Raw genomic sequence first — 72,089 nt, forward strand, 5'->3', positions numbered from 1 at the left:
TGATTGTGCTGCAGTGGGCTTGTAATGTCATTAAACTTCCAAGAGCAATAGAGCATAAAGTCTGGGTGAGTGAAGTGACATGACTGACATGTTACACATGACTCATTTACGATTTCAGACAAAACAAATGTACTCGACATATAAAGCTCGCTTTCAGTAGGTGCACCAATGCAACCTGTTGCCAGCAACAAAAAAAAGGGGGGGGGGGGAGAATGCACAGATCCTTCATTGTTTGGAACATATGATAAAATGAAACGAATAATGATTGTAGCTATAACGTACAAAACCTACTAAATTGATGCTGGATTTGAATAGAAAACAAAGTGTGTTTAGCACTATTACTGTATAACAGCAACATCTAATTTAGATGCACAAGTTGATTGCACTTCAAAGGTTTTTAAAAATCTAAGTTGTACTTTGTGAAACATCTGCAATCTCCAGATGTTTTCAGCTGGCAAACAAAATTGGGCATTTCATATTGTGGAGCCTATTTTGCTAATCATTCACTCCACAATGCTCCCTGTATAAAATGAATCTGCACTATCTAATTCCATGAAGATATTTCAGCAGCTGCCAAGCTGCAGGCACTAATCGACTGCAAGACTCTTGCAGCAAGACCGATTATCAGACAAAAATCTTTTTACCTTTTAAACTAGATCCTCACTCCTTTCCTTCCTCACCTACGGAACGTAAAACATGACATCTTATTCCCCTTCTACAGCAAACTGAACTCCAGCACAAGGTGAAAACAGGACAAAAATATAAACTTTTTTTGCCATAGGTGCACATTGCCTTTAAACTTTTTTTGCTCCTAAATAATAAAACAATTGATTATATTTCCCCTTACACAGTTAAGAGGTTTCTTTGTCTATATTGGATGGGGGAAGCAGGAGTAGGAAGACTTGTGGGGCTTTTTAATTAGGTTGTCAAGGCAGCCCTTCCTTCCTCCCTTCTCTTTCCCCCTTAAATGTATAAAATTTGTTTTTTTCATGATTCCCTTGAAAATGTTGATGAAACTACTTGAGCAGAATGTGCAAGGTCTGAGGCAAATATGATTAGTGACTCTCGCAGGACAGAGATAAACATGGACACATTTGTTTTTCCATCCTCCTACTCAAGTCGTATGAAAAAAATAATGCAATAAAGCCTTTCTTAGAGCCCTCAAGCAGGGCTGAATTTAAAACAAATGCTATTCTTTAGATTTCAATCCGTCTTCTCCTCCCCTAAATGAAAAAAAATTGTATTTGACTGTTTTAGGAGAGGGGCTTTTCACTAGGCCAAAGCTTCCTAATGACACACCATATGTCGCAGTGTCTCAACAGCTGAGGGAGACAAGGAGAAGAATGATGGAGAGCTCTAAGCAGAAATCTATTTGAAATTTAATACCATTATCCTAATGCACACAGCTTATTGTTTGGCCAAGAATCTGCTTGCTCCAGCAAAGCTGATAGGGTCACCCGTGGGCGGAATATATTCTGGATTAGCTCTATTGGTGTCAGTGATCCAGGAAGAGTCACTATCAGAAGGAGCAGCGTCTGCCTCAAACCTGAGGTCAGTTCTCTACATGGAACTACAGTAAGAATACCAATTGCTTATTTTTCTCTCCTGAATGGAAAGTCTAGTTTGTACCAGTTCACTCACAGCTGGAATTAACTGGTTGACTAGCATCTGCCAAAAAGTGGTTATTGAAACAGATTGCCGTTTTCAATATGCTATGATTTAAGTCCTTTAGTAGTCATTAATTCAGCCAATTTAGAATATTTCTAAATTTATAACTTTTTTATCAAAAGAACATCAGGGATAGAAACTGAGTGGTAACACTGGAAAAGTGCAATTTTCTATTTCTGGTGCAGGGTTGAATAAATAATTTTAGTTTTGGTCCCAGTGCTATAAAATGCCACTTTAGTTTTGTTTTCCTAATGATTTCTCAACTTGTCTTGATTAAAAGTCAATCCCGGCCCAATCTATATACCTGCACGTAAAGCAAATGTAGAGGAATGTCACATTGACTTCAACTTCGGGGAAATTAAAAACCCTAATAACAGTTTTGCAACAGTACCATTGAACATTGACAGAACACATCCAGTAGAGGGCAACCCAGTTTCAAAATTTCTCATCTTCCCATCGGATCCTGTGGTCATTTTTATATCTAATTGGAGTAAAAAAGAAAATTGCCTCAACTAAAAATTCTTTGATGCTGTCATTTACTGCCGTTACAGTGATCATAGTGCAAAAAGCTCTCACTGTCAATCTCAATGTGTAGTCATTACAGGGTACATACTTGGCTGGCACACTAGGTCATTCCATGTTTGGAAGGTAGAATCTGGTTTCTCCACACAAGGTCAACACAATTGGTGTGATTCAAGTGACTCCATTTATCTGTGACACAATAGCATTGCAGGGAGATACTTGGCTATATGCAACTAAATTTTTAAAAACTCTATAAATTATCTATTTGATTCTCTACCAATGGTACTTATCTGCTATTTAAATAAGCAAGGCTTTTAACGTTCAACCTTTCCAATTGAACAGAGATTTAGTAAAATATACATCAGTATTATTGGAGGGAAGGGCTGGGGTTGGAAGAAGAGAGAAGTTTTCCTTTGACCACTAGTCACAGTACAGGGAAAAAACAAATTTGCAATTACCATCTGAGCATAGAATTCAAATGTTGCAAACTCATTCTGGAGTAAATCCTGGCATAATTTTTCTTGGCAAAATTATGCGTCTAGTCACAATTGAACAGCAAGAAACAAACATTTTAAATTTGAATCGATGCATTTTGCTCCCTGTATATAAGCGGAATCTAAATGAAGCCGGACATGCATTTAAAATAAAGACCAGCTCAGCACCAATAATGAGGACAATTTTGTCCTGTAAGTTTAATTATTTTTCTGCAGTAGATTTTGTTGCTGGATTGAGACTGTGACATAATAAGGCAAGCTAGTCCAATGCCAGTACAGGATTTGGGGTACTGCCAAAATAGTATTGGCTTAGTTGAGTGCTAAGTTTTGTGCACACGATTCTTCCAACTCAATTACTGTGGTCTATAATTATTAAGACTAAGGATTATTGGGGTTTTCTCTTATAGATACAATTACAGTAAATTATGAAGGTCAAACTTTTTGTTTGGAGGATTTAAGTTTGTTAAAGCTGGAAATTGAACATTTCAAACATTAGCACGGTATGCTGTGTCAGCTTCAAACATTCTTAGGTAAAGGATAGAATAAATTAGGAACAGTGAAGCTTCCTCCACTCTGACACAAACACTGCACCTTTACCAAACTTTGGAAGAAACCCCCCAATGCACCATTTGGCAGTTCAGCTAGCTTTACGATTTCAGGAAGATGCCAATTTTCTACTAAGTTCAGGGATGCTTTATGCTATGCACTTGCACTCAAGAAAGTGATTTTTTTTCAACTCCTAATAGCTATTAACAGATAGAATATCATCTTGCTGGTGTGGGTTGGGTTCAAATCCAGGTCCCACAAGTGACAAGACAGTGGGATAACCAATTAACATTGCAAAATTAATCTAGGACATCTGTAACCAAGACTTTTTGAATGAGAAAAAAATCAAGAATGATGTTGGCTGACCAGAAGATCAAAAATATTTGCTGTCCATTAGCAAAATTACAATTAATGTCTCCCCTCCTCCCTTCCAGTCTGAACCATATACACTATTGTAAGTTAATTGGTACAAATGCACCATTGCAAATCATTTAAAATTAACTGTGATTTTAATGTTATGGAATTACTTTGGGCAGAGAGAAATAAATCAAGAAAGGAGATACTAGAAATGTTTTTAGTGCCACATTCCTCTGTCTCTACAATTACTCCCATTGCCTGGTGGGAGATAAATAAATTTTGCTCGCTCCCCTGCTTCCTCCAGAGAATAAAAGAAACCCAAGGAATTGTACAATCATGTGTGCACAGTGGGTAAAAGTTGGAGAATATGCACATATTTAAACAGCTAACAAAATTGGTTTAAATCTAATTAATGTCTAAAAGCAAATGAAACGGTTTACTGCAATGCTCAAATTCCCATATGCACTTTAAAAACCAGTCAGTTCCAATGTGCTCCTTAAAAATACAACTATTAAAAGTTTGGATCATCTGAAGGCTCTGTGGTATATTTTGTTCAGTTAAACCATGCACAGGTTATTTGAAACTTACTCAAGCCATTCAGTATTTTACTTCTAACTAGAAGGTTGAGAGCATATGGCTAAAATGTATTTGTCATGGGTGGCTGAATTGCATTGGTTCTTAGGGAGCTGGACAGAGTAGACTTCCTCAAAATAAGCCACAGCTAGAGAAGATATCAACTTAGAATTTACTAATAATCTAACAAAATTTCCTAGGCATCAAGTAAATCATGCAGTTTAGCAAAATGCTGTGCAATAGATGCAGTTAATGACAATGGCACCCTGACTGGCATAGACATGTTTACTCAAGAAGGGGATGTTGAACGTTTAAAGGATATTTTTATTCAATCCAGTTCCCGTCCTTATGGATTTGCAAGCACCTACACAACAATGCTTCACAATTAGGAGGGGGAAAAAAAACAATCTTAACTGCGTCTGTGACAATGAATGACTCTTTTAGGGAGTGGAATGGAAGGGGTGTGTGAGGGGAAGGAGAGAAAGTTAGTGAATCATTTCATATCTGTCTCACAAAGCACCTAATGGCAAGTTAAAGAAAGACATTGGCAGAACTGGTAAATGATTGCCTAGGACTGCCTCTTGGATGAAGAGCAGTACATAAGCAGATAAGCAGCACTGAGATAAGATTTTTTTTTGGGGGGTGGGGTAATTATAATTGTACATCAAGATGAAATCTAAGGGTGTTCTTAATTGCTGAACAGGCCTTTATTTCACTTATTAGATTAAAATATTACCAGTATGTAGACGTTTAAAATGCTTTTGTGGGAATTTGCTCTTAAAACCCATTTATACCTAATGGGTTCTTTAGTCCTATGGAAAGAACTGTAATAATGAGTAGAGCATTCTTTCGAGTGCATTTTATCAATACCCTCAACCCATGCTTCTTCTCACAGCTTGCTGTGCCACTACAGCAACAATTGTAGGCATACAGTATTTCATTTAAAAATGATTCCCTCAGTGGAATAATTTTACCGCCTCTCTAGACTAACTGGAAAATAAGTATTTTTTCAAAAAGTTTTTAGCAGCCAACACATCAACATAAAAATTAACTAAAATAATAAAAATGAAAGTTCAAGTTTTCAAGTTATTTTTCTTAGAATATTCTGGACTGTCCCCACATTTAGCNTTTTTTTCCCAATGCAGTGCAATATGACTCTCCACTAGGGTTTAGGCAGTAGCTCATTTTTGTAACCACAGCAATGATGACAAAGCGGCAATGGCGAGGACCTCGGGACCAAGTACAGTATTCACGGAATTCAGCGCAGTATTAGAATAAAAAAGAACATTTCTGCATGCAGACCCATTAGCACACACGGTAAAGCTTTCTACACGTGTCTGCTTGCGACTCGTCTTCTGAAGTCCACTTCGGATCCCCGTCTTATTATTTTTAAACTGCCATCTTTCATCATTAACACAGATGGATTTTATAGTCCAACCCAAACTCATTCCAGTGTTTTATAATCCCTGGATAGTTTTAAAAACTCCACTTCAGGTGCCTTTCTGACCACTGTGGGCTGGAGGTTTCTGTGTATATCTCTAACAGATTTTATACCATTGCCCTATTATTTTTGCAAGCAGCAGAGAGGTTTCTTTCTATCTGTAAACGGGTAGTCGAATGTGAGCATTTTGATGGTCCAACAGTCGGGGTACTGACACAGTCTCATACCCTTTACCCAACATCTGCTCCTTAATGCAGGGTGGATGAATATCATTAATCAAATACTCCAGTGACTGCAGACTACTGCTAAGGATAGAGGTATTACACAGCGTTCTACTGGAGACACTAGTGAGCCCATCTGAAGGGTGAACTACAAGGTCACGGTGGCCATTAGTGAGCTCCTGGGGGTTGTAACAGTCGCTATCTGGAGTCACCAGTATGCTGTTCCAAGGGGCAGCCAAATACTGCCCCGTCGAAAAGTTGCAGTGCATGCCCACACAGTTCAAAGGAGACGATGGAATTTTTTCAATCGTAGGCGCCAACGTGTACGACCGTGGGATACCACAAACCTCCGGTGATTTACTTATTACTCCACCCCCACCGCTGCCAGAGTACATTCGGATCTGTTGTTTCTGTTGCCATATCAAATAATCCATTCCGTCTGGGTAGAGCCCAGGTTTCGGTCCTGCTGTGGAGGCCACAATTGAAGCAGCAGCCAGCTCTGCTCCCCCACGGCATTCAGGTATGACAGATCCAGTGTATACTACACTTCCATTCGCCAGGCTGGCAAAACCACTGACGCTGCTCCGGCTGACCACAGTAGCCGGGCTTGGGTTGGTGACGATGGCACCCTGACAAACAGCAGCGGAGACCTGTTGTGAAGCCTGGGCCTGACATTGTTGGTTTATCTGGTAAATTATGCTTTGAATAGAGGGAAGGTTTGACTGCTGTAGGGCCAGGCTTTGGCCTGCTATTGGAATGACAGACGTTGAAACAGTCACATTAGGTGGAACAGGTCCCTCCAAAGGCTTTTGGCTATTATGGTAAGTTAGCTGTCCAGGACACGATTGACTCTGTGCTAAAGTGCTCGGCACGGGGTATGGTCCAATGTTGCCATTTACAATTTGCGCAGGGGACATCCGAGTCCGCTTGCCTTCTGAATTTTTCACAACGCTTTTACTGTGTACCTTCACAATGGCTAATAGGCCCTGGTAGCCTCCAGTATGCAAGGGGTATGGGCTGTAGCGTTGCCCGGTTGTGTCATAGCCATTCACAGTCCTATTAAGGTGCTTATGCTGAGGAACCCTGATATTTGTAGGAAAGATCTTGATTGTTAGAGGACTGCTGGCCACCTTCTGGGCATAAGCATCGAGTTCAGCTGGGCTGGGATACCTTGGCGAATGTGTGGATGTGCCCGTTTCACCTGAAACAAAATATGACAGTTAAATTAGAACAAAGGAATAATCGAAATCCTAATTGTACTTTCACCTGAAGCGTTCACTTCTGAGGGCTTCTCTGACACACATACCAACTTTGTCTTCACTGGATGTCAACAAATAAGCTGTTTAGCAGAAGAGCTAACAGGACACAAACACATGTTCTCAGCTAAACCAAAACTTGTTATATTGTATTCCTTTTAACTGAAATGAAAATTATATATATCCAAAATCTTGTGCAGAGATTTGATCCACACCCTCAAATTGAGATGGAAAAAAATGCAGAGCCTATTTTTAAATCAATGACTCCTTCCTTCAGATATATTTAAAGAGCTCATGTCAGTACCATGGTCACATTTTTTTCTAATTCAATGAATGGTTTTAGTGTGGACCATATTGAGGATACAGCTTAGAGATGTTCCCATGCAGGAGATAAATTTAAACAGTGGAAATGTTGGTCGCTAAAGAACCTTGTGTAGTTTAACAGTTAAATTATCTTGCATGCACTGATCATCTCATTAATTACTCCAGACTAGTTACCCAAGAAGGTTGTTGGCACAAACACCCACAAGGAGAATGAACAAACTGAAGTATGAATTGTTGGGCAGGACATCAGAAGAAACTCCTCTTTTAGGGATCTTGAACATAAACCTGAAGGGACCTTACTGCTGGGACCTTGGTTTAAACATCCCATTTTAAAGACAACTCCAACAATGCACCACTGCCCTACAACTGCACTGGAATGTCAGCCAAGAACCAACGTGCGGAGTGAATGAAACTACAACCTTCTGGGCAGAGGCTTCATATGTCCTGGTACTATGTCAAATGCAAGGATTATTATAATTAAGGAAAAACACCTACTTTTACTGCAACATTACAACAGTTCTAATTCCCACGTAAGCCATTCATAAGAATGGCTGATGCTGGAAATGGAATTGACAGATGACTGCCCAATTACAGGCAACTGTGTGCTGTGAATTTCACTGAGCAGGAAATGTGTTCAAATGAAATCAACGCGTTTCATTTAGGATTAGCAGCTATTCAACAAGAGATTCAATTCCATATTTTTGCTTCAACTCTCCACATGAAGATTGAGTAGAGCTGCTGCATTTATTATCTGTCCTTTTTTAGTATGTGCAAGTCAGCTATTGTATTTTGTGCAACTTGTGTTTGATGTCCCAAAGCACTTCATAACACAAGATATACTGAGTGTTTTATGGGCAAATGTGGCAGCCAGCAATGTCCCACAAACAGCCATGAAGTGAATGACATCCTGTGCCACTAGGAACAGATCTGACTGACAGTAGAGGACTTGGTTTTGAATCCAGGACATAAACTATTTGAAGTGTATAGTTTAACATGTGCATATGACTGCAAGGATGGTGGAAGGCAAACTGTTTTCTCGTCTAGGAATTTTTATGCTCTTAAGTTGCCTCCTATCTGAAAACTAACGAATAGGTAGATTTATCTAAATGTTGAGACAAGTTCATGAAGTATACACTGATAATTGCTTGTGCATTTTAGGTCCATTTGATCTCCAGGTGCTAGTATAACATTTACTTAGAATTATTAGTTAATAATATCAAATAAAATTTTAAAAATTAGCTTGGCATCAATCTCTGCTATGGTTAAGTGCTCCAAAATACTTATCTTGCATGAAGGACGCTACATGAATGCCAGTGCTGGAATTGAGGATACAAAGTTCCCACCCACTTCATACAAAAAAATATTGTAGAGCAGTGAAATTATCATGAATTTCGACACTTCGAGTATTTTTTAAAAAAACTATTAAACAGCCTTCACGCACTTCCCCAAAGCAGTAAAGGATGACTTACAGCCATTGGATTTTACAATTAAAATTACACAGCAATTTCAACTCATTTTTATCACAGTTGAACAATTTTGATGCTGAATGCTAGAATGCAACATGTAGCATGTTTTTTTGCTTCCTGGATGTTAACTCATATTATGACCATAATAATACTTCCTCGTATTGATAATCTTTACATTTACTAGAGTCTTTCATGTCGGGAGGATGTCCCAAAGCACTTCACAACACAAGATATACTGAGTGTTTTATGGGCAAACGCAGCAGCCAGCAATGTCTCACAAACAGCCATGAAGTGAATGATCTCTTTTTGAATACAGTGAAACTCTGATAACTCATCACCGCAATATGAGTTGCAACTCTGAATATGGGGCTTGAACCCACAACCTTCTGATAGAGGTGAGAGTGCTGTCAACTGAGCCAGGCTGACACACAAAGGGCAGGTAAATGGGACTGAAACAATTGGTCTTTAATTCAACTATACATGACAAGAAAGATCATGCTTAAATCAGGCTCACATCTGGATTAGAATGTCTCTAAAATGGGAGTGTATGAAAGGTTCTAGAATTGAGGCCACATGCAGCCCTTAAGGAAGGTGACATGTTCCACAGTGGCCACCCATGCATTTTAAGATGAAGTACAGTGCTGGTTGATTTTCTAGATTGCCCTCAAATTGTGAATTGAAAAGAACGTTTTCTCAAAGTGCCTGAAGGGAGAGGATGATGGAAAATTGGTTGTACTGCCAAAGCTCTAATGGAGTTCAGCTTTAATCTAAGTTCTGCCAGATGTTGAAGCCATGTTAAAACAACGCGGACCCACTGTAAGACTGTTTCCAATTTCCATTCTAGGCCTATTTGTAGATGTAAGTCAATAAAGCACAAGCAACAATGGGCTTAGTACTAAAATTCTAAAAATTCCCAACTTTCAAGCGCCGTGTTTTCATGCAGAAACTGGATACATCTGATAGAATAATCTGCAATGACACTTAGAACAGAAGGTCAGAAACACAGGCTTAACACATGAGGATGTTACATTTCTGCCTTTTAGGGTTGGTATTCAGCCACTGATGGGAGACATAGAGAAGTTCATGCTGAAATGTATGGAACACAGGGCATTGCCAAAGTCCAGGGGAAGCCATAGTTAAAGTACTCTTGAGTGCGGGATTGGATATTAGTAATAGGTTCCAGAATGAAAAGATCATTACCCCAATTGGCCCATCATGTCTGTGTTAGCCCCATTTTAGTCCCGTTTACCTGCCCTTTAGTCATACCACTGTAGCTTACTGTTTTTTTAATAAATATCTATCCAAATTCTGTCTCAAAATAGGTCCCGACAGGGCATTTCTATACACCGTGCGTGAAAGAAATTCTCTTAACCTCCCCATTTCCTGGCTATCTTAAATTGATACTCTCTAATCACCAACTTACAGTGAAAATAATTTCTTCCTATTGACTCTATCCAAACCCCTCATTATTTTAAAGTCACCCATCAAAGTTTTTTGTTCCAATTAAAAATACTGTTCCTCTAGTCTCTGCTCATTGGCCAAACCACTCACCCCTAGTATTATCCTCCTAAATCTCTGCACCTCCTCGATTATTACTATTAATAATAATAATTGCCCCCTTTATTGCCTTGACATCCTTGCTAAAGTGATGAGATCAAGAGTCAAAATAAACCGGAAACAGATTTCTCCAGGTAGAAACAAACTGGAATGGGAGTGAAGGGAAGGAAAGTCACAGACATCTACAACATTCTACCATACAAATTATGGCCCTTTATGAAGTCACTCTAGTGATTCCATCCCCCTCTCTTTCCAAAATTAAATGTACCATTGCTGTTAGCAGGAGCTGCAGATTGTTGTGGGATGAGAAGGATAGCAAACAAGAATAATGTCACCTGATGCAAAGGGAGAGAGAGATTTTTGTGGTTGTGCTAAAGGCATGTTATCAGAGCAATTTCATGGATGCTTAGCATTGCTTCTAGCCCACAACACAATAAGAGCATGTTCTTCACTTCAGCAATAAATCAACAAGAATCATAATGAACACAAAAAAATGTCACGTTGATGCAATTTTACACATCAAAAAATGGTTGAAAAATAAAATTAAATTGGTGCTACGTTAACTATCCTGTCAGGCAAGTACACTGTGGAAATAAAATAAATAGAAAATCCCACATCTCCAGCCTTTAGAAATCTGCTATATGATAAAATGCTGTGGAAACACATTTGTTGCATTCATTACTCTTTCATTTTGGGTTCATTCCAAGTATCTGATGGGCCATTAACTGTGGAAAATGAATACATTTCCAACATCCATGGCATAGATGAAGCAAATTAGGTGCTTAAAACCGGAAGGGAAATAAACCCGAGGACCATGCAAGGCTTGGCCTTGTTCCAGGCTAATACGAGAACACAAAAATAATCCAACAGGAGGCTGTTCCTAAATCAGTCAGAACATATTCCAACAGCTCTATAATGCAACCACGTACCATTAAAAAAATGCATAGGGACCAAATCGTAAGTCATCAACCAAGTACAAGTCATTACCCAAGTTACAACGGCAAGCTTGTGGTTGGCCAGTGAAGCCCAGTGAGGATGGGGTGATCGGCTCACAGAGCTTGGTTTGGGAGAGGACACAAACTGCAGAGTTCTGAATAATCCACAAGAAATCGGGCAGCCAGTGGAGCCTAGTGAGGACTGGATGGGTGATGAGCTTGTGAAGTTTGATGCGGATGGCGGAGTTTTGGATAATTTAGAATTTATGGATATAGAACCTAGAATTGAGAAAAGTTTACTCTGAACCTGTCTTGCGTTACACTTATCCTGGGAGTGTGGTAAGCAATGTAGATAACGAGCATCTGCAGTGGGAGAAAATGTTTAATTCCTATACTGAAAAACAAAAGCAAAACTTATGTAAATATTTGGAAAATATTCAGAAGGATTGGAAGAAGAGGAAGACGGAAATTACTTTGTAGTATGGTATTTCCCATTAGCTTTAACTTTGAATCCTGTGCATTAAATACCCATAAAGATGATACAGTAATGTGTTAAAGAGTACTACAATGAGGATTCATCAGTGTGCTGAAATTACAACCATTTCCAAATTTCCTGTCAAAACCAATAGTGATGAAGAGGAAAAATAGTCAATTAGTAGAAACATCTTGAAACAGCTGATCAGTAAAGACTCGAGCCATTTGAATTGATAATTTGGGGTGTGGGATAAGACACTTTCTTAACCCATGGCCACATTCTTCTCCCCTTATCTACTGCCAGTGCTAGTAGATATTCGGAAATATTTAAGTAGGCCCTATATATTTCCAGCACTGAAGGATAATGATACCAATTTCTACTGCAGCAGATACACACTGATTTAGCAACAATCTTGTTTCCTGGAATCAACACATCCATACTTCAATTACATCTTGAAGCCAGCTGGTCCAAAATCTGTACATTACTCAATATGGCACCATATTTTTTTAAAAACACAAGGTCACCAACCTGGAAAACTTTAGCAAACTAACTAAAACAAATTCAAGACAGTTTGTTCTGGACAGAGTAAAGGATTTGCAAACAGTAATTTTATCCCAAACTTTGGGATTATAATATTTTAAGGACTGTTTTTAACCCATATGCTATAGCTGTAATGAACATTCCCGAGCATCATATTGGAATCAATGACAGAGAACCCATGAAAGCATTCTGCTGTGCCTCATTTTGCAAATGGAGATTGCATTCTATCTGAAGCCCAAAAGTTAATTTGCAAACTAGTTCTTTATGATAACTGCGATTTATAAATTTTATCGCACAATGCGCTTACAGGGGAAAATAGGTGTCATTTCAGGCCTATGGTCCATTAGTGTGTCAGCCTGCCTCATTAGTAGCACTCTCGCCATGGTACTATTGGAAAGGAGAAGGAGGTTTCTCCAGTCAACAAATGCCTCAAATAAAATTGGTCACTCAATCCATGGCTGTTTGTGGAACATTGCTGACTAGCTGCCTGCTGTGTTTCGCCCACAAAATACAGAGTCAATGCAGTTTACAGAATATCTTGCGAAGCATTTTGAGAAGTCACAATGTCATGATAAGGCGCTATATCAAATGCAAGGAATATATTATATCTTTAAAGTCTACTGCATAAAATATGTTGCAATGCTCAAGATCCTCACCTAATAGGAGTTAGTAGATCACTTAGACAAAAGCATGATCCATCTGCTTTTAAACTTCCAAACAAATTTCCAAGACTTAGAGCTTTAAACATACGTTAATTCTGGCCATTGTGGGCGGTTGGATCTAACTTATAATCTAGCTAACTAATAGTAACAGCATCATTACTCATATGGAGCAAAACATTATACTACAATGGTCCTTGAAGGGTTAAATGGTGATTAGTCAAAATGCCTGCCCCCTCCCCGTTCTGATTATTTTGACCTTTCCGACAGACTGAATACAGAAGATAAATGTGAGTATTCTCCTTCATGCTGGCACTGCCTGCCCTTGGAGCCACCCGAGGATCGTATAAACCCAAATGCCAATTACCATGGCATTAATTAGCTGGCAACAGACACTAAAAGCTGACGTGTTCATTGCAGAGAATAGAGAGATAGCAAAAAGGGGAAGAAACACTCCTGTACTGAAGCATCAATTAGTCCAACAATTCCAAAGATATTCTTAAACCCAAATCCAGAAAGACATGTACAATCTGGACCACTGCAACATCAAAAAGAGCAGTTTTTTTAAAAAAACAAGAGTTTATCAGTTCGGCAGAAGCAAAAAAATAAATTTCTATGGCAGCTAAACATTTCTTTCTGTACAATCCACAAATGCAATAGGCTGCAAACCCAGCACAGAAAGAATACAGAATTACAAGACAGTAATTTAATCTAGGGGTTCAGTCAAGGTCAAACCATACAAAGCTCAAACGGTTTAAATTTGTCATCAGAACCCTAGGATTGGATTACTGCTCAATTTAATTAGGTGTTATTGTAGCAGATATTGTCACAATTTATTTAGAAAACTTTTTATATGGCTGCAGTATGGGTGTTTTCTCAACTCCTGTTGAGTTTGCAAGGAGTAAAACAGAAACTCAAAGAATCAGTTTGGAATATTCGATATCCAATAAACCCAGATTGTTGCAGAAAGTTTCAATACCAGACATTTTAAATCATCAAAACTAAAACTGAACTGTGCAGACTAACCACTGTACATACAATGCTTGCTTTACACAGCACCCTTCATGCACGGTAGCATCTTGGGAGTTTTATACATTCCAACTGAGAAACCAATTCTTACTAGTTCATATTTTCCATTCATTTTAAATAAACTCTATCCTTGTTTTTCTTTCAAACATTTTTCCACTAATTAGGATTCTGAGGCATCCCTCTGGGGAGCAGTGTGTTGGCATCAGAATTACTTATCGCTTTGAATGTGATTTAAGAGAGTAAAATTAATTTATAATTCATGAATTTGATATAACACCTATATTGTTGAGAATGTCTCAAGTGCTTAACAACATTTCTGTGAAATGCAGTGACTATATATTTGCAGGTGAATGTGGTAACCAATTTGCATAAAGCAATATGCCACAAACAGCCATGAATTGAATCACCAATTTTATCTGGAGGATTGTCAGCCAAGACGCTGGAAAAAAATTCCTTCTCATTTCAAAATCTAACATCTATTTGAAAAAGTCTATGTTTAACATCCCATCTGAAGGACAGTGCCTCTCACAATGAATCAGTCCCCCCACACTGGATTGGATTGATCCATAACATGTATCCCAATATCACAAACTAACTTTTATGTTATTATTTATTATAAATATTGTAATGGGATATTTATATTTATAGTTGGACCTGGTTTTAGCATCTCAGCTGAAAGAGTGCAGCCTCATTAACTGTACTGAACTCAGAACCTTCACAAATGTGCCATTAATTTGACTTACCAAAGCACTGTGAACAATAACAGTTAAAGCTCTATACACATTTTTCAGTTGGAGAATGTTAAAGACTAAACAAATTTAGATTATAAAACTGCTTATTTTGTGGAGTACTAATAACTTCAACAAAATAAACCAAGTTTAAAATCATTAAAAGGATACCATCATTTCTCTCCCTCGAAGCTTCAGGGGTACAATCAGCATGACTGAAGGACATCCAGTAGAATGACATTCTTGTTTCAGAGGTAATTAGAGCATACTTATTTTTAAAAAACTGCTCCGAGTGCTACATTCTCTGTTCCTCTCTTTCTGCCCCTCTTGTGGCAATTACTGCAAGCCAACAAGCTATAATTATTGTGACAAGCAGGTCCACCTAAATCACTGCCATCTCCGACTGAAGATAGACAGCTTGACGAGGTGCCTCTTCAGTACAGTAACCACGGCGTGAGAAGCAGCCACTAAAACAGCTCAGGCAGCTGTGTCAACATCACTGTGAACAGCTGAAGTATTAAAGAGGCCCTTTCTCGATGTCATACAGCAATTAGATTTTAAAAGGGACAGTGGTCTCCTTCCACCGGTTTCCATTTCCAGCAACTCTCGACTGACCATGTGGGTTTGCTTTGCTCATCCTCCCTCCCCCAGTGGTAAGATTTTTAAAAACTGTTGAGAGCAGTCTCTCTTTTTGTGATAATGACACTTTCAGGTCTTTCCTCTTTTAAACAAATTTAAACATTTGCTTAAACCTGCTGGCCTCGAGTATTCTTTACTCTTCCTTTTTGAACCTGTAGAATACCTTGATAAAATGTTTGAATGTTCCTTGCCCACATAATGCTAATGGTTGCAGGTTTTGCTGTCTTTTTGACTGTTTTTACTTGCATCATATATATTATTACTTTTGCGAGACTTCTACAAATGGAAAAATAACCAGTGTTTAGGCCTGCCATGGGTGCAACTTTTCCACTAAACTTGGACCTAAACAAGGGAGTGGTTAGGAAAGGTTTTGCTCTAAACAAGCCTAAATATCTACTTGAAAAACAAATTGAGGCTGAAACAAAAAACTGAAGCATTGATGTAAAGATGAAGCAGTGAGGACTGGACGGGAGGCTTGTCCTACCCTTAAAAAGTAAAATCTTTAAACTTCACACAAAAACCAAACGTCAAAGTGTTCATACAAAATAGTTTAAAAAATAAGCCTCCAAATTACATCCCCAAATAAATCGCATTATGTAGCTTTCACATCAGGAGGATGTCCCAAGGCTCAAATATAACAAATGGGGCAAAGGATATCTGCCACACCAGATGTTTTAAAAACTGACTAGCCACTTTGTAGTTGAACATTTCACAGAGGATGGGTTTGGCTTTCATGTAAAATGAAACTTTGTTGTAAAAAAATCCTAGCATGAACTTAAAAGATTTGGAGCAGAGCCAAGGTTTCACACACCATTGAATTTGAACTACATCAGCAGATCTGTGTCAAACTGAATCATAAAACCAAACTAAGGTCACTCCCATCTAAAGTTATAATGCCTTCCAAGCATAATCCAGTAAACTAATTTAAATCGCTTGCACTTAAATTAATGGGGACCCTGTGTGGTTGCTGTTTAAAACTGTCAAACACAAACTCTTGGATTGCTGCTTCTGTGGCTAATCATTCTCCTGTGATCCCTGCTGGAAGTATTCAAGGGCAGATGTCAACTAAAGATTAGATTAAAATTGGCTGTGCTGGTTTCACACTGTCCAAACACAGATAATGGCAAGTAGGAACTGCAAAGATGGCTAGGTCTGAAAAGATGGCTGGCACAATTAGATCAAGAACACACTGGCAATATTTTGCTGAGATTCCCGATTGGTCCCAAAGGAGGGTCAAATCTCAGCAAAGAATAATACAGTATTCCTGTATTCTCAAATTTTGAGATTTCTCAAATTCTTGTACCAATTTAAGCCGCTTTACAAATGTAATTTTGTATTGTATTCTAACTTTCTAATCATGGAACATAGGAAGTTGTTTGCTACACCTCTTTGAAAGCCATTCAGCTCCATTTACCTGTCTTTTCCCATACCCATCACTCGCTTTCACATATCTATCTAGTTCCCTCTTGTAAAAAAAAATCTGTATTCAGCCTGGACCACTGCACCCAGCAGGGAATTCCACAGTTTTAAGAATTTTCTGCGTTTAAAAAAAAAACCTCCTAATCTCTTTGCATGCCAATTTGCCCCTTTTATGTCTTTTTGCATCAGAATAAATTCACCTCTGAACATCTGTATAGATACCAAGACATCCCTCAGTTCTTACACAAAAGAAAAAAAAAGTCCAATTGTGCAGCGAGTGGGATGCAACATGGTTCTAGTGAAGCCCAGCTGCTAGGCCCCAATTAACCCTAATTTGCAATACAGTCTGTTTAAATGCAGTAACAGTGTTACATTGTGGGAAGGCTGCAGGGTTAATCACAGCAGGCTGAATTACAGACCCAGCGGGGCTAGGACTCAGTGCAAATAATAGAGCTGTCTCGGCAAGTCAGTTGTCAGTCAGTGAAACAATTAACTACCCCAGGAATTTACCAACAGAGAAAGCAGAGTAGCATCTGGCTAATGACAATCGTTTAATTGCTCGTTTGCGAGAAAGTTCAGACGGAGAATAAAGCTGCTTTTATATTGTGGTTCCAGTCGTGCCAAACTGGACACACGGTCAGTTCACGCTGCATCCGCTGCTTTGATATTCCCACCACAGTTCTGAGCAGTAGGGTGCATATAGCAAAATGACATTGTGCGCATGCATGAACATTTTACGTCATTAGTTAGTAAGCACTGTGATAACAGTTGCGATTGCGCAGAAGTGCAACTATTACAAATTTATTTCAAATTTTGTTTTACGAAATGATGCCAACGATGCTTTCTGCACCCATGAAGGCAGTGAGACTTCAGCGGCGACCAAATAACCCAAAAGTCGGTCATCATTTAGTGCAGGAACCAAGATGTACCCAAGACAAGCAAGCGCATGCTCAAGTCGGGCACATCCGGAGCCACCCCGATTAGACAGCTTTGCTCTTGGTCACTTTCCCAGTTCCACAAGCATTATTTGGATAGTTTAAGACCATAAAATAAATTTCTATGTTTTGCACATTTGCAAGACTGCCTGAAGTTACCATGTTACTCAGCCAATAGTGTCAGAAGTCCTCAGCGATCAGATCCAATAGAGTTCCAAGGGGCTTTAAATGTCTGATGATATTGTGTAGGTAACGGAATAATGTCCATATGCTCTCTGTAGTCAAACTCCAAACATAAAAGCGGCACAAATGATTCAGATTTCCTAGTGAGTAGTTTATGACATACTTAAACAGGTAACAATATCCACTTTGGTTATTTAAGTGGACTTTTCTTCTGCTGGTTTAGATTATGGTGTCTGAGGGACGAGTGCAGGCACTGACACTTGAGCTTTGCTTTATAGTGAACACAGCTTTTTGCACTTCAAATTCTGACAATGTATTGACTTATACCTGCACTCTAATGTCTTAACTTGGTGATGGTTGCAAAAAAAAAAAAAACTTGTGATAAATTCAGCTGAAATCTCTAGCTGTTCTGCTTTTGCTTCTGACAAATTAATCTAGATCAATCTGGTGGTCAGCCCAGTTACAGAAAATCATTGGAACACAGTTTTCACCATGGTAGGATGTTTCGCCATGGTAGGATGTAGGGTTATTTCCCACACAATGAGCTGCTGACAGTATTCCATAAGAAGGCGCCTCCAAGCAGCAGAGAAGCTGTGTTGTTCTTATGTACCCTGGAGGTCAATTACAAAACAACTTCAGTGTAAGGTAGAGTGCAGGGTTCTTTCCCACCTTTGGCTGGGAAGTGGTGTAAGGGATACTAAGGAACTTAAGTCAAAGTCAAGATTTTTTAAAGTGTGTTTATATGATTGGAGGGAGTGGGGAGGAAGAGAGATTATAAACATTAGAATCTGAAAGAGAAAGCTAATATTTTAGATGCGACTGTTTAGATGCGACTGTTCAGAGAAGTCATAAGCTGAAAACAGCAGTCTGAACAGTGAGTTGCCCACAGGCAAAGAATGTATTGTAATTGAACTTGGGGATGATTATAGAAATACCAACAGAGAGATAGCGAAGGTTGCAAATCAAATGGACAGCAATGGCAAAGAAAGTATTTAACAAAATTAATGTATTTTGTGCATAAGCAGAATACTCGAGCATTGTACAATTGTGAACATTAGGATTTTAAAGCTGAAATAAAACAACTGGAAACTGTTCAGTTATGGTGCTATGATAAAATCTACATTAACATTCCAACTGAATATAAATTTACAGTTGAAGCAGGAAGTGTTGATTCTTTCAAACACAGATAGTTTTCTTTTAGGAAATAACATTACGGGATACAGTACACAGGTAGTTTGGGACATATGTGCATGCAAGTGGAAGATGAACTAGATGGACCTTAGTCTTTTATCGTCTAGCATTTCTTATATACTTATGTTATTGATAAAACATGTTTTGGGGCTCTGGCCACACTAGGACAGAGATTCTGAGGCTTTGATTAATGAAAATGGAGCTACAGATGATACTGGGATTATTAAAACAAAATATTAGCATCTATCCATTAAAGAATGAATTTAAAAGCAGAGCAGCTCACTTATTCAGGCTACCATTGGATCTATCCTGGTGACTTTGCAACACAGTGGAATCTAACCACAAACATGCACAGCTGGAATTGTATTACCTACATTAACATTCCAATTGAATATAAATTTACTGAAGCAGAATGAATAGTTTAAAAATGAAACTAAACTTGAAAGGGGTGTCAGCTTACGTCAGTTGCTAGCACTCTCATCTCAGAATTTGTGGATTCAAGCCCCACGTCAGAACTTGTAACTCATAAGTCTAAGCTGATGCCCAACTGTGCTGCATTTTTTGAGGTGCTGGCCTTTATTGGGTGTCTGACACATGTGGAAACCCATCACCATACTTAAGAGTATCCAAGCTAAACAGAGTTCCATGCATCCCACTTATACGTTGAAATTGCAAAGATGTTTATTGGAATGGAATGCGCACTCTCTCTCCGGAGGAATGCATCCTGCTTACCCAATTCTGAATATTTTTGAGCATAATTCAGCAGGATCACATAAGTGCATGGCAGAGGTACATAACTATGATCAGAATTCCACATGGGAGTAAATAACCATGTGAAGGTCTTTGAGGCGTCTCAATGACGTGATAAGGTGCTATATATTTGAAGATACTACTGTGTGCAACTGGCTGCTGAGTTTCGCCCACAAAATATACCGTCGATTCACTTTACAGTATATTCTGTGAAGCGGTTTGAGACATCTTGGAAGACGTGTTAAGGCGCTATATCAAATGCAAGTATTATTATTATATCAAATACGAGGATTATTATCTTACTTCTCTTTGACACAGAATAATGGAACACTGCAGCACCATAAAAATAAGATTTCTTCTCAAGCCACAGGGTAGTTTTAGTTCAACAGAATTTGGTACTTCTTTAAAAACATTTTCAAGTTATTTTATGCAACCTACTGAGCTTGAGCATGCAATAAGAATGAACCTGTCAATTTTATTTGCTAAAGTCATCCTTGAGATTCTTATTCTGTAGATAACAATCCATCTTCTTATGCAAGCAGTGGTTTCAAATCTAAGTGGGCCATCAGCTATCACAGCCATGACCACAAACTACCATCTCAATGAGAGTACAAAAACAATTCAGAAACGCATTGATCAAAAACTGTAGTGCCATCACAAAAAAGCCAGATACTTGAAGAAATAGTTATCAGATCAGAGGTTCAGAAACTACTGTTAGTGACATTTGTAAATATCCTAATAAACAATAGCAGAATTGTTAGTTTATTCCAAATAATTTGAACATATTTTAATTATTCAAACCACGTTTCCATATTAAATATTAATGGAGAAAGTGAATTCTAGGGAGAAGAACTGTAAATGCAATACAACAAACTTCTTTTTTAAACAAAATCAGGATTTGATGGGTTATTCTTGTAGGTCCTAGAAAACATCTGCCCAAATAAGGAACTAAATCAGTTGCACTCAACATCACCCAAAAGGTATCCTGTAGAGAAAGTCTATAGCTCAGTATTAAATTGAAGTTGGTATGCTTTCTGGACCAATTATAATCAGTGTGATTGAAAATTGACCTAGCAACATTTTTATCTCAACTTCTAATAGAACAAATAAAAGCAATCTCCACCTGGGGACAATGTCGTGACTAGTCAAATGTGGCTAACTAATTTGCGCATACTAATGTCCGATAACAACCATGAAGTGAATGACCATTCCCACTAAAAAATAAGAAGTAAAAATGAATAACAGAGTAACTCCTACTTGAGGATGAAAGCGTCTGGGTGGGAAACTGGAGGCTGGAGGGATATGGGAGGGTATTGGAAGAGCAGGGGGACCAGAAAGGGTAAAATGTATTCTTCAGAAACCAGAGGTGACAACTCGAGGTCACAAGATGAGGTTCAACTATATGTATTGTGCTGTGCCAATGCATCAGAACTAGAAATTGAAATTGGTCTCAGAATCAAATCTTAGTAGTTCCGACTGGAGTATGAAATTAGTCCCAGACCCCTCAGTTGAATGTTTAACTGAAACCACCGATTATATTCAGTAGCCTCCCCCCATCAGTGTTACAAACAGCCATTCACTGTACTGCACTGGTCTGATTATATACAATTAATTTGCAAAGAGGCAACCGACAAAGAGTGCTTCTGTCACAGCACATTATCAGAACATGAAATAAAAATCTTCTGACAAAGACAATTAAGGAAGAGTCATCATTTATTCCTTAAGCATTTATTCTAGACAATAGTGTTGCAAAATTCTAACCACCTTTCCTCCTATAGTTCCATGCATTTGTCCTTTTAATTTTAAAAAAAAACACAGAAAAAGCCTACTCTCATTCATTTATGCTGTTCTTTATATGTTGAATAAGCTAGTTTCATCACAGGCGTTTGCAGAATTAGATTACCTCCGGGCAAGTAGTTTATTATCTGTAGTCAAAGCGTCACCACAAATACCATTCTACACATAGAAGTGTCACATTCTATCTGTCTCCACACACAAGTATTAACAGAGCAGCGGCCAGGCATAGAAACTCAAAACAGAAGCAATTAGAAGACTAAATTAAAAATAAACAAGCTGGAAAAATAATTCATTTTCCTTTGCGTTTTTTTAAAAAAAAACTGGCTTCCGACCCCCTTGTTCTTCTTGAAGCCCCCCTCCCCCAAACATGAAAGTCTCAACTCAGCGGAAAAATACAAGTGGTGGAATGTTAAACTGTGGTTGGCATACCAGCAATTCTTGTCAAAACTTATTAGGAGTCACAGATGAAAATCTAAGCACACAAAGTGCTGGGAAGTGGCTCTTAAACTAAATTCAGAAACCTTAAAAGCAGACAGTATTATTTCACTGCAGCATTAGACTGGTAAAGCCAATTCCTCTCAATATGGTGAATATTTTGTTCAATCTTTATTTTTATCTGTATTTTTATCTAAAATATTTATTATCTACGAATTTGAGCATTAATCCTTGAACCACTAGTCCTAGCATATAAAGCGCTGCTTATTTAGTTAGTTTAAAAAGATAATCAATTCAACTTGCATTGGATAGAACACCTTATGTCATCAAAATGGATCCAAGCACTTCAAAGAATTCCACGTAACATGTAGTGACTATTTTATAAGCAGATACAGCAACCAATTTTACCAAGCACAGCAATGAGCACAAAGCACGATGAAGCGAATAATAAATTTCATCTCAAACTTGCTGGGCAATGGCAATGAGAAACTTCCTTCTCTTTTCAAATACTGCCATGAGATCTATAACTATCTGAACAGGCAGATTGGACCTCAGTTTAACATCTCATCTGAAGGATGGTATTTCTGACAATACAGCACTCCTTCAGCATTGCACTGGGGTGTTGAGAATATGATCTCAAAGTCCCAACATGGGATTTGGATTCCTGCAGGATTATACCAGTTGAACTGTACAGCTTTTCAGGATGATACACTGGTTAGTTTTCCACTGTTTGTCCAGTTGAGACTCATCCAAATAGAACATTTACCAGACAAGTTAGTATAAACTACAAGATTAGCTTCATGACTGCTTTATGCATAACTTTCTGGGGCATTCACTCAAACCCAGAAAAAGGATGATGAGCAAAGGGTTCAGATTTACTGCAGAGAGCTCAACAATCACATTAATGTCAATGCAGTATTACACCTGCCTGTATGAGTGAAATCCATCATATAGAAAATAACTGAAACCTGGAAGTGATTTCAAAGCAATAGTTTCACTGAGGGGTTGGATGACAAACAAGCTGTATGATTTATAACAGAATCCTCAAGGTGCTTTACAGCCTTTTAATCATAAATACATTTCCTCATGGAGAGCAAGAATTAAATAAAAATGTGACCCAGACTACTTGTCTGAAGAGCCAACTTAACAGCATTGACAAGATCCTAGCAGGAGAGGACTTGCGCATTCTCAATTGGAGAAAGCATGGGAAATTTGGGGAGGGGGAGACGTTATTTGAAACTTGATACTAAAGAGGAATCAATAATTTTAATAAAACTTAAGGCTTTTTTTAAAGAAGTTTTATTTTGAATGTTTTTAGCTATCCTGTGGTAGTCAAAGTTTTAAACTGCACGCTAGCTTCACTGTTCTTAAGACCTGTTAGTAATCAGTCTGTTCTTCATGGATGTTTCTGCTAGAATTTTATTAAGAATAAAGAGCAGTGAGAAAGAAAGAGATAAGACAGGCTTCAATATACCGCAAAGTAGTGCTATTTTAATTCAAGAAAAGAGCTTGGCAATGATTTCTTGGAAACTATGAAGAAAAATGCTTTAAAGTCAAAACAACAACAACTTACATTTATATAGCACCTTCCAACCCAGGTGGGGTCCCAGAGCGCTTAATAATGGCGGAGCCTGAGGCCGAGCCAAAAGAAGGGGGCAGGTGACTATAGGCGCGACCTTAAAATGGGGAAGTAGGGGACGAGGCTAAGGGAGGGAGTTCCAAAGTTTCAGACCACCGATGAAGACCACCGGAGGATTCGGGGGAAAAAAGGAGGCCGGACACAGTAGAGCAGAGGCAGCAGCTCTGAATATTTGGATATTAAAAAAACATAAATACTGTAACTTTGAAAAGTTTTAAAAATGTGAATTTTATTGATACAGGTCTAACTTTTTTTCAATGAATGAGGTACTTGCTATGAAACACTGAGGANTTTTTCCCAGAAATTGTTAATGAATTGCTCACACAACGTTTCAATGCTGAAATATAACAATACCACACTATGAGTCTTAGTTTTGACATTTAGCTGCTGTACAGTTTCTGGGTTGTATTCAAAGCATAGGTCCTAAAGATAACACATTTGTTGCAAGGCACATTAGAGTAACTTTCTGATAAATATTTAAAGAGGGGAAAGTAAATATTGGATAATGGCTCTCTTCATTAAGGATGACATCCCTTTTAAGAAATTTTTAAGAAATTCTGTCTAATTTTAGAGCGGTTTCCATTCCCTTGAAATAAAAATTTTAATTTTCATATTTCAATAATCAAATAGAAAGTTCATGATTTTAGTGGATTGTACTGGATTGTCAAAAAAAGGTGTTGGGCAACTAGTGAGGTCTCAGCAAGAGCAATAGTATTTCATACCCTCAAAATACAAATTGGCCTCAGCATTTTCATTACTACAGGTATAGAGTTGTAATGGACAATATAAGAAGACACCAGGAAGTATTTCTTTATTCAGACAATAGTCAATGACTTGAACGAGTTACCAGGAATAGTGGCTGAAATCAGAACCCTGGCCTAATTTAATAAACAGCTTGATACTGTGATAGGAAGAAGGTAGTGTGGGTGGGTATTCTGGAACGGTGAGATCAAATAGGCCAGAAGTCTATAATTACACTTGGGTCCACTTTCCCATTTTTGACAATAAATATCCCATTTAATTAACAATCTGCAGCACAGCCTGATAGATAAAACCTAAATATATTTCTGACATTGTGACATCCTCCTGACATGAAAGACACTATATAGATGAAATCTACTGTTCAATAGAAGTTAAGTTTAAGTCCTGTAGCATAGTAGTTAGAGCACTCGCCTTGCAAGCGAGAGGGTCCGAGTTCAATTCCCAGTTAGGGCAAAAAACTTAGGCAAGTTTCCTTACTCCTCATGCCTCGGTTTACCTAGCAATAAGTAGGAATCTAGTTGCTAGTCGATTACTAACCGTGGATAATAATCTTTCAAATAAAGAATAGTTTGGTCACTCAATCCACAACTGTTAGTGGGACACTGCTGGGCTCAATTGGCCAACAAAATATACACTTTACAATATACTCTGTGAAGTGCTTTGAGACATCTCGATGATGTGATAAGGCGCTACATCAAATGCAAGGATTATTATTATTAAGTTTGAACTTGAATTGAGATTTAAAATTTAGCAGAACTGTGTAAATGGGACTGATTTAAGCAAATTAAGTGATAAAATCCGTTCCAAGGTAAAACAGTAGGCAATATAAACTGCCCAGACTGGATAAATGAGGCTTTTATACAGTAGCACAGGAGGTTTTTAATGTGGAGAACAAGCTGAAAAGGATATTATGATTTGTAGTTTAAATTATGTTCTCAGGAGCCATTTTGTCAGCTGAATACTTCTCTTTCAACTAAACTCACAAAACCCATTGACACTGAAGTTAATCGAATGTGATGTTTATCAGGACAAACGGTCAAATGAGTTGGAAAAGCCTCTCCTGCTGGCTGGTAAAATCCAACAGCCCTGAGGTAATGGAATTGTTTGCCTGCATCTGTCAGACATACAGGCAGTTTAAATGGACTGGCCAGCATGGTCTACGCTTTCATTACATGCAGAGGTACACAGACCTTCCAAGTAGAGGGCTGAAAAATCAAATACTAATCTGGGCTGAAGCATGTAATTCAAAGAGTGCTGACCTGCTCAAAAGCATGACCAGCAATAAACTTTGCTAATACCTTCACCATCTGAATTACCACATCAGTCTTAGATCATTTTCCATGCTGGAATTGCAGAGTACATTGGTTAGACCACAATTTTACTGTGTTGGGTATTGGGCTCCACATTAGAGGAAAGCTGTCAAGAGTTGGAGGGGTTACGCAGATTCACAAGAAGAGGGTACAACAAAATGTTGATATGAAGTGAAGCTGTCTATTGTGGGAATTACAAGATCGGTTTGCATCAAGAAGGCCTTTTGGTCTATTTGATCTCATCCTTCCAGAATATCTACCCACCTATTTTCTTATCACAGCATTTTTTTCTTCAATAAGGGCAGAGGGAATATAATGGAAGTATTTAACATCCTGAAGGATCATTATATAATGCCTTTCTCAAAGAGCTTAACAGGATTTACTGTGAAGAAGTGAGTATTTTTGTAGGCACACGCAACAGCCAGTTTATGCAAATGAAGTTTACAGAGAGCCCCGGTTGTCTGAAGAATAAAGACAACCTTACAGATATCTTTTTGTTTATTCTGAACATCTTTCAAAACACTTTAGGTATCCCTAAAGTGGTATTTGGAAGGGAGAATCTTTCAGAAAAACTACAACTTAAGATGTTGCAATTGACCTACTGAACTGACCAGCACTAGCTGTAGAGAGATTTAGACAAAGATATTTGGCGACTTGTGTGTGGATTGCTTCAGGTTGCAGCCATCAAAACTCGGAAAATCTAAAGAGCTCCCAGGACACAGCTTTGAAGCTTTATTGAATGACACCTGACTGATCCAGGAGAGATTCTATCTGCAGGCATGCAAGATTGAAGAATACTTTCAACCAGCTGCCGGTGGGCAAATCAGTGTTTAGACACCGCATTAACCAATATCCCAGAACCATTAGGGATTTCCATAATGATTTAATCTCAATGACATAATAAGCAAGAGCCTTTTTAGTATTAATATTTCCTCTCCGATTTAGACAGGTGGTAAGAAAAAATTGGAACAGTGACTTTCTGACTAAAGTAAAATAATAGGCAATGCCTCGATAATCAAGTAAGATTGTTCCTCAGCTTTTTTTAAAAAAAACATGGGGCTGAATTGAGTTTTATGAATGGCCTCATCTTTGGTGGGCATTTAGGTGGCTTCAGAGACCAATCCTAGAGAGTCATTTTTCTCAAACGTGCCAGATGAGAGAGAGAGACGACCCAGTTGATGGTGTGGTGGCAGCATACAGATGCTCCTTCTTCCGTCTCTTCTTCCTGGGCAATCCTAGCTTGCTCAAAATCGTTAACTCTGTGTTCACAAACGGAATGTCACAGTTTGAGGTCTTTGGAGGTTTCCCCCCATGTACTGGCGTCAGTACTGCATTTCTTCAGGTTGGATTTCAAAGAATCTTTATCTCTTTTTCTGGCCGCCAACACTTATTCGGAGCGCAGTTCAGAATACAGTAGGTGTTTTGGATGTCAGGAGTCATCCATTCAGCAAACGTGACCAGCCCAGTGAAGTTGGGCTTCAATAACCTAGCTTCAATACTGGTACAACTGGATTTTGAGAGAGCAAATGCATTGGTTTTACGATCACCCCAGAGTTTTCCCCCCAGCAAATTTGAAGCGTAAGAAATGTTGGTGGAAACTCTCAAGATGCCTGCTGTAAGTAACTCAGGACTCAGGGCAGTGAAGCAGGATTGAAAGACGAACTTGTAAACCATGATCTTTGCAATCCTTTTCAATCCTTTTTCATTGAAGAGGGTCTCCCAAGCAGCTAAAAGCTGCTGAGCACTATTAATGCAATGTTGAATCTCATTGATGTTCGCATTCTTTGATAGACAACTACCAAGGTATGTGAAGCGGTCTAAATTTTCTCGAATTATTCCTTTGATGGTTATTGATGTAGGAGAAGCCGGAGTGCCGGATGCAGTTTGACAAAGCACTTTACTTTTGGAAACTTTAATAGAATCTGAAAAGATTGTAGGCCACAGCAAAATTATCTAGGATCGTTTGAAGATCACTTGCAGAGTGAGCCACGATTGCAGTCTTCAACATACTGTAGATCAATGATGAGGACTTACATCTTTACCTGAATGTGCCTGAACATTAAGTTTTCCATAACTATTGGTGGATTGAGATTTTAATTAAAAATCTCCAGTTCCATTTTGTAAAGGTGTTTACACAGAGGTCACTTTGTACATTTTTTTTAAAGAAAGTTCTTATCACTTCAGCACAAAATTATGAAAGTATGGAAGTAATTTAGTGCTTTCTTGAAGAGAGAAAGTAATAGAATATTCTTCGCGAGTTGCTCCTTTTTCGTGCTCCACCCCATCTCTGCAATCCAGCGCCAGCCTCTTATTCACATTTGGGCCTGTTGCTCTCCCTTGCCCCCCACCCCATCAATCATTGGCCTAAAATCCTGCTGCAATCCTGTTTTGAGTGTGCCTTTGGTCAACAGTCTTAACCACTCTCCTCCTCTCTTACTTAAATCACGTAGGCTCTATAAAGCAATTTGAAACATTATCCTACGTGAAAACTTCCTCTGCAAGTGCAAGCTATTGCTGTCTATTCTGGAACTCATTCGCTTTATTTGAGTGGAGGGCAACAAAGTAGCAGTGGGAAGGAGAATTTAATGATGCATTTAGCTGTTAAACTTTTTGAGATCTCGTTCAAAGAGAACTGGTTGCGCTTTGAAACAAAGCAAAGTGCTTTTGAGACAATTCTCCTGACATGAAAGGCGCTAAATAAAATGTAAAATTGTTGTGGTTCTCAGGTATTCTGAGGTTACTGGTGCTTGACAAACACAGTTTATACAGTATCGAATTCCAGGCAACAATGGGAACACAAACAAATGCACATGTATGGTCCTACACTTGGTTTGTTAACCATCACAACCTTCCTTTACTCCTCTTCGCCCCCGCACCCCAATACTGAGCTTCTCCATCCTTAAAGGTCCAGTCACATTATTGGCTCGGCTAACTCAGCCTATGTGCCAGATGTAGTAACCTATGATGATGGGATGGCCATCGGCATTCTTAATGGCTTTCTCCCTTTTTTATATCCATTGGAGAAATTGTTCAAAATATGAATCACAAGCACTGTATGCAGGAATACAAGAACCATTAGCGGGGGATGCTTGTTCCTTAAAGAGAGCTTAAAAGCCTTTTGGAGTAAGGCTAAGGGCGATTCTAGTTTAGTTTTCACTTGAAGTAAGTTTCTAATTAAAATGACCCAACAATTCATTCATTTCTTATCTATCCCAAAGCATTACAAATGAAAGTTTATAACGAACACCATCTACAAGCACATTAGAATTATGTTGCAATGTTGATTAAAATGCCACATAAAACAAGATGCTGCTCTTGGGACTGCAGGAAATACTGACTATAGCCTGTTCACATTGGGCAAAAATATCAGAATTAAGAAGTATTTAGCTTGTAGACTATTGGAGAACCAGTTCAAATGGTAGCCTGAACCTGCTAAGGAGTTTGGATTCCACTCAGTTATTTTACAGGGTGTAATTGAATGTGAAAATTGCATTTTCAAACCAAATTATTGTTTTGAACTTGTGGCTTGGATTTTCTGGCCATAGACCTTTTCGAGAAAGCTATAAGTCAGTCAGACATGCCAAATATGTTGGTCAGTTGGGCAAGGAAGCAAGGCAGCTAGATTACCCAACGGCAGCTGTTTAACTGCTGTACCAGGTTTGATTCCAGTCTGTAATGAATTAGCTATTCTCAACCAGTGATGATAGGGGTGCGACAATAATAATCCTTGCATTTGATATAGCGCTTTTCACGTCGGGAGGACGTCCCAAAGCGCTTCACAGAACACACTGTAAAGTGAATTGACTGTATATTTGTGGGCGAACGCGGCAGCCAATTGCGCACAGCAATGTCCCACAAACAGTCGTAGATTGAAAATGACCAATTTATTATTATTTTTGGAGGGATTATTATTAGGCTCTGTGTGGAGTAAGGAAACTTGCCCAAGGTTTCGCCCTCTGCCTGGAATTGAACTCAGGTCTCTCGCTTGCAAAGCGATTGCTCTAACCACTGAGCTACAGGACTCCACATCAGCCTCAGTGTCCACTTGCTTGAGGGGGGAAGGGGAGGTGGAAAGATCACAATAGCCAAATTTCTTGCTCCTGGTTACTGTCCTGTGATCCCTAAAGTACATATGTGAATGCCAATTTAAGATAGCGGCTCATCTGTTATCCTGAGCTCTGTCCCCCTGTGCTCGATTTTCATACCTAGAATCACTGTCTAAACTGTTTGAGAATGCATATTTGGGACAGTGTACCAAACATTGGTCATCAACTGTAAACTGTAATCCAGCATGTACCCAGTTCAAAAAACGGGTGGTGGGTGGAATGGAGGCAAGAGGAGAAATGAATGATTGTCATAAAATTCCTATTTAAATTAGCAACATAAAAATCAGCAGTTGCGAGAAAGGCTTTCCTTGCTGAGCGGTGAGAAAGATGGAAAATGTGCTCCCATTTTATGAGTGTTAGTGACATATAGCTCTGACAGAAGCGTAAAAAATATTCAGATTCACCTTTAGCTGAAATTAATATAAGAATTAATCATCAACTTGAGGGTAATATGATTTCACAGCGGTGCTGGCAAGTTCTCGACCTACTAGGTAGGCACACTCATTTAATATTGAGCAAAAGGAAGCCAGAGGACAAACTGAAGCATCAAGCTAATTACTGAGCAGAAGAAGGAAATTAGCTAAACTGCACCTTTGACTTTAGTGAGCAATATCCTCTCACTACAGGAGGGGACAACAACCCATTTGTATTGCTTATATACTACAATGGAGCCTTGTTAGAATGCAGTCTGGGATCTATAAAATAAGGATAACCATTTTACAAACGCATCGCACTTACTCCCTATGCTGGCCGCCTGGCTCCCATGCTAAAATAATAGTTAACTTCTGGGTAGTCAGTTTATCCTCAACAACCCTCTGGTTTACACGTGCACTTCAAGGAGGAAGTGACTTCAGGAGACCTAATGTCCGGGAAGTCCATTTTAGTGCAAAAGCCGTCTGGTGCGTGGAAAACAATCGGGTTTGGGCAACTTCGGAAATTGGGCAAAGCAAGGAAATACTAAGAAAAAACAAATCCATAGCACGCCAAGAATCAGAATTTTAGAAGCAAACTAAGCAATGAGTAAAGTACACGCGAGTACATTTGAACATACCAAATGTTGAATGATTTGGTTTAATTGGTTGTGCATGTGAGAAAGTACAGTACGTGAAAAAGTGCTGTGCACAGGGAAAAAACTGATCAAGGTAATACTTCAATTTATCACCAGTCTCTGTAGCACTATTGCACCAAGATATACATCCCTTTTCCATCATTCAAATTTCACTCACATTTCAGAGGCTCCAGTGTTTTACTGGGACATGATAGGCGCTGTGCAGGTGGGTTTTGTGTTCGCTGAAGGCAGGCCAACATGATGGAGGAGCTCCGTCTATTCTCGCAGTCGGTGCCCTCAACTATCACACTGTTCAAGGAGAAAAGGAAAGAAGACAGAAGGACAGTTATTTAAAAGTGAGAGGATGGCAATATTTAGATTAAGCACACAAATCAACAATGGACCTTATTTCAGTCTTTAGTCAAAGTTCGGTTCTAATGGCTATCTATTTAAATCTCAAACTAGACAATTCCAATTACACAGATTACTCAGCAAGGTCACCCTACCAAGAGAATTAGTTGATAACTCCAGCGAGATAACTAGAGGTAGCAGTAACAGACAAATGGCCTTCTGTGCAGTTATGTCTTTTTTCTGCCTCTACATTTCATTGCATGCAAGCTTCTGCAGCTGAAAACTTAACAGATAGCCTTCTAAATATTTATTCCAGACTTCCTGAGTGAATTAATCATGACACCAATCCCACTATAACTGAATCTCCACAACTTTAAATATTACGAGTTCATACAAAATATGCTGTATTGCAGAACCATAAGGATTTAGCAAATTGCTATTTTACATCTACAATAAAAGGACCATTAATATAATTTGAAGGGCTGTGAAATGCAACATTTACACCAACTAGAGACCATTTAAATAATTCTAACTGATTAAGCCCATGAAATGCCAAGCTCATTTTAGAAGACTGAAATGAACCCCTCCTTCTACTCCATTTCCTCTGCAAAACGGTCACTGCCAGCAATGAACAGCAATAACAAACATAAATTGGAATATTTGAAACTGAAGAATACAAGAGCAGAGAGCATGCATGTTGTATGGGTGTGGGGGGAAGAAGAAGCTGGAGAAGAGAAAGAGGAATCAATCACAGCTAACTGATCTGCTCATCGGCCCAAACCTAACAGCATTAACACAAGCACAACAGCAAATTTACTCAGAAATGTGTTAGTGCAATCTAAAATTGCCTCAATTAGCTTTATGGATACAGTCGTTTGCAATGAGCAGCCTGGTGAATATTCTTCTGGGGAGGGGGGAGAGGGGCAGAAATAAACTTCTAAGTCAACTGCAGAATTCCTCTGTGATTTGTGAAGATTCATCTGTTTTCCAGCATAAAACCCATTGGAACCTTAATTAGAAGATTAACGAAGGAACAGCACCTGACATCAATCAGTTGCTTCAAAGAGTGATGTTACTATGGTAATACGTCTAGTACGACATTTCACGATACTACAGTATATCTTTAACGGAAACATTTGACTCACATTGCTGGGTCACTGATAGAGTCTTGCAGTGGAGATTAGTTTCAAAATACTTTTAAAAAATATTTTCTCGTAACAAAAACAAAGCTTTAGTTCTAACAAAAATGTTTTCCTTGTTGCCAACATGTTGCTAACAGTAATAATATTTACACACACACCAGATTTAGTAATTTGGTATTACACAAGGTCAAATCAACAAGACTTCTGGACCGTTCTCAAAGTAAGCAAGAAACTATTTTACACGGTATTTGCTACTGCACAAAATCTACTGATAGTCTCAATGTTGCTCCTAAATTTCAACAATACCAAGAGCAAACAGTTTGATTCATCAGTCGAGGCATGCGGCAAAATAAATCTATAAATCAGAATGGACATTTCTCTACTGCTTTCAAAGTGGATTAAATTTCCACCCAATATGTGAATTACCAAGAATAAATTTAAGGCAAGAATTTAAATAGTGCGGGCTTCACACCCTTTAGAACCATTGCTTACGTACCCAATTTCGAACATCAGCCTTTTTCCACTGTTCTCTTCCATGTAAAGGAAACTAATTTTTTTTAGAACAGATTTTCACCAAAAAGACTTCTTTTGGTGTAAGTTGATTGGTAAAGAACAATATTCCACCCAAGAAACTAAAATTCCCTGCCTTTTTTCAGCTTTCGGGTCATATCGCAATCCTGCGATTGACGTTTAAGTTGCTCAGATGACTTCTGAACTCTGACATGTTGCATAGATGACCTCAGTACACGTCGACTGACGCACCAATCCAAAGCTCATAGATGACCTCCAAAGCCTCAGTCAATGCCTTGTTGTACATACACAAAGTCCTTCAAATCGTGTTCTTGGCACCCAAGTATTACATAGCAGTAGAATTTGTTAGAGATGATCTGAGACTGAAGGAGTCATTGGGAGTTGTGCTGCAAATTACTTTTTTGGGGAGTCAGCTAGGTGTTTGAGACCATACTTAAAAGAGTATCCAAACCAAACAAAAGTTCCAAACATCCCATCCAGAGTATTAGGCGCACGTTGACAAGAACCAAGGCCTGGAGACCCCAGCGTGTGCGTTGGGAGTACTGCTGGAGTCTAATCAGGAAAACCGCATAGCTTGCCGTTGATAACACTGTCTGGCAAGCTTTCCCCTGCTTGTCCAGGTAGCACCACCCTCTTTGTTAAGGATTTGGCTTGCAGCGTTAATGGGAGCAAAATGGGAAGAGTCCCTGTCCCAGGGAGACTGGCCTGACCTTCCAGGTCCTGCTTTCAAGTCCTGCTTATCCTGAAATACAGAATTTGTTATCATTCTCAGCATTTTGTATATTTAAATACTTATAAATATACAAATAGATATATTTATATACTTAAATATACAAATGATATATTTGCATATCAAATGCAAGGATTATTTAGTAATGACCATCTTGCTCTGACCTTTACTCCTTTCTTCCACTGTGCATTTCACAAAGTATTTTTCTGAAAGTGGGTGAGAAATTCCCTGAAACTGAATCGAAATACTAACACTGCAAATTACTGATCGTAGAATTTGTACAAAACTGGCAGTGCACAGCCGTTCTACACTATCAGTTTGAGAAGGAGCAGAGGCATGAAACAGATGTGTAGCACTGTGGATGAGGGCACCAATCAATCTCACTTCAAGCCAGCAGTCTCACCTCCAATTTCTCCCACCAGGATGCACTGACACACACAAGGCCAAGGACAGGCAAGCTGTCAGAAAACCAGCAATTAAAAGAAGTCCATAAAAAAATAAATGACAGACAGGCTGAAAAAAAGATTGTCTACATCAAGGACTGCTTACATGGAGTCAATGTAGAATCATTCTACACCATTGGATTCCAAGAACTAAATACAGCAAGTACCAGTTTATTTTAATCCTCAGGAAACAACAGTCTCACATTACCCCCAAAAAGAGGATGCCAGAGGACATCCTTAGAATTGAACAATGAACTGCCGATATGAAATCCCGATATGCTTCACACAGCCAGAGTCTCAACTAATATAGTGATCATAAAGATGGGGAGGTTCTTGCAGAACTGCAGAGACTTCAGCTACCAGAAAAAAAAGTGCAATAGCATTTAGAGAGAGCACGTAGATAACTTCACACAATAGCTTAAACTAAAGTCAATGGGTATCTAGTTTAAGAATACTCAAATGAGCAATAGAACGTCACTTCACTGAACCACGTTTCCTAAAAGAAGGCAAAGTACAATACTTCTGAAAGAACAAGGATGATGCACCCCAGGAAATTTTAACAAGTAGATAACACATCAAATTTCCATTCACTTTGCTTTAAGATTGCTTTTTAATACCAAAGAAGGAAAATGTTGCAAGATGACAAAAACACTCAATGTGATGTCACCCAGAAGAATGAAGTATACATCGTCTGAGCCTGGGATGTGTTGTGTGTATTTCCTCATCTTCCAACTATTTTTCCATCCAACTTTCTGTCCCTCCTTCCTCAAGGCAGTGCCTTATGCTTTAGTAGTTTTATTACTTTGGGCAGCCCACCCACCCCTTTCTCCAAGAGGTCATTTTCCACATGCAAGCCTAACAGAAAGGTTAGCAAGCTACTCAATCCTGAGGTGGATGGGTGTAGAATAGAAATCGAATCAGATGATGCCAATCTTGTCTTCAGCTAAACTCTCTACACAATTAGGAGTCAATTAATAGTCACCCAAGTGGGAACTTGAGCTGATTATTTCCATTTTTAAATATCAAAGCCAAATGCACCACCTCCACAATTGCACAGTGGTAAATACAGAAACTCAGCAAAGATCTATGTATGTAAAGTCTCACCATCACACCACCTGGTCATTTACTCACTGCTAATCTTTACCCTTTGTAAACAATGTGGCAGTAGTGAAGTTCAGGGAGAATGGGTCAGGAACATTTACTTTAAAGATTTTATTTTGCTGGTATATTGACAAATTGCAGTGTCCCATTGTTTGAGTCCTGTGGCACAACATCATTTGAACTAAAGTGAAACTAAATATTATTTTACCTGATGTTTTGCTACAACATTTCTGAATATATCCATTCTACCTTTTCTACACTTTGGCCCAAATATAACTTTTTAGCATTTATAATAATAATAATAATCCTTGCATTTGATTAGATTCAGAACTCTACAGCTCGTGTACTGTCCCGCCCCTGTCTTCGGGACCACATCACTCCCACCCTCTCTCGCTTCCACTGGCTCCCCATCCCCCAGAGGATCGAATTCAAGATCCTCATCCTCACCTACAAGGCCATTCACGGCCTTGCTCCCTCCTACCTCTCCGACCTACTATCCCCCTACCTACCTGCCCGTACCCTCCGTTCCTCTGGCTCCGGTCTGCTCCACATCCCCCGCCCAACCGCCCTACTATCGGTGGCCGGGCCTTCAGCCTCTCAGCCCCGAGGCTCTGGAACTCTGTCCCCCAGTGTCTTCGCCGCTTCCTCCCTTTCCTCCTTCAAGGTCAGTCTCAAGACCTTTCTCTTTGACCGTGCCTTCAGCTCCCCTCGCGACTCTCTATCCCCTCCTCGCCCCCTCCCTTCCCTCCCCTCACCCTGACCATTTCCCCCCTGCTCGGGTCCTGACCCAACTGTACAGCGCCTTGAGACGTCCTCCCGACGTGAAAGGCGCCCTATAAATGGAATCTTGTTGTTGTTGTTGTAGATTACAACTATGCAAAACTATTCCCTAAAGCCATTTTCCAGGCAAACAAGGCTCAGACCTTGAAAGATCAACTTTGTTGCATCTGTTCACATGCTATTCAAAGGCCAAAGATGAAGCATAATGAATCAGTGACTTGTCTTGATGGTAATCTGGGAAACACGACTGTGTTTTCAACAAGACATTTGTGTCGGCACTGCGAGAGTTAACTTGGGTTTTCACAGGGGGAGGGAGGTGAATTTAAGGCACAGAACATTCAATGTCTAGAACAAATTGAATTGCTAAATACAGACTATTTCTCCCCAGAAAAAAGTATGTCAAGATGAGATGCCCATGGGATCAGAACGAAAGCAAGTAGGGATTAAGTGCCAATCAGGTGCCTGGTGACAGACATGCATGCACTCACTTCTGAGCCTCTTGCAATTGCTTGGATGGGCTCTAAAAGCCATGTAACTAGTTCCTTTAGATACTAATTGGGGAACAAAATGCATTTTACCTGGCAATTTCTCTAATGTTCGCAGCTTGAATTGTAGCTGGAAACCATCTTCTTCCTTCCTCCGAGGAAAGATAATCGTGTAACCACCTTCCATTATTTGCTATTTTCCTCTTGAGTAAATTTATTTCGACAGATTACCATCTCAGAGAGTGGATTTCTTTAATTCTCATCAAACTATATTTTAACCTTTCAAGGACTGCTTTAGAATTACAATTAGGGTCATAATCAAGGGATTAGATTTCTGGAGAATGAGGGAATAGAACAGAAGTGAAAGTAAAATAGTTCCAATCATAATTTTGACAATCCGACTTCAATAAATAATCCCCAACTATTATGTCATATCAGACTGTGCAAAAGGAATTACATTGGAGTACCTATTTTTCGCACCTTAAAAGTGTGCTTTTTCAAACAGATTTGATTTTGAAGGGGGGTGTGAGGGAGACAGAAAAAGGGAGGAAAAATATTAGTCATAATACCTAAATGAGTCGAGTGAATCGAGGTCCATTAGCAGCAAAACCCCGTGCCAGTTTAAGAAAACCAGTATGTAACTAATGGGACAGTCCAGAGCACCATTTCTCTGAAAACCTTAAAACATAAAGCTATTTCTCAAGTGATCTCGCAAGTGAAATTAAAGATGGCACAGTACTTAACAGAAATACAGCCCCCCTTTCTCCCCTGGCATACTTTTTTTCCTTTTCTCCACAGAATACACATCACACCATGTTTCATAATCCAACTCCTATCCATTTCAATAATATCATTAGATCTCCTTCAATGACACTCAGCCCAGAGCACCCCAAGACTATATTCTTGGTCATCAATCTCTCAACCACATACCATCCTTTGGCAACATCTATAAGCATGGGCTGGTTTCTATATGTCAATGATGTACAATTCTCTCTCTCTGCCTCCAACTTTGATTCCAAGACCTTTGCTGTTCTGACTGCCTGTCTGGCAAGTCCCAAAATGAACCTTAACTTTACTGAATGTAAACAAGACTGAAACCATCTTCAGTTCTTTCCAATATCCACATTCCTCGGGGTTATATTCAATCAACCTCCCTGGGTGCTCGATCAGGCTGAACCAGGTGGTACATGACCATGATGTTTTATAGAGCCAAGATGAGGAACCTGTAACCTCAATACCAAAATGGACATCTGCACTCACTGTTAAAAAAACCAATCTATTCACATTAATTCTGCTGCTATTACAGGTGAAGTATACCAGTAGGACAACTGCTACTAAACAGGCTCTTCTATGTGGTATGACGAACATTCAATTTCAACATCATCTACCTATCCCTGCAATAGTGAGAGAGGTAATATCCATTGTTTGCAAAGAAAAATCCATGTGATTTCTAGTAAACATTACTAGTGCCAAATAAGGTGAGTTAACATTTCAGACAACAAAGGACCCAACAACTTGTACTTTCACAATGCATTTCACACAGAACTTCACTGGTGATTAAAAGTCTATATATAAAAGTAAAAGTTTGTTATACCAATGCTACCATAATACCTTACCATCATATTTAGTAAAACTACAATCAGGTTCACAAAGCCAAGCTAAAGGCAGATTACTGCACCAATATTCTTCTTCAATACCTCCTTGAGTAGAATCACTTTTTGACATAGGCACTTGACTACATCCACATATCACAATTCCAAATTGGATCTTCTTGAAAGCAACTGCAGCTCAAATACTCCAACAAATGGATAAGAGTGATGAGGGCCCGATACAGACGAGACATGAAGAGGTGGCACATAATTATAAATTGGGCCTTTCTGAAAGCAACTGCAGCTCAAATATTGTAATAAGTGGAATAAGAGTGACGAGGACCAGAACCAAGGGAGACAAGAGGAGGTGACATTTTTAGTTTTGTCCTGTAACTGTCAAAAAGAAAAATTTAACATTTTAATCTATAGAATGAATCGTTAAGTAGCCATAAAATCCAGCAGATTAATCACACACCAATGCATTTTTAATGACCTGTGAACCTAGGGGATGTGTCGTTCGCATCATTGAAAATGTATTTTGCTGAGTGACAGCTGACTGGTGCAAAATTTTACAATGGTCAATGAATTGCACATCAACCCAATGTATGAGTTTTTTCTCTAGTGACAGTATGCACTTGCCACAGCTGACTGCTTCCACCAATGATGCTCAACTGCTTCCCAGGAACAAGCCCTCGATTTCCCTCTTGTACAATTTAGAGGCAAGGAAGCAAGGTGGACATAGCCAATCTTTGGTGCCTTCCTGGACCATCATAATTTGGCAACTTGGAATCACGGGGGAATGAACTAGAATCATACTCTGCTGTGACACAGCACACTAGTGCATCAATGTGCTGCCAGATTTTTAAGTGAAGATAAATTGTTGGCGCCTATTGAAATGCGAGATGATTTATCAAGAAAAACTCAAAGGATAACATATGATTCAAAAAATGAATGCTGCAGATACAGTACTAAAAAGGAAACAATGGGTGCACGAGAGAAATGACCAGACAGTCTCTGAGATTATATATCAAGATACAAGGCAAACCTGGAATTCTAAAATTGAAATATGTATATGATTTTATCATGATCTGCAGAAATTCACTAGGTCATTTCAAAGCAATTATTTAATGTTTTCTTTTTAAATCTACGGCATTTAATGCACACCACAGATACAGTAATATTGTTGTTGCCCTGGGCAGCTGAAGGTGCTACAAAAAACAGTAATGGCAAAAAAAAATCACAAAATATCTACTCAATTGTCCCTGAAAATCCATACAAAGTATCTGACCCATTTTACTGTAGACTGTTTCTTGTGAAGGTTACTCAGAAACCAAGGGTAGAATATCTTTGGCATTTAAAGCAACAAATTAACTTTTAATTCACTTGATTAACTTATCTTCAGTTATAATGTTCTTATGCAGTTCCAATTCCATAATATAATATCTGAGGCACCCATGGGGGGGAGGAGGATTACCTTTTGAAATATCAGTCCATTTCAGGGATTACAAGTCTGAACTGGGGAAGGAAGAGAAAGAATAAAAAGGAAACTAGAGAGGAAGAAGAATGTAAGGAGTGAAACAAAACTAGACAGCCAGGCACTCTTCCTCTGCGCTTTCTTCCTGATACTGCTGTGCACAAATAGGAGTTCGCCTACAAATACAGTCACTACATTTCACAGTAAAATCGTGTGAAGCACATTGAGATCTCGATAAGCCATAATATCAAATGCAAGAATTAATGTAATACAATGAATTGAATGTTACTCTAAAGAAGTATTAAAACTCAGTCAAGCGTCTTTCCCAACCGTACCATACAGACACACTTGGTATTTTCACTTCAAGCTATTAAACCCAATTGAAATCCTGAGTCCTACTGGATGAGGTGCATCTCAAGTCAGCTGATTAACAGAAACTTTTTTTTAAGGAAAGGTGTAAGTCTGGAGTTGTATACACAACAGTTCCCCACAAATGGAAAAAATGGTAATACTAGCTCTGTAAAAGAACTCCCGACAAAGCAGTGAAAGCCTTTTTAATCCTCTCCCCGCTCACCACACACCAATTACCCAGAAAATTAAGTCTTTTTGTTACATATGCTTGTAGTGAGCGACAATTTTAAGATTTGCACACCACCATTCTGCTAATGGGATTAGCTAGAGTGCTACTTATAGGTTGAAAAGTCAGAATTGGAAGGGACAAAAATCCTCAGTTTTCTGAATATTAATTATACAATACATTATTCAAACACAGCCTGTTCAATATTGGAATTAATTTGTATTCAAATCATTTAGGGTACACCAATAGCACGACACACCTAGAGGTAGGTTAGCAGCCTACCAACTGTAACAAATGTTTTCTTGCTACCATTTTTTACATCTCTTACATTAATATATACAACATATATATGTTTGCTCTAGCAATTGAATTTCCAGTTCTATTTATTCCTTAGAATCCAACAGTGAACTGTGGGGAATTTTGGACATCGACTCTTCAATCTAAAAATAAATGCAATATTAAGCTAGCATAACAAATAATTGTTAACTCCACTTCTATGGGAGTAAAACTGGCCAGTGAAAGGAAGAGAAGTTATGGGGAAAATAAGGTCACTTCCAGGTTTTAAAACATAATGACCACATACACGCAATTTTAATGCGGGGGGAGGGGGAGGGAAAAAAAGGAGTCAGAAACATGATCATTAAAACCAAAGTACTCAAAAGAACCTGCAGCAAATCAAATAGGATTGCTATTTTGATGATTTTAAGCAAATGATGCATTTGAGACATTCCATTCTCGACATTTCAAAATATTCGTTTCAAAGGGGGTTAAAAAATGCATTTACATCAGGGTAGTGGGGGGGGGGGGGGGGGGAAAGAGAAAACTAACCTTTTAGTGAGGGGGAAAAGGCAGCCATCTGCCACAGCGGATCAAATCAAGGCTTATTCAGTTCAAAATTTTAGTACGCCCGTCTCACACTGGCAAGCTTTTATCAACCCTAATTAAATTTGGAATACAAAAGCTGGGAATCTCAGGGTTTTAACTGTCAATCTCAGCTTCCTTCACAAAAGCTAAAAGCTCCACTTATATAAACAAGGCTAGCTAGATTGGAAGCTTTTCTCTGGTAGTGGAGGCTTCTTTTGGATGGTGTAAATAGGATCGTAGCTGACACTATCTGGGATCAACCATATTCTAAACAGGTCTTTTAATCTCAATTTTGTGGCAGAGGGAATAAGGAAGACACAATGTTTGATACCTTTTTTTACACTGAGAACCAAACTGCTCAATGTTTCTCAATCAACTGACTTTAGGCACAAAACACAATCACTTTTAAATGATATAGAACTGACTCCACCAAACTTATCCAATGTCATTCACAACAGGAAAAATCTAAGATTTGATCATTGGCCTGTGCTAAATAAGCTAAATCAGTGTGGTTTGAAATGGGTGTGAAAAAAGTTCCTTACATAAGAATATCTTTCAAGCAAGATATAGAAAGGTGCCTATGTAACAGTGACTCCCTGGGAAACAATATCTTTGAGGAGTTGGTGAGAAAAATACCTCAATTAAATCATCCCAATCACAATGAATAATTGTTTTTCATTCATTGTGCTGCAACAAATTATGAACTTTTGGGTTTGATGCAACAGGTTGGAGTAGGAATACAGCTGACACCAAAAATAAATTGAAAATTCAAACCTCTGAACAGCATCGTATCCCACCAGTGTTCTTTCCAATGTTCTGTTCCTGCCATATCTTTGAAATGATCCCTTGATACAATTGCATTGTGATTTTAATTATTTTTCCCACTGGAGACTTAAAATACAATATAAACATATTCCAATACCATACAAAAAAAATTAAATTATGGATTTCTCAGATCAGAATCACAAGCAAACTTTTCTTAAGTAATAAGTCACGCCTCACTGGCAAAGACTTCAGCACAAATCACTACTCAGCCATTTTGTTTTTTTCATTTGGAATTGATGATAACCAAAATCGCTGATGAAAATAATGAATCATTAAATGCAAAATAAACCACTACATTTACTGTCCATAATAGCAAGTTTCCATTACAGAAAAGTAAATTCATATTTCATGAAGTTTTCATCCACCAAGTTAATTCTTAGCAATTAAATTTTGGAATAAAAGTTGATTTTATGCAAAAAAAAGTTTAAATTGAGCATGGTAAAAAAACATCCATCTTAGCTTAAAGCTGTAGGCAACCAAATTTACTGTTAAACAAAATTATTAGCACCACAGATAAAAGGCTTTCAATCAACTAACCTGGGTTAAATCTGAACCACAGTTCCTTAAGTGAATGAATAATGACAGATTGCCACTATACAAATACATCCACTACCAGTTACCATAACTAGTTTGGATGGTAAAGCCCCCACTAATGGCATCAAACTGAAGCGTGTGCCATAAGCATTTATCAGTCATCACATGATTGACATGAAAATCTTGGCTACAGGCAGTTAATTTATCTTTTCAGTTAAAACCGCTTACTAACAAGATTCCTAAGCAATTCTATGAAATCAGGGACTACGGCAAATTCACGATACAGGTAGCCCTCGGGTCAATTTCATGCATTAAAGCAACACACCTCGTTTCTGTTCATCAACTGCAGAGCATTATATGATGTACATAAAAGCATTAAAGATTAAAGGGGAAGTAATTTGTCCACGACAGATGAGTTCCGCAAATTCCGCTATTCAATGCCGTGTGGTGAACATTAAAAAAAGCAGCATTTCCTGTAGTTATTGATCAGTTTTTTTCCAAAAAAATTGAAGGTACCTTTTCATCTGCTGCAGCGTACATACTGAATCACAGACCATCTACAGAAAACCTCACATCAGTCGCATCAGTTGGGACCATACATTTAATCTGACATGCCAAACTTGTACAGAATATAAACTCTTGAAGGGAACTTGGGCAGATGTACAACTTAGGCAATTATATGATTTATGCAGATCACTTATGCGAGTTTTACTGTACTTACTCAATCATTCATATTCTTACTTGAACCAAAATATGATGGGAACCGTGCCAGATCAGGGCAATTTGGGTTCTCTTAATCTCAAGATGTCCTTAACTGCAACACCTTGTTCTGTAGTCTCAACAATCTAATCAAATGGGTTACTGCCCGATTACTTGGAGCACACTTTAGCTTTGCTGTCTGCCTAAATCTTAACTAATTCAGATCATCATGATCTGACTTAACTCAATCCAGTTTTCAAAGGAATGGTGTTGGCTCCAATTTAACTGCTTCATTAAGGCTTACCAGCCTTAATTTCTCTTAAATGAAATATCAAAAGATTACTTTCTAGAAAAATGGACTTTGGAATTGTTCCTCTATTGGAGGTAAATTTAGCTTAAACCCCACCTCAGTTTGACATTTTATAAAACTAACTTCATTATACCCATTTCAAGGTTACACATTATATAAGCTTCCTAATTAAGTCCCCCGTTGACCAAACAGTTTGTAAGAAAGAGTCCTGTAGCTCAGTGGTTAGAGCACTCGCTTTGCAAGCGAGAGACCTGAGTTCAATTCCAGGCAGAGGGTGAAACCTTGGGCAAGTTTCCTTACTCCACACAGAGCCTAATAATAATCCCTCCAAAACCAAAAACAATAATAAATTGGTCATTTTCAATCTACGACTGTTTGTGGGACATTGCTGTGCGCAATTGGCTGCCGCGTTCGCCCACAAATATACAGTCAATTCACTTTACAGTGTGTTCTGTGAAGTGCTTTGGGACGTCCTCCCGACGTGAAAAGCGCTATATCAAATGCGAGGATTATTATTATTATTATTGCAAATGTATACATCTTAAAATGCTTTAGAGTAACTACTGTCCAAGTGTAGGGACTTTCTGTAAACCAATAGCCATCAGGTTTAAAAAAAAATGAATCTGGAGTAATTGGCTCAGCGGATCTTATTGGGATGATTTTATGATCTAGACATCCAAACGCAAGTATAAAATTCACAATTAAAACAGTATAGAGGATGAAGGGAATTTATTCAGATAACTGCTCCACTCATTCTTCACTGCCACCAGGTCAAGTTATGGTACACAAATATGTAACAGAATGAAGCCTGAGAAAATTATTTCCAATGCAATGATGCCAGGAAGTGAAACACCAATTAGCATGTGGAGCATTACTCTCCAGCTGTGACTAGCTAAAAGTCTAGAGCACCAGCTTGTGAGGAACAGCAGTGTACTCACTTCACTGTCAAACAGCTTTACTTCCTTTAGTTTCCTGCTGTATTTAATCCCCTCTGGGTTACTACAGCTCTTCCATTACTGCTTAGCCAACAACAAAAAATGCATTTTTATTAATTTTAGGTTAGATTCAAACATGACAAAATAAATCCTAAAAGTATAGTTGAAGAAATTAAATTTAGGCAAATTAAGAAAGACGTCTCCACTAATGTGCTAAATTGTGGTTCCACGTGCACTGGTTGCTCTATAATCTCACTGTAGAGCCATTTTTATGTTTGAGCCCGTAGAATCAGCAGGTTTGCATTGCTTGGAAAGATCACAGTAGAGCTTTTTCCATTTTTGCCCAACCACCACACGTTCACCCTTTCCAGCAGGGGTCATTAGATTGTGATCTGGAACTGGAATTAGATTTATTTTCACATCAGGTTAAGAAAGAAAGCAGCAGGACCAGTGAAGATGTATTGAAGTGTTTCTATACAAATGTTCAAAGTATTAGAAATAAATGTAATGAGCCAGAAACCATGATTGCTGTGGAGAAACATGATTTGTCATAGCCTTGACAGAAAGATGGTTTCAGCCAGTAAGTAGGATCAGGAATTAAATATTCCTGACTGTAGAATGTTCAGAGTGGTAGGAAGGCAGATGGGGTAGCAATATTAAGAGTCCATTAAGGCAACAGAAAGAAAGGACATATTAGATGGTAATATTCAGACATTTGAAGTGCAGTATAGATGGGCTTGCTGGTTTTTCGGCAATATACAGTCAATTCACTTTAAGTAGGAATACGGTTGTTAGTCGATTGGCAGATCGCTTTTCTGGGTATAATAATCCCTTCAAAAAAATAATTTGGTCACTCCATCCATGACTGTTTGTGGCACACCGCTATGTGCAATTGGCTGCCACGTTTCTCCCACAAAATATACAGTCAATTAATTAACTTTACAGTATATATCGTGTGAAGTGCTTTGAGACGTCTCAAAGATGTGATATGGCGATATATCAAATGCAAAGATTATTATTATTAATTTTAATGTGATGTGTATTTTTAGGCAAAGACAGCAGCAATTTGCACACAGCAATGTCCCACAACAGCCTTGATGTGAATGATCAATTTTATCTGGAGGATTGTTGGTCTGGACATTGGGAGAAATTACTCATCTTGTTGAGTAGTGTCACAGAATCGTTGTCTGCCTGAACAGACGGAACCTTGGTTTAATGTGTCATCTGAAAGACGGCAACTCGACACTGCAGGCGGAGTGTCAACCCAGAGTTAAACCCCCAACCTTCTGATTCAGAGATGAGAATGCTACCAACTGATCCAGGCTGACGCCAGCACTAATGACGTGTGTATTGCAAATTTTATTTAAGCTAAAAATGGGGCAAAGAAAGCTAGCAAGAAGGCAAATAGGGTCTGGGATTTATACGCCAGGATATCAAATACGAATGTAGGGAAATTATGTTGGGATAGCATAGGACATTGGTTAAGTCACGGTTGGAATGTTGCATTGAGATTCAAGCTCCTCATTACAAGGTGGATGTCAGAGATGGAGTCTGCAATACAGATTTACAAGGATGATTCCAAGTATAAGAATATACATATATAGAGAGAGCTGGCTAAATTGGGAGCATTTTCACTGGGGTAGAGGTAATTGAGAGGGAATATGATCAATTTGTTCAAGATACTGAAGGACATGACAATGTAGATAGGTAGCTAGAGATACAGTTGGGGCAATCAATGACAAGAAACAATCTTATGACTGTTGGTAGAAAATTTGGGAAGAGGCTAGGGGGAACTGCTTCATTCAGAGGCTTATTAGTGTTTGGAATTCAATGCCACAATTTGCCATCAGTGGCTAAGCTATCAGACAATTTGTCTCACTATATGGAACTCTCTTCCTCAATCCCTCCATCTCTTGCACTCAAACTAGTAAAAAAATCATTACTCTGCCTTTGACCACCTCCTGCCTATTTCTATGTTTTTATTTCCCTATCCTACGTGATCCTAGCTGAATCTAAACCATTCCCATCTTGAGAAGCACAACGTTTATAGTGAGATAAAAATGTCTATGAAAAGGATAAAAAGCAAGCTAAACAATTCCTGCAGACATTCTCAAAAGGATCCAATGTTAGAAGTTCACTAAAGTCTGGACTGCCAGCACATATGGAGCAGGGGTTCAAAACAAAATTCACAAACCGCATGATGAATTTCAAAAAAAAATGTTGTGCAACTAATTATTTCAGTTGAATATTAAGCAAAAGCTAAAAAGGCTAAGATGGTATTAACTGCAATAACAGTATTAATAGCTTATACATATCATCTGAATCCTAATTAAAAAAATGTCTTGCTCTTCTAACAAAAAAACACTATATAGTAAGCACGGTCAAAGAGGAAAGTTTTCAGACGCTACTTGAAAGAGGAGAGGGGGCAAGGCGGAGGGATGAATGGGGAGTGTTCCAGAGTTTTGGGTCATAGTGGCTGAAAGCGCAACCTCCGATGGTGGGGCGGAGGGTGTGAGGGACGAGCAGGAGGCCGGTGCCAGTTGAGCGGAGACGCCCGGTGGTGGATTGGGGATGAGGTCAGAGAGGTAAGGAGGTGCCAGGGAGTGAATGGATTTGAATACGAGTGTGAGGATCTTGAAGTCGATCCATTCAGTGATATGGAGCCAATGAAGCCTGGCCAGAACTGGTGAAATGTGGGCACGGTGTTTGGTCTAGGTCAGTATGCGGGCCGCAGTTTTGAATGAGCTGGATATCAACAGCAGCCCTGAAACCACGTAGATTAAAGAGCAGAATCGAGTTATTGAATTAAGGGGTTCAGAAGACATTGTTCCTGAACGTTTAATATAAACTATAAATTGTAATAGAGCGATTCAGTTGGTTTGTTTTTGAACAAGAAACATCAATGAAACACTGACTCTCAGCTGACTGCATATGGCAACATTTACACTATAGGATAAATGATATGAATTTTGCAGCTATTATAGTATTTATTCCGAGTAATTCTCTGCCTTGGCCCTCACAATCAATAGGTCTAATTTTGTAATAATAGTGCCTAATGAACAATTATCCTCCTACGTTAGATAAATTTTAAAATGATCCATAAATAAGTTCAAAAATACAGCGGAAATGGTCAATAATCACAAGGTGAAAAAAAAGGATCTGGACTAAGAGCTCAAGCATAGGACTTATATCACCTTGATTGACCAACCGATAAGGAAAAGAACATCTTCAAAAACAGATAACATTCTGCTTCTGAGCTGTTTCAGGCAATTTGACAGATTCACCAACCTTCACTAATGACAAGCATTGGAAAGGCCGAAAAGGGGAGATTGCAGAACACAAAGGAGCTCAAAGGTCAGCAATTCACCAATTAAATTTCTCCTTGCAAACATGGCTGAAATATTTTCTACTCAAATTGTCCCTCTTGCGCTGTGCGCTTTATGCATCTGAAAGTAGTAGTCTGGGCTTACTTTCTGAATCGCATTTAAAATCTTTATAAATTCCGCCTCTGAGTAGACTCCTTTCAAGACTGAAGAGCTTGTCTGATCATTTCTCCTAGCTCATTTCTCTAAAACCAGGAATCATCCTTGTGGCTCTCCTCCGCACTGCTTCTGAAGCCCTCTTATGTCATACAGACCAGAAGTGCAAGCAGTATTCTAGGTTCAGCCTAACCAGAGCTTGACCAGACAAGTTTCTAGAAATTAAAATTATTGAGTTTTATTAAATGATAGAAGCATCAAAATCTTTTCAGATGTTGTTTGGCTAGATAAATGGACCAAGGCTTCAGTCCAACTTTTCTGTAAATTGAATATCTAAAAGGCAATTTTCTCTCTGTTTTCTGAACAGATAAACTATTTAATAACCAATCCACTTACTTTTACAACTTTTCCAATATCCCTACTACATTCATTACACATTTTGTAAGCTTTCTTTTATACCAACAACTATTGCCTGATTGAAATTGAGCATCCCAAACCACTGGAGAGTATTTTGGAAGTGGGATCCACATAAAAAGAATTGGCCTCCTCTGACTGAAAACTTTTACAAAGTCCTTTTTCGGATAATTGGGGCCTAAAGGGCCCGAAAAACAACAGCCAAATGATAAATAAAAAATGGACTTGATTTCATCGATCAGATTAAGACTGTTATCTTGACCACAGGACTGGCAGTATTATTGCATCCAGACAAGATAACTGTCCTACCTCAAGGTTGATATTTAGAACAAACAGTATTCACAATATGGATGCAAGGTTTCTTTCTTTTCTTTCAAAGAGCTCCGGGACACTACCCTGCACGAACGGCGCTGTATCACTGCAAGTTGGTGATGTTGTTCTAAACCTGCAACACTGAAAAGCAAAAGTTTTGTCTCGAAGATGCAACAATACAATTTGCTGAATGTATGATAGCATCATCGAGGCAAAACTTTTACTTGGAAATGAGCAGTTATATTTTCAGATTGCCCCATCAAATTATTATTGCATCACATCAACTGCATATCTCTCATGATTTCATGTCTAGTGAAGCACAAAGATTGTTCAGTTTGAAAACAGAATTTTCTGAATACTGTACAAATCCATCACAGAATGTCAACCAATCATCCAATGATGAAAATGCAAACAGTTTGAAACCAGTTTGCAGTTGTAGAAGCTGCAAGGACCAGAACAACAAGTTACATTCAAACAGCAATATAAAATGATCTGAACAGCAATAATAAAAACTATGGCTACCTACACAGGAAATTAGAATCTAAGCTATTGCCATTCAGATCAACCTGCCTATCCTCAATTTACTGGTGCAAAACGAGTAGGGAGTTATTACCACCTAACTCCACCATTCCAAAGTAGCCTACTTTTCTGCCCTTTCATGAACCCTAGCTCTGAATAACTCCAATAAAAATAAAAAAGTGCAGTTCGGATAGTCTAATAATATAATCCACTGTAGGCTTTATTGACACCATGAGCTGATAACAAGTCCTTATCTCATGGAACGTCTGCATCAAGGTCTGTACAATGTAATTACTCCTTAGTGCTGTCGATATTCTGCTATGCCCAAGGATTTTACATATCGGGTGTTCGACAACCAGAATGTTTTGAGAATTTCTTTTAGAGTAAATGCAGAAAGTTTCCATGACCCAGCTGCTAATGTAGCATTTGTAATCTATAGTTTGCTGAAACACAAGAAAACAACAAAACTTCCACTTATATAGTGCCCTGCATGCAGGGTAGCGTACCAGAGTGAGTAACAGTGGCGAAGCCTGACCCGGAGCCGGGGTGTGGGGAGGTGGTCTATTTATCTACCCAAACGACATCTGAAAAGATTTTGATGCCTCTATCCTATCATTTAATAAAGCTCAATAATTTTAATTTCTAGAAACTTGTCTAGTCAAGCTCTGGTTAGGCTGAACCTAGTATACTGCTTACACTTCTGGTCTGTATGATATAAAGGGGGCTGGCTGCCCAGGCCAAGAAGTAGTGCAGAGAAGAGAACACGGTCGAAGAGGAAGGTTTTCAGGTGGGACTTGGAAAAGGGGCGAGAGGTTGCAAGGCAGAGGGATTGAGGAAGAGTGTTCCAGAGTGTTGGGGCGTAGTGGCTGAAAGCGCGACCACCGATGGTGGGGTGGAGGGTGGGAGGGTCAAGCAGGAGGCTGATGCCAGTCGAGCAGAGGTACTGGGTGGTGGATTGGGGAAAGAGGAGGTTGGAGAGGTAGGGAGGTGCCAGAGAGTGAAGGGATTTGAACATGTGTGAGGATCCTGGTGCCCAGGGGATCTCAACTCATGGTGAACACATTAGTGTTTTACAGCACTTTTAAGCAGAGAATTTATGTGAAAGGTACAAGAAAACTCACATTTGCCAACTTTAATTGCAGATCTAGAGAGGATGAAGAAAATCAGCTAGTTGACAATCAAATAATTTTTTTCTGAAAATTCCCCCCCCCCACCCCGCATCAATAAAGCATCACATCATTAAGAATGCTGGGGGTGTTTTTTTGTACTTTGATAAGTGTTCAGTGTGTGCCTAGACAGCATCGTAGCCAAGCTTGAACTAGTTTTCACCTAATATCCAGCAACCATCAAGGACCAGTAATCAGGAACTCGTGCAGATTTTGTTCACCCTCCTTAGTCCAGGAATGCAAGGCCAATTGCAGCTGCCTTACTGCTGTTTCAGATGAGATACGTTAGTTTAGCATAAACCAAGGAGTGAACCTGGAAGGAACAATTAGGGTCTGCATGGTAATGATTATGAATAACCAAGCCACAAGAGCAACTTTAATTTTTTAACCTGGTGCCCAGGGGCTTTCAACTCAAGGTGAATATTACAATGTTTTACAGCACTTTTAAGCTGAGAATTTATGTGAAAAGTACAATATAAATCTAAGTTATTGTTGCACATACCAAACCACATCTAACATCTAGTGTGCCCCAGGTCAAGAACCCTGTGGTGACTTAATTTGTGGGCGAGAACTAAGAACTTCAGTGCTGTAAAATTCTATTTTGACATTTCATAGAACCAAACTTTTTTTTAAAAAAAGGTTAAAACCATGACTCAAAATAATTTCTTTAACACCATGATTGAAGAGGGGGCGGAAATCAGACAAGCTTTAAAATTGTTGAGAATTAAAAGTCTGTAGACTATGGAAGGAAAGCAAGACAGCTTTGAGGTTCTGGCAAAGAACGAGTTAGAGAGCAGATGGTGTGACAAATTATGATTTTAGTTACCGCAAAGAAAATAGGAGGACAAGGTTTAATTGAACATTGGCCACAAGAAGTGATTGAATAAAGATAAGCTCTTTTGGAAGTTAGAGGTGAGTCAAGGGAAGAATCACTTGTCAGGTGACAATTTATTTGTATTGGGTTTCGGAGAATGAGAGGTACTTCTTGAAGCAGCTCCCTAGATATGGAGCAATATGCAGTTTTCGACAGACAGATAGACTTAAGAGTTAAATAATAATAATAATAACCCTTGCATTTGATATAGCGTTTTTCACGTCTTCTGGACATCTCAAAGCGCTTCACAGAACATGCTGTAAAGTGAATTGACTGTATATTTGTGGGCAAAACGCGGCAGCCGATTGCGCACAGCGGTGTCCCACAAACAATCGTGGGTTGAAAATGACCAATTTATTATTGTTTTTGTTTTTGGAGGGATTATTATTAGGCGTGTAGAGTAAGGAAACTTGCCCAAGGTTTCGCCCCCTGCCTGGAATTGAACCCAGGCGTCTCGCTTGCAAGGCGAGTGCTCTAACCACTGAGCTACAGGACTCCACAATGTTGGAGAAAACATTTAGGAGACTACTTTAGAAACTGGGGTGATGCAAGAGTTCCGTGTAAGACCAGGGGAGGTAATCAGGACGAGACCATTAATAGGTGAAAAATGGGAGTGATGTGTTGTATTTGTATCTAGCGCCTTGGGACGTCCTCCCGACGTGAAAGGCGCTCTATAAATGGAATCTTGTTGTTGTTGTATTTATTGCACTTATAAGGGACAAGAAGAAACTGTTCAAATGAAACAAATAAGATCTTCTTGCATAATTGAAGGGCGTATATTCAAAGTTGCTACATTCTATATTGAATAAAATGTCTTTTTTTTATAAATTGCACTTTTAGGTGTTCAAAGCACTCACCATTCTTCAGCAAAGATGGTTGCGAGATGACTTGCTCTGTGAATAGTGCTCTTGATCTGGTTGACAAGACAACTCCCATCAGGTAACTTTACCATCAATCATTTAAACCTGTGAAGAAATCCTTTGTTTGCCTTCACACCTCCCCAACAAATCAATATCAGGTGGTCATAAGAATGCACCCCAATCTTACAATCCCATTCAAATTTAGCTTACACATATTCTCCTTAAACAATGTGACCTTTTGGTTGATTGTTTGAGGGGTACATTTTCAAGCTAAATTTCATGTTTTTGTTTCAGAGATAAGTTAATATTAGTGTATAAACTTTCCACAGGATCAATGTCAGATGCCATGGGCAAACAATGCAGTAAACAACATGGAGGAGGAGCAGCGGCGCCAGTCACGAGTCTGCTGCCAGGTTAACATGCACCTAATTCAAATAGCAGAAAAACTACCCAAGGTATGTTTTTCATGTAACCTGGCATCAATACAATTTGCACAAAATCAGATAGTTGCTTTTCACAGGTTAGATTTCAGCCAAATTTCGGGTGCAACTTGACCTCCAAAAATACGCTCAAGTGGCATAAACTTGCGCTCACTGGAACGCATATGCAACTGCAGAGAAGGTTAAAGTCCACTGAATTTCTACAGCAAGATGTTACTTTGTAATTACTGAAGGCACTAATAATCTATACCACGACTATACCACAAATGACCTTCCCCTGTTGCTGCTTGCTCTCCGTAAAATTTCTCAATCGGCCTTACCTAATGCATACTGAATAACTGCAATCTACCCATAACCTGCAGGCCTTTTGGGGATGCTGTTAATAATTAAATGTTAATCTAAAAAGCAATTTTTTGCCACAATACTGCAGATCTAGTTAGAGATTACATTAGCATGTGAGGGGTAAGGGTACGCTCTCTTGTCGCCTTCGCCAGAAACCAGGCTCTTTGCAAAAGCTGCTTGGCAATGTTTTTACAGGTAGTCTCACACATTTACATGCAAACCATGGAACAAGGACCTTTATAGTTGATTCCGGACAATGATGTAATTAATTGGTCCAATTAAAACCTAAAACAGGGCATCTTTACAATCAAGCATCAACCCACTAAAAATGTTCATATACAAATAGTCACTACACTTGACAGGAAAATCCAGTGAGGCACTTTTGAGATATCTCAACAAAGCAAGGCGCTACATCATATGCAATGGTTATTACAAATATGATTTGATAAGAACAAACTAAAATTTCTGTTTAATTTTAAACGTTTTATTTCTTTCATAGGCGCCAACCTGGCTGCTTTGGTAACATTCTCACCTGCTAAGATTCCACAAGGAATAAGATATGCCACACAGTGAATGGCCTCCCAGTTGTTTATCTTCTCAATCCAGCATACAACCTCTGAATCTATCTCCCAACCCCGTGAAGTTACTTGGGATGCAATTTCCCCGCATAGCAAGCAGGGTGGGGGGGGGGGGGGGGGGTGGAGAGAATGTGTGTAGCAGATCAAGACAAAGTGAGAATAGGTTGAGAAAGAGGACAGTTTAATTCTTGATGGAACCATTTTTCACTGGCACTGTAGCCGGTAATTCATATTTTGTCTGAGGTCCAATTATCCGCACTGTTTATCCGCAATGGGGCAGTTCCCAATTAGTGCGGAAGCTTCTATTAATAAGATTAACCAAGCTGATTATTAGCTATGACCTTTGTATCACTGTGAGTTGACCTGCTCTCAATTAAATAGTCTACAAATTTTCACTCAAGGCTTTTAGTAGCCAGAAAAAACTTCCTAAAACCAATGAAGATTTCAGTCTCTGTAGGGCAGACATACATTTTCTCTAGCTTCCTATGTATAGATTAGTTTATATAGGGAATCTATAATTTCTCAGAAAGAAATAAGGTAACTGAAGAGAAAAGGAATTGAGGTTCACCTGTAATTATTCAATATGATTTTCTATTCCAGTGCAATCTAAAGTGATGGCAGGACACACATATCCCATTTGCTTCAGCACAGCATACCTAAATTTCTGCAGCACCATTTAGTGGTTAATACGAAGAAAGAAGCAGAAATGTAAGAAGATGGCAAATTGAGAACCCCCCATCCATGCGTTTACTCTATGTAAATGCTTTTTGAAAATAATTTAGCCAGTTCACCTAATCTCTACAACCAAACAGTCACACCAAACTTTGGAAAATGCTGCTGTTAAAAGATCTAAACACAACCATTATATTTTGTTTTCAATAATTTAGGAGTTTTTAAGGTTGATCTTTAAGGGAGGCCTTAAACTGTTCCTACGGTTCCCATTTCCCATTTTATGATCCTTGTGTGAGGGATGACCAAACCTTTTCTTATGTTACAATTTTACAAGATTCAATTCTGCAAATCCAGGGACAGTAGAGTTGACAGGAGAGCTTGAAAATAAATCTGTAACATTAGATGCTGGGCCCCACACAACAAGAACATTTTCTGTGCTATGTAATTGATAGGCAATGTCCGGGTTTCCTATTTTGAAGAGGGTGTGGGAATACTGAATCAGTTGAGAGATGTCACAATGACATTCAAGATTCCAATAACATTTCAACTCAAAATCATTGTTTCCAACATTGCAGTGGACAGGTCAAGCAATTTCTCATTTGAGAGCCAAAGCTAATTTAAATCACTGGTCTAAAGGGAACTTAGTTTTCAGTAATCCCCTTTAGGACAACAAGATATTCCACACAGATTATCTTTTCACACAAAGAATAATTCACATTATTGAATTAAAAGTTTGCATTCAATATTTTCCAAATTTTCTCACAAAATAAGGAGTGAGAGCAAAAGAAACTTGCCAGGACACTTTCCATTTTTAGCTCCACGGGCTTGCCCACCCCCACATCTGATTTCCTGCAGAGCCACACTCACTTCACCCCAAACTTTGCCACTTCAGCCCTGCTGCTCTTTGGTACTCTTTTCTGAAATCCCTCTGCCTCGCTCTCTCCCCCCTCCCACATTTAAAACACGTCTAAACACCCTTCTCTTGATGCTTGGCTCAGTGTGAGAAAGTTAGTCCTGCTTTGTCAGTTATCATTTTTGTATAAAGTATCCTGTCAGGCCTGCACTTTTGTTCTACTGTACGCTCCCAGCAATGAGAGACTTCCTATGAATTGAACCATTGAGCAGGAATTTAGCAAATAACTGTCAGATCTATTTAAAGATACACTCAGCAGATTGTAAATCTACTTTGTTTATTAAGCCACATTTGAAAATTTAATTACTATGTTTCTACGACCCACAAGACTATGTAATTGCACTTTCAATGTGAATTGCATTTATTAAAGTGTGCAGACAGGCTCTATAAAACGCTTCCTCTGGAGCAAGTACATTTATCAAAGAAAGCAGCTTGTAATCATTTTCCTCCACAAGCACAATTTTTTTGTACTTCATGTACGTTTTACAGAAACTTCAATATCTATTCCATTTCACCTGTATTCTTTACAGTCAATTTTGTTTCTACCTTAGATTTCCATGCACAAAAGGCTTTTCCCAGTTGAAAGGAGAGATAAATCTTTTACAGTTGTTCAGCAACTTTAACAAAAGAAAAATCCAGTTTTCTTTTGGTATGAAAGGAGATTTTCTTCCCAAATTATATTTCTCTACTCCGAGCAAAGATGACCATGCCCTCCACCTTCTGCCAATATTATTCTGAAATTACTGCTTGGAGTGATGTGGTTGAGATTGGCAGCTCGGCACACAAGAGTAGAATGGAGCGATCTTATCCTACCAGTCCACTCCCTCAATACATCCTTATCAAAATATTTTAACTGATTTTAATTGGAATCTCTCTGCACAATTACTTTTTCTTCCAAGTTACCCCTCTGCAAACACTCCTAAAATTAACTTTCTCACTTACAAAAAACAGTTACTTGAATTCTGAAACAGAAAATAATAAAACTTTGCTATAGATATGGTCAGAGCAACATAAGAGAAGCCTGGAGGTGGAGGAAAACTTACATCATACACTCAATTTCTTGAGAGAGTAAATTGAAGTAGATGAATATTTGGTAGGCAAAGGTATCAAGGTGAAAGGGCAGGGAAATGACATTAAATTACAGATCAGGGATAATCTAATAAAATGATGGAAAAGATTCAACAGGCTGACTGGTCTGTCTACTCCTGTTTCCATCTTCTGATGTTCTTAAATTTCTGTATCTTGCTTTGCATCTTTCCAATTGCATAACCACTCTAAATCCTTTTGGAGACTTTTATTCATCTTTGTCTCTACTCTTTCGCTTTTGCGTCATTAGCAAATTTGAGGAGAAGTACCAAAAGATCAGGAAGTTCAAAAATCTATGGACATGTTTTGGAGACATGTTTCTTTTGCTAAATGCAAAACATTTAAAGCTCAAAGAGTAATAAGATTCTATTTAAGACCCTTGAAGTGTCCCATTCTTGGTAGAACTGCATTATTTGATTCAGTTTCTTAATTAGCAAATAGCAACCTCCTCCTCCACAGTTGTGTGGAAAAAGGTTCACTGCATATGTATGGACAGCAAAGCTTCATCACTCCACAAATAATGACTAACCAAACAACACCTGAAACATGTTCTCTTCCAGTACTAATGCTCAGTGTTTTCAACTTTTTTGAAAATTCCTTTCACAAAGTTACAAAGGATAGCAAACACTTCACCACCACCACGTAAACAAAGCCAAATATTATACAGATAGATACTGTAGCTAATATACCAACAGATGGATAGTTATGTTGACAACTGTCTCTTAAAGCTCCATGGCTGTGACTAGACAGACTGGCCATTCAACTATGTGGTACCCGGGGGATCTGGCTAGCACTTTAGTCCAAAGGTGCAAAAAATCCCTCTCTATAAAAGGCAAGTACTCAATTAAAACAATTCTATACAACATAATGTATAATACTCAGCAGATTCACATACCCTTAATAAAACACACACCATATATGGCAGAGAATAAAACCATCTTCCTCACACAGCATACAATATTTATTATACTATCCTTTCATGGAGCATGCACAACTCAACTTCAATATTAAAAGATCTGCAAGCTCCAAAACATCTGGAATTTTAAACAGATTTGTCCTCCAATTTTCTGCTGTGTCCTCCTCTCTCCTGAAGGCATGTATTTTCCCTTCTACTGAAGTTCAGTTCCACTGAGATCTTGCTCAAGTAATCATTATTTTTGTGCAAGGGGTATCACAGTCAAATGCAATCAATCCTGTTCTTGCAAAATGCACACATCTTCTAGCAGGGATATTTAGGTAGCAAACACGATCCTTAGCCAAGTTTTCTCTTGCAAACACAGAGACAGCAAGGTCAATTGCAGTGTACAGTATGAGATCAGTTAACTCAACACAAACAAGTTTCAAACCAGCAACTGCCAAGCCCCTCGGGCAACCTTTACATAAATTTGTTTAAATGCAATTTTTTTTATTAAAAACGTTTAAAAGATTAAGCATTACCTTGTGGGTTAAAAACTACTCGACATGCATCCTTGTTAAAATAAGCAACTATGTAGGCACTATTCAATCCAAATACATTAGATAAAAGGAGATTGACTATATTATTATTATTATAGTTATGGCTGTGCTCCAATGAGAAGCTTCCCCTGTACTACCAACTCCAAACCTAAGGTTGGTTTCACATGATGCTCCATATAATTGAATTGTATTAAGATCAATTTCAAACAAGGATAAAAAGGATAGTCTATTCTATACTGATATAGCCCCTGTGTGTGTAACATCCAAAGCACAGGTGCTGAAAGAACAAGTTATAAAAAGTATTGTGAGCAAATGCTCGGAACTCATCACAGTGAGCTATTCAAATGAATCAGGCTCTTATGCCAATGTTTCAATTGCAATTCATATCTGGATAATCATCAAGCTTTTGAATAATAATTATTTTGTATTCTACATATACAGTCACCTCACTTTCCAGTAAATCATGTGACGTGCTCTGCGACTTGACAACTTAAGGTGCTCTGCTCGTAAATGTAAGGATTATTATGAGATTATATTTCTTTCATATTGTTCAGTACCCTTGTTCTAGAAATATTAACAAAAATTGAATTACAAAATTGCCTGCTTTATTATACAATGCTTTTTAAAATATTTTCAGTTTTGAACTTTTACCAGTAATTATTTTGATCATTTCATTAATAGCTGTAATTAGATTGATTAACACAGTTGAAATGGATGTAAAAGTTTTGCATTTACCTCAAAGCAACTGCCTGGGTTTGAAAGAACTGCCATTTTAACCTGCCTGTGCCGATACAAACTGATTTGTTAGATGTCAGACAACATACTAATGTCCTGTCACCACTGGTTTCTCTTGCAACCCAGAGGATAATAAATGTCTTAACTCTCACTTTCTTCTCTATGATTGCCATAAATGATCACTCAGTGTATGCAGAATGCACAAAACTATCCATAAATCAGAACTAGGTTGGCTATCAAATTAGTTATGAATAATATTGTCGGAAATGACTAGAAGTAAAAAGTGTCCTGCTCCCTTTGGGGAAGGGGAGCATGGAGAGAAGACTCTCTGTTAAGGATGGTGAGAATGTGGAACTTGTTACCAGAAGGTGCGGCGAAAGCAAAAAGCATCAATTTATTTAAGAAGAAACAACACATACATGAAGGAGAAGGGAGTAGAGGGGCATAGGAGGGTTTGAGACTCTTTTGGAGTATAAATCACTGGAACAGACAAGATGGGTCGAATGACCTATTTACATGTACTTCCATGTAGACTTGGATTTCCAATCTTGGGCATCGCTAATCTTGAAAAATATAAACTCCAAAAACTGGAGTTTAGAATACCATTATTCCACCATGTAGAATATAACTGCATTACACTGGGGTTTAAAACAAAGCTACAAAATGCTGGATCTGCAAGCAGATTAAGCAGTTTTTAAATATCAAATACTAAAATGAATGAGCTCAGGGAACTGCCATGGTCAACACTTCCTGCATTAGTCAGGATGATGAACTATGGAAAAAAAAGTAACACCTGTTTAATGTTTGCTACCACAAGCTGGTTTAGTAGGCACTTTTCACAATTACCTTTCATGTGCTTAAACACATATTTGTGCAAAAGAAACCAGGACAGAATCCATTAACCCCAGCATGCGTAACCAGATCTCCTGGAGTCCTACTCCACAGAAGCATAGAAATTTACAGCACAGAACATAGGAACAGTAGTAGGCCATTCAGCCCTTCGAGCCTGTTGTACCATTTAATTAGATCATGGCTGATCTGTACCTCAACTAATCCTTTCAATTCCAATTACCTGCTTTCTCCCCATATCCTTTAATACCTTGACCTACCAAAAATCTATCAACTTCACTCTTGAAGGTGTGATGGTTCCAGCAACCACGGCCTTTTGTGGGAGAGAATTCCAGATTTCTACCAACCTTTGAGTGAAAAGATGCTTCCTGATTTCACTCTTAAATGGCCTGGTTCTAATTTTTAGACTATGCCCCCTTGTTTTGGATTCCCCCACCAGAGGAAATAGCTTCTCTATATTCCCATCGAAACCCTTTATCATCTTAAATAGCTCAATCAAATTACCATCTAATCTCAAGGGCATACAATCCAAGTTTACACAATCTTTCCTCATAACTTAACCCTTTTAGGCCTGTTAACATTCTGGTAAACCTGTGCTGCACCCCCTCCAGGGCCAATATATCTTTCCTGAGGTTTGGTGCCCAAAACTGAATAGAGTACTCCAGATGGGGTCTGACTAACGCTCTATACAGCTGAAGCATCATTTCTTCCCCTTTGTACCCCTTGAGATAAAGGCTAACATTCCATTCGCCTTTTTTGATTACTTTTTGCATCTGGGAACTAGTTTTTAGTGATTTGCGGATATGGACACCCAAATCTCTTTGCTCCTCCACAGTTCTTAATTTTTCCCCATTAAGAAAACATTCTGCTAGATCTTTTTTCGGTCCATAGTGGATGACCTCACACTTCCCTGAACTCCACGGTCATTCGGATTGCTCTTTAAAAGAGTCAACATAGACACGATGGGCCAAGTGGTGGGAAATTAAGCCACAGTATCAAAGGTCAACTGCAATACCCCAGTTCATCAGATTCTGAAGCAGAAAGTGAGTCTTTTGACAGCTGTAAGCAACAATGCAAGTTACAATCCAGATGTAACGATTACAAAATTACAAAAGAGCAAAATACAGAAAAAGTCTCTATTTCTGAGTAATAAATGGTGCTCATCAGAGATACCATTAGGTAGGCAGCATTTTTTTGCAAGAAAGCTTTACATTGAGTGGAACCCATCAACGATCAAAAATCACAAGTCCTTTTTCTTATTAACCTCTGCCAATGGACACCCTCATTGCTTTCTCATTTATGAATTCTTGGTCCAATATGCATTTCTCTACATCAAAATCCACCTGTCACTCCTTGGCCCATCTACTTAATTCGTCTAAATTTTTAGAATGGTATTTATTTTCCTTATGTTATTCAGCTGTCTGTATGCCTTGATATTGGCAAATGTTACATTACCAAAACGAAACACTCAACTAGAAATGCAAAGCAAGTCCACCTGTATCTGAAAAAGATAAGTTGATATTTCATTTATGAAATGAACTACTCCAGTCCACAATAACTACTCTCCTAATTATTAAACAATGGGGAAATGCATATATATGGATGCCAGAGAAGGATAGGATTAGGTTCGACAAGAATTTTTCTCTCCCTCCCCCCACTCCGATAGATAACATGCCACTCACATAAAAAGAGTGTGCACTCGATCTGTTAGTGCCTGCGTCTATAACAGTGTATAACACTAATCACCTCTTTTCCAAAAAAGCAGATGGACAAAGGAACTTGAGAATTTGGGTTGAGAATTTTTCAACTTTTAACGCATTTGTGCTGTGCAGTTTATTACAAGACCAGATAGCACATTAACAAAGGTAGGTGTAAATGATCCAGTATTATGCTACGTTAGTATTATTGGGAGTCCTGGAGCTCAGTGATTAGAGCACTCACTTTGAGAGCGAGGGACCTGGATTCGATTCCTGACAGGGTGAAACCTTGGACAAATTTCCTTACTCCACATGCCTAATAATAATCCCCCAAGAAAAAAAACAATAATAAATTGGTCACTTCAATCCTCGACTGTTTGTGGGACGCTGCTGTGTGCAACTGGCTACCGCATTTCACCCACAAATATACAGTCAATTCACTTTACAGTCTATTCTGTGAAGCGCTTTGAGACGTCTAGAAGATGTGAAAAGCGCTATATCAAATGCAAGGATTATTATTATATTATGGGTCAAAATCCAGTTGAGGTTTAGTTAAGATGGATGGTGGGGAAAAAAATCTGATTAAAATAGATTTACAATCTTTTAATACAGCTATGGTATGATGCCAGACAACATTTTTTTTAAAAAAAACACAACTGTAGGGATCTGTTTTGAAATCATTGTGAATTTGGAAATCTGTGATGTAGATGAAGTTTCTAGTATAGTACCAACTGCCGAGTCTGTTCATCTATCACTATTAGCTTGCCATCACTGTACAGAAATCAAAAAGCCACCTTGGGGGCTTTAATAAAGTATAGAACTACCCTACCTTTTAGAGACTATGTAGCTTTCAAAACCACACATCTCTGTTTAAGAAAAGCGACTTTGCAACAGCAAGTAATCTTGTGTGACCTCTACTGAGAGCCTCTCCTTGTGAGATTATGTGCATAGATGCAATCCTCTCCACACAGCCTCAGGAATAAAAGCCGCATCCTGTAATTGAAGAAGTGCAATAATCTTCCCTAACAATAAATTAAAATACCCATTAGGCTGATTTCAAAAGATGTCAGCGGGCTTATAATTGTACATGACATCTTCTAGATAAAACTGATTACCATGCATGCAAATCGCTTAGCAACCACTCATTACCCCAAGCGCAAAGAGCTGACCAGCCATCCATTTTCACCTTGTCCTTCTCTGCACCACCAAATACAAACACAGATAAAAAGAAGCACAATGGCTCTTGACACGTAAATAGGTTAACACAATAAAGCCAGCTTTAGCAGGATCACTCAAGGGAAAAAAGCAATTCTCAGGCAAGCAGGAGGTAATAAAATGAGGCTTTGTGTGCTGCCTTCAATTCCACACAGCCTCGACTGCCATTTGCAGATAGAAATCTCTCTTATTGAATTACATTTCATGAATATTAGTTGGGAGCATTCACACAATGTCGTCATATGACTATAGGATTATTTACCATTAAAACGTTCCAGGAGCTTTTGAAGCCCCAGTCACAAAGTGCTATATGTACAATAGTAACCTGGTCTAGGAAGCAAAAGAAGTTGTGTTCTACCCATCGTAGGTAGCATCCCTAGGTTGGTGAGTTCAGTAATTGATCCACACCCTACCCAATTCTCTATTGAAGTGCAGTACAATTCTGTACACAATTACAAAATCTCCAGTCTATATGCAACTGCATGTGTGCACTACACAAAGCCCCAACAGATGCAAAGTTTGATGAAGCAGCAAATGTATGAAACTTATGCATTCAACTTATGCAGCTGAATCTCATGGTATCAGCACAAATCTTGATATGGGATAGCTATATTCTCAAGAAATACGGTTTATGAAAAAAAAAGTTTTTAAGATTTTTTAATATACGGATAGCATTTGCATCTGCTGATCTGAGCTAAATTCAATATCCTTCAACTTCTTCCTGAAACAGATGGTGTATTAGAATATGTGCATAAGAGTCAATTTTAAATTATGCACACTCGCAGCAAACACTAGGAGGGGATCTGAATACTTTCCACAAAACTGAATTCATCATCATTTTGATATGTAAAATCATCTTAGGTTTTGCAGTTAAATAGTACATAATTAATCCCAGTATTCACTTCCACTGACTCAACTAAGTGAGTCAGTGTGAGAGCAGACCACCCTTGAAGCAAGTATGAGTGAACACATAAGAGGTCTCTTGCACCCTCCTCAAATATAGAAATTTTCAACACAGGGACAGCCACTCAGCACATTGCGTTTATGCTACATAACAATTGAATCACACAAATACAGAACATTTCAGAGATAACCACAATTAAACAGAATCAGATAAAATTAGAAGAATTTTCATATTCACACTGCATTGAAATACCTCAAAGCACTTAACAGTAACTGTTTTTTGTCCACAAGTTCCAATTTTTGCACAGCAAAGTCGGAAACACAGGCACTCGTGAACAAGTTTTTATCCAGAGTATTATCAGCCAGGCATTAGGAGGCAAGCTCTTCCTTCTGGAAAACCAAAGGTCGGCAGAGAGGTATTAAACATCCAAAAAGAGCTTGGTTCACCAGTCTCCCACTGCTTGCCATTTTTTTATGTGAGAAAAGTGCCAACTACCTTGTCAGCTCTCAATAGAAACAAAGCTTCAAAAGACTTTAACCATTTGCTGAATCTTAAGTTTTAAAATTTGGCTTCCTATCAGATGCAGTTCTAACCACAATTGGTACAAATCCAAAAGAATGCCAGTCAACCAACTTCAGGTGGTCACCCACAATTGAGTAAGAAGCTAAATTTATGTACTTTAGGCAGTTAATATAGCTCACATTGAAGTACACTGAACGTAAATCACTGGGCACCAACACAAGGAATAACTACATCATGAGATTCAACCTATTCTATTCTTTTGCCTTTTAATCTGCATTTCTTCGCGTTTTCCTTCTTTTTTTGTTCTGCTTCTTATTTTATATCTTTTTTTCCTTCCATGCATATTTTTCTATTCAGCTACCGTATGCTCTGCCAGCAAAATTCAATAATATCCACAAATCATGAGGGTCCCAAATGGCAATTTATTTTCTGCTTGCACTAAGTTCAGAATAACAGTGCACGGACACCAAGGAAACACCTATGGAATAAGAAACTTCTTCTGCTACTTTCAAATTCAAATGAGCCATTACATAAATAGAATGACACAGCTTTCAGTGTGCTTTCTAACATGCAACGTACCAGTCCACCAGATGACAAAATCCAATCACCCAATCGGCTGTGTTTTCCCACAAGTAGTATCATGCAAGCAAACTGCAGAAAATACATATGGACAAATTATTTCAATCTGATCACTTGAGCCCAATTGCTTGTTCTTGTACAGGTTGCCAGATACAGTACAGTGGTCATGCGACACTTAAGAATTGATGGCAGAAAATAATTTAACCTGTTGTTGAATGTTAAAGTGGCTGCAGTCAAAGCATCCTGAATCCAAAATCAGGCCTACAGACTTAATTTGGGGGATGGGAGAAGGGGGGTCGTCGGGGGGTGATTGTAAGAAAATGGGCCAAGAAAAGTAAAGCTCTATTGGGAAATGCACTCAAGAAATTGGAAAAGTTATCTCTAAAACCGGTTAGTTTTTAACAGACATACATACATAAGCCACAGACAAAGGCAAGGCAATTTGATTAATCACACGAGACAGAAAATATCCTCACTAACCTAACCACCATCTCCTGAAGAAAGTTCTTATTTATGAGTTTGAAACCATCTCTATAACTGTTCTAACTGATACTAGAGCACTTGCCTCGCAAGCAAGAGATGTTTAATTCCCAGCAGGGCAAAACATTGAGCAAGTTTCCTTACTCCACACGCCTCCATTTACCTAGCAGTAAGTAAGTAGGAACCTGGTTGCTAGTCGATTGACGGATCGCTTTTCCGGGGGGGGGGGGGGTAATAATTCCTTCAAAAACATAATAATTGGTCATTCAATCCATGACGGTCTGTGGGCGTTAGTTGCCACACAATTGGTTGCCGCGTTTCATCCACAAAATGCACAACAACAACAACAAGATTTCATTTATAGAGCGCCTTTCACGTCGGGGGGATGTCCCAAGGCGCTGGACAGTTGGGTCAGGACCGGAGCATTGGGGGAAAATGGTCAGGGTGAGGGGAGGGAGGGAGCAAGGAGGGGGCAGTGAGTCGAGAGGGGAGCTGAAGGCACGGTTGAAGAGAAAGGTCTTGAGACCGGCCTTGAAGGAGGAAAGGGAGGAGGTAAGGCGAAGGCACTGGGGGATAGAGTTCCAGAGCTTCGGGGCTGAGAGGCTGAAGGCCCGACCACCGATGGTAGGGCGGTTGGGGCGGGGGATGTGGAGCAGACCGGAGCCAGAGGAACGGAGGGTACGGGCAGGTAAGTAAAGGGATAGTAGATCGGAGAGAGCAAGGCCATGAATGGCCTTGTAGGTGAGGATGAGGATTTTGAATTCGATCCTCTGGGAGATGGGGAGCCAGTGGAGGCGAGCGAGGGTGGGAATGATGTGGTCACGGTGTCTGGTGCGGGACAGTACACGAGTGCAGAGTTCTGAATGACCTGCAGTGTGGAGGGAGGTGGCGGGAAGGCCGGCGAGGAGAGAGTTCCCATAGTCCAGCCTTGAGGTGATAAAGGTGTGGACCAGAGTTTCAGCAGCGTGAGGGGTGAGGTAGTGCCGTAGTCTGGCGATGTTTCGGAGGTGATGGAAGGCGGTGCCAGTTGTGGCGCAGATATAAGGGAGAAAGGACAGCTCAGGGTCGAACAGAACGCTGAGGTTCCTGACTGGCTTTGAGAGGTGGAAAGTGCAGCCTTGGATGCTGATGCTGTCAGCGCCTGACAATTGACTTTACAGTATATTCTGTGAAGTGCTTTGAGATGTCTCGAAGACCCGATAAGGCGCTGTATCAAATGCAAGGATTATTATTATTACCAACATGTAGATATTCTGGAAATAGTATTAGTACATGGGTAATCTGGAATTTTACTCAATTATTCTTGAGCATCATGAAGAAATAAGAATTTTCACTCAATACTAAATAAGTACAGTATAGTGGGGGACTACATGGCAAGGTACATGCTGATCACCAGTATGGGCAACTGATTATTTTAACCATTATTCTATGCTTTCTTACATATGAAAGACCACAATGGAAAATGTAATATCTATATGTTTAAAAAGAATTCACGGATTCTTGCCTAACCGGTCATTTTTTAACCGTGTTCCTTACTAGATGAAATTGCAAAAATTAGAGACGTTTTACTTGTCTTGAGCAACTGTTATCATTAAACGTTAAATAATAAACAATATGCCACAAAGTGGCAGCAATACTGTTTTCAAACCATGACATTGCATATCAAACTCCAAATTTGATATTTCCTGGCATTGTACTTTGTAGATAGATAAGGACAACTAAAATTGTTTTTTTAACCAATTTTCACCAATAAGTATATTTCTGTGAATCAAATAGGTTAAAAAAATTCACCCAAATTTTAATTTTTAAAATGCTGATTTTTTTGAGCATCCATTATCTTGAGTGCAGCCAGAAACCTACCTGGCTGTAATGCCAGTCCCAGGAATTACAATACCAGAATTGGCTTTTGAGTGTATTCACAGGATTGCCATTGCAGCCGCAGATTTCCCATGTGAGAGATGTACCAAAATAAATCCCGATTTTCACTGAATACACTCGGGAGTTTGTTTTTGTGTTAAATTCCGAAGATCAAGATAAAAAGAATGTATATTATACTAGAATGAAACAAAGTTAAGGAAAATAAAACACAAATTTCAAATAAAACCTTATTCTACATTGCCAAAGAAAATTAGCAGCCAAGTCATCCGATATGGCACAGCACACTTTCTATCTACCATAAATAGATGCCTATAAAACTACAAATGTTAGTTGGGTGATCAATGATCAACTGCAGAGCAGGGAAACTTCTTGGATATTAATGCTGCTGGGAGGTAAACACACCACACTGTACCTATGCAAAGATGATTTTCATCTTGGATTCCTACTCTATGTTTAATCACCTAAGCCATCGTTGAGGGGTTAAGAGAAAGACCCACAGTTGGTTTCAGAACCCACATGCTATAACTATCAGGGATGATGTTCGTAGTAAACAGTCAGTGGCCCTCTCTGGAAGTGCTGTGAGGAGTGGACTCATAAATAGCCTGCCACTATTGATTGTTGAGGGTTATGGAGATAGTAGTCAATAGGCAAGTTGCTAGACACCACCCCCACCCCCAAAATAAATACCAGCATGAGCTACCATCTTAATTAGAGGACAAGTCAGAAAATGCAAGAGGGGAGGAAGAAATAAAACTTTAAAGTCACAGTGCACTGAATCTGTCTGGCAATGTCTGAGGAAAACAAAACCCTTCAAAGTGCCTGTGTTTTGAAAACAGCAATACAGGAGCAATTACCCAGCAATTATAACCAACTTTGAAATGAGATAGAAGCACTCAAACTTTGCTGCAAGGTTTATGACAGCATCTGAACATTCAAGATTACAGCTTGGTAACACCTAGGCGTGAATTATTCTCTCATCACATTCCATAGCTTCAAAGGCCAAAGAAGACAGGTTTGTTAATGCCTGTAAAATGTTTGTTATTTTCCACTCACCATTTGCAACCAAAAGAATCAGTCTTCAGAAGTTACTCATTTTTATTTTTCCTCCCCCACTGTGACAAGTGTTGGGGGAGGGGACAGGAAGGAGACGAATTGCAGGTACGTACAACTTCTGTCTGGCACTTTCCTCATTAGCCGAATCAACTAACTGACAAATCACCATAGCATGCGGGAGATAAACCTGAGGTGCAAGTTTTGATCGTCTTGCCTAGATTATTTTAACTACTTGTTCAATTTGTTTCTCACTTATTCAAGAACTAGCTGTACCCATTGCAGCTACGCTTGTAACCAAAGGGTCCGATGTGGAATGTAGATTGACACACAGACAGACACACTTACTTATCCTTGAAAGGTTTGATTTTCTCTGAGGCATCTTTAAAATGATAAATCTAAATGTATAATTTATAATCACTGGGACATCCTCCCGACACGAAAGGCGCTTTAAAACTGTAATTGTGCTGTTGTTGCCACAGTTTAGCTTGGCCTGTGTTCTTTATTTTGTTACCATGTGTGCTCTGTGACGCACAATGCCCCAGCTCTACAGGTAGCCGGGGGGGGCCACCAGGTGTAAGTGCAGTGAAAAACGCAAAACTGAAGTACATTTTAGGTCATAACTCATGAACGATAGGAGTTACCCGAAAACAAACATGTCCATGTTACTCCCAGATGCAAGACCTTTCCGATGAGATATAAATCATGTCTCTGCGTCAAATGATTATTGAGATCCTTCTTGAAGCATAGACACAGACAGACAGGACAGATGATTTTTATTAGTATAGATAACCTCAATCTGAGTGCACTGGTTATTTGTTGCACTAAAAAGATTCAAATCAAACAGAGACAGTACGATGATAGGGAGCAAGAAAATGCAGATCTGGGCCCACTAGACCAGGCACAGATTAAAAGGCTAAGAAAAATAGTATTTTAGAATTTTGAAAGTGCAGGGAGCAAGTCTGAGATCAGAGTTTTCATCAAATAAAATTAGCCAGAATTTTTAAGACTGAGGGAGTTAAAGTGCAACTTCTCTGTTGCTATCTATTACATTTTAAACAATCACAATGGAATATTTCCCCCCTTCTGCAAGAACAAAAACAACAATGTAATAAATTATCACATTTGCATGTCATCATTTAGAATTGAAAAATACCAACTGGTATTTGATAGCCTGAAAACCAAAATATAGTATACAAATGTTCAGAAAACAATGCTCCCAAAACAATTCACATCCCTTCACAAACAAGATAGTGACAAAGGAAGCTTTTTTTTTACAAAACCAATACACAGTAGAAAACAAACTATTCCCAACGGCAATTGATTCCACTCTGAGGAAGACAAACAACTCCATGTCCCATTTATATCACACCCATCAACTACATTTATAAATCAACTGGAAAGCAACTGATATAAAAAAGTATATTCCCTAAGAAAACTAAGACTCTCAATTAACCACATTCTTATAAACAGGTGTCAGCTGTAAATTAAAGCTGTAAAGTAAATTCTTATTTGACAGGAAAAATATCATTGCATCATGGATTAACCTGACAGGTCAGCAAAACTGAAAGCAACAACCTCAACTTTGCTGAAAACTGCTTCATTCTTGACAGTGATTCAAGACTCTGGTGACAGACCAAAGGTGTTGTTGCATTCTCTGTTTCAGATTACACACCTAACCTCATACTGACTGAACGCTGCACGAAAAGGTTATGATCCCGAGACTGCTTCCTTTCAACGGAATGAGAAATAAATGCTTTTACAAAAAACATTTTTAATAGATTCAGTCGGTGCACTGTCAAAGATTGCGGGACTTCATGACTGGAGGCAGAAGTTTTTATTAAAAGACTATAGTATTCTGAATGATCTAGCGGGTTTTATTTTGGAATAGAGTATTAAAAATGTGATGCTGGTGCTTCATCTCTAAGCCCTCTTTTCTTTTAAAATATTTATTTTAATGACAACAAAAAATTGACTTGGTTTCTGGAATATTCTTTGATTGACCCAAGAATAAATTCCATATTCCTCTATTCCTTTCAATTAAAAATTTTGAATTAGCTTTACACCCCAAATATACTGGCAATTAATTGCTTCTAGCAACGAAACAGAATGTTCAATTTTTCAGTCATTAATCAGAGATCAAGCTTTTCTCTCTTCCTCGCCCCCCCACCCCAACTAATAACCACTGTTCTGCAATAAATACAGTATTACCCTTCTCATTTTTGTAGCTCTACAATTTTGAACAATTAAACATTTTCAGTCAAAATTTAGTGTAGGGTTGGGTAGCTCAATGATTTTGTGTACAACCTTTTCATCCCAGAGACTCGATTTGAATCACACACAGAAAGCTGCGTCAAAGATCCCCTTTAACAGTTGTAAACAAATTAAGATAATCTCACTGCAGTTCCTACCACAACACTAAGAATTTGGCAAAGCACAAAGATATACTCAATTCCTAAAGGAAAGGCACAATCTGACATTTATCAGCATCAGTATCAGCATCAGTAGCAAAATGTTCATGCAGTGCCACGTGGATACAAGACTATAAAACTCATATGCCAGATTTGAGCTCAGTCTCGGCTGACACTCCAGCTCAGTAATAGCAGAGCACTGTATTGTCGGAGGTGCTGTGCTTCAGACGAGACATTAACCAAGGTCCTACCTGTCTGTTCAAGTCAACGTTAAGAATCCAATGCCACCGTTCGGAAGGAGAAGGGAGTTTCTAGCAGCGTACTGGACAAGAATTGTCTCAAAAAATAGTGATAAACTTAATGGCTTGGTTATATGTGGGACTTTGCTATGCGAGCATGAAGCTGCTGTGCTTGCTTACAAATGCACATTCAGTACACTTGATATCAATTAATTGTGAAGCACTTTAAAACGTTTCAAAGATATATGCGCCATTATCGAATGCAATGACTATAATTTTTTTTCATTTTCGCCTTCCTTTTGGAGCAGACTGACTGACCAGCAACTGGGTTGAGATTTTCCTGGGAGAAGACCTGTGACAATATCTGAATATTAACTTGTACTTTACTGCAAGTTGAAATTCTGACGATTGAATAGATGGATGAATATCTTTTGTGGAGGCAATGTGCACTCATAATCTGAGGCCACATATTTATGAAAGAGCATTAAATACTTAAAAGTGCATACATTCCTCATGTCCACACACTCATTCAACTTGATCAAGTATTGAAAGGGATACGATGCAGAAACAAGGCATCATTAAATCATGCACAATCTCTAGAATAAGATGGATAGTTGACTAATTACTATTGGAAAACACAGCCACTGCAAACTCAAATAGAATAGCAAAGAAGCAGTTTTTTTTGTAACACACATGCAGGTTATAGTATATGTTCGAATACTACTGAAAGGTTTCATAAGTATATGGTGAAACCCAGAGTCAAATGTCAGTGCCATGGACCAAGCCACAAATACCTTACTAGGTCATCGCCAGAGTACTACAGAGGAAAAAACAAACAGCCCTTCTTTCATGTGGTTTGATGTTGATAAAGCAAGGGAAAATATCACACTTTGCTAACACTGTAAAAGGCAAATAAGCCATTCTTGAACAAAGTATCTTAGATCAGAAGAAAAAGAAAACAAATCTTTAGAGCAGCAGGTTTTCTGTATCACCAAATGTTACATTAAGGATAGAGTTGAAGCTTTATTTTCAGAATTTGCTAGTATCAATATGCATTTATATCAAAACATAAATAAATGAATGAATGGTGGTCAACTTAAGAATTCCCTAGCACAGCAGAGGTTGCAATTTCGCAGTAGAGACTAGAAGGCAGTAGCTCACTCAAGTCTGTGGTTCCAATGTTTAAATAACTGCAGACCTTAAACCTTATAACAGACAGCAACTACAGAAACATCAAGCAATCATATCAGCATTCTCTCTGCTTGCAGTCAGGCAGCACAGATCAAACATGGACTTGAGGTCAATCTGAAATCAACCCTGACATTACAGGAGTTTAATACCATGGTGGGGAAGATGGGGTGTTGCTGGATGGATTTATGTCAATTGTACTTTTTAATAGATCTGGAATTAGATTTATAGCGGAATTGAGCCTTAAACAGGTCTCCCTGTAACAAAAGTAATTTTGTTATGTCATAGACATCTGAATAGTAAACTAAATTACTGTTCTCATCAGCAACAATATTGCAACATTATACAAAGTGTTCTTACAATAATAAAAATCCTTGCATTTGATATAGTGCCTTATCACGTCTGTGAGACGTCTCAAAAGTGCTTCACGGAATATACTGTAAAGTGAATTGACTGTAAATTTTGTGGGCGAAGGAATATAACTACAATACATAAGAATATTGTGAACTTGAACAGCTTGTGAAATGTAGCTGACTTTCGCAGTCTTTTCCGCCTGCCCCCACCCCAAAAGTCAAACAACACAACTTCCTCCTTGAACAATGTGAGGGGCGCAAAATCAGAGCCTGTCAGCTACCAATGTTGTTCATGCTACATAGCCCTTCCTGAACATTTTCAATGACAGCTTGACATTCTGGTCATCTGGTTAATGTCCAGAGTTGAAATGGACATGATAGTAAAACACAGACAGAACAACAACAAAATTACATTTGTATAGAGCCTTTCACGTCAGGAGGACGTCCCAAAGCGCTGGACAGTCAGAGTTTCGGATCTGAGCTGGGGGGGGGGGTCGGGATCGG

General features: G+C 38.8%; 1 protein-coding gene across 1 annotated transcript; it reads right to left on the bottom strand.

Annotated features, from left to right (window-relative positions):
* Positions 1-3,031: 3,031 nt before the first annotated feature.
* Positions 3,032-31,300, bottom strand: fam222a (family with sequence similarity 222 member A). Its single transcript, XM_007901851.2, has 2 exons — positions 31,184-31,300; positions 3,032-7,023 (listed from the first exon to the last, which is right to left on the bottom strand). The coding sequence occupies exons 1-2, from the start codon at positions 31,263-31,265 to the stop codon at positions 5,756-5,758; spliced, it is 1,350 nt and encodes a 449-aa protein (XP_007900042.1). The 5' UTR covers positions 31,266-31,300; the 3' UTR covers positions 3,032-5,755.
* Positions 31,301-72,089: the final 40,789 nt, after the last annotated feature.

This window comes from Callorhinchus milii, unplaced genomic scaffold (assembly GCF_018977255.1).
Source record: "Callorhinchus milii isolate IMCB2004 unplaced genomic scaffold, IMCB_Cmil_1.0 Scaffold8, whole genome shotgun sequence".
NCBI classification, from domain to species: domain Eukaryota; kingdom Metazoa; phylum Chordata; class Chondrichthyes; order Chimaeriformes; family Callorhinchidae; genus Callorhinchus; species Callorhinchus milii.

What these genes read in the sequence shown, in the direction of transcription:
- fam222a (XM_007901851.2), bottom strand. Translation starts at nt 31,265, where the DNA reads ATGTTGGCCTGCCTTCAGCGAACACAAAACCCACCTGCACAGCGCCTA. An exon ending in AACACTGGAGCCTCTGAAAT is followed by an intron (nt 7,024 to 31,183) that starts GTGAGTGAAATT and finishes ATTTTGTTTCAG; the next exon opens with GTGAAACGGGCACATCCACA.